At 36.1% G+C, this 72,089-nt stretch overlaps 2 protein-coding genes across 5 annotated transcripts; both read left to right on the plus strand.

Annotated features, from left to right (window-relative positions):
- Nucleotides 1–20,276: 20,276 nt before the first annotated feature.
- LOC132056987 (thylakoid ADP,ATP carrier protein, chloroplastic-like) lies at nt 20,277–27,370 on the plus strand. The gene is made up of 10 exons (XM_059449397.1): nt 20,277–20,717; nt 23,044–23,100; nt 24,079–24,141; nt 24,237–24,293; nt 24,376–24,459; nt 24,712–24,780; nt 24,848–24,960; nt 25,061–25,230; nt 26,239–26,317; nt 26,921–27,370. The coding sequence occupies exons 1-10, from the start codon at nt 20,391–20,393 to the stop codon at nt 27,021–27,023; spliced, it is 1,122 nt and encodes a 373-aa protein (XP_059305380.1). The 5' UTR covers nt 20,277–20,390; the 3' UTR covers nt 27,024–27,370.
- A 9,438-nt stretch (nt 27,371–36,808) lies between these two features.
- On the plus strand, nt 36,809–45,087 carry LOC132056988 (protein root UVB sensitive 5). 4 transcript variants are annotated; one of them, XR_009415051.1, is made up of 17 exons: nt 36,809–37,078; nt 37,978–38,037; nt 38,591–38,742; nt 39,161–39,265; nt 39,696–39,762; nt 39,936–39,982; nt 40,064–40,142; nt 40,222–40,294; nt 40,437–40,526; nt 41,834–41,893; nt 42,052–42,165; nt 42,494–42,554; nt 42,630–42,748; nt 43,558–43,656; nt 43,730–44,000; nt 44,250–44,333; nt 44,534–45,087. XR_009415051.1 is itself a non-coding variant. In XM_059449400.1 (16 exons), the coding sequence occupies exons 1-15, from the start codon at nt 36,912–36,914 to the stop codon at nt 43,961–43,963; spliced, it is 1,524 nt and encodes a 507-aa protein (XP_059305383.1). In that variant the 5' UTR covers nt 36,809–36,911; the 3' UTR covers nt 43,964–44,000; nt 44,534–45,087. The 4 variants fall into 4 exon arrangements, 3 of the variants coding, with proteins under 3 accessions (XP_059305383.1, XP_059305382.1, XP_059305384.1); XM_059449400.1 differs by lacking the exon at nt 44,250–44,333 and having other exon boundaries at nt 43,561–43,656; XM_059449399.1 differs by lacking the exon at nt 44,250–44,333 and having other exon boundaries at nt 36,810–37,078.
- Nucleotides 45,088–72,089: the final 27,002 nt, after the last annotated feature.

Below are 72,089 nucleotides of genomic sequence, written 5' to 3' on the forward strand. Positions count from 1 at the left end.
GATTTTACGAAGTCTTCCTCCTTTATGGGATCCTAAAGTCCTGGCTATTAGACATGTCTGTGAATAAACACCATGCAAATAAAAGACATATGTGTAAACCTACTTACATATGAACCAAAGGAAAATCCTTTGAAATCAAGAGCCATGCCAGTAAATCCAGACAGCGATAAGAAGGAACTAATGGTGTAGGCATACTGGAATGGGCATAAACATAAGATAGAAGAGAATGAGGTAGACAACCTTGCTCATAATGATCAACACAAAGGGTGTTTAGTCTGCGAAAAATCCAAGTCCAAGAATGAGAATTGTTCAACATGGAGAGCAAAAGGAAAGGAGCCCATGACAATAACATCAAGATCAAGTTCCAAAAAAGAACTAGTGGAAGAAAATTACAAAGCTCTCATAGCCATTGAAGATTCAGACTCTGGCATTGAAAAATATATCTGGGTAGGTGCTCTTGATCTTAGATGGCTTGATGATATTCCTAGAGACACGCTCATGACACTGGTAATAAAGTTAAGTGAGAAGTATCGAAACATGAGCAATGAAAGAGCTGAGTTACTTAGGATGATTGCAAGGCTAACAAAAGGGTCCAGAAGTATAAAGAAGAGCAAAAATAAAATGAATTAGGAAAATTTCTCACTGAAGGAATATTTTGCTCAACTTGGCTCGACCATCGCAGCCTTTCAAGCTGAGGCTCTAAAGCTGGCCATAGATGCCGAACTTATTCTAAGAGGGACAAAGTTGGCAAATATAGAAAAGAATATTTTTGGAGACAAATAAAAAGAAAAGACACCCAGCAAATAAAGGCAAAATAAAGGGAACCAAGATAGGTAAGGGTCGATAGACCAACCTATGATCCATCAATGAAGGGAAGAGTGACAGAAGGCAAGCAAAACAACGATAAATGCAAAGGCTTTCTTAAGATCTTACAACTGGAAAAAGTAAGAAATTATGTCTACTCTTATGATAGAAAAGGGAAGGTTGAGAGAGAGAAAATTAAAAAAGAAGATGGATAAAATCAAGGAATCACCCAGGGCTGAATGTGAGGGGGGAAATTGCAGAACTCTGAAGAAAGATGAGATTCACTAGAGGATGATGACAGAGCAGAGATAAGTGATAAGAAGAAGAGAAAAGAGGAGAGCAACGACCTGAAAGAGAAGAACATACTCAAAATGTCAAGTACTCAGGTGACCATGAAACAGGTCGTAGAACTTGTTTCATCAAATAGAATGAGGACAGCCAACTGGAGCAAGTAGTTCAACTTGATCCAACGAAGTGCTAAAGTGATCAAATCCTCACTGGAACATCAACAAAGAAGGACATTTAGGACTACAACAGGTTATGTAGTATACACAAACGATAATAATATATTGAAAAGTTCCTTCATTGATTATATTGAAGTAGTGACTAAAATGGCTGAAGAGGAATGATTATGATCAGTATTGAAAATGATTTAAGCTTCACATTGTTCCTTAAAATTGGCTAGAAAGGTTGTCTTTTACTGTGTGGTTTTAAAGGTAATTAAAATATTTTACTCAATCTTGTACATTTAGTTGTATGTCCTATTCCATAATAGGTTCATGATCTCTTTAAAGTCGAACATAGTGACTATCGCAGAACTGGCATTAATATTAAAGATTGCATATGGGTAGTCATTTACATGTCAGGTCTATATTCTGTCTATTGTAGTCAATTAACTACTCAGATCATGCAACAACTCAAACAACTTGTTGTCATTATCATATCCAACTATAGTTGTCATTAAGTGTGTGTTGAGAAGTGAAATATAAGTCATGATGACCTTCTTGAAAACCTAGCACAGTCAAAATATCAGCCTTTCCCAAAAAGACTCTTCAAGTGACCATTCACATCACTTTAGTTCCATTATCATAGCTATTTAAACTAGCTACAAAATTTCCTCACTCACACCAAGACTTCACCTTCAAATCAAATCGGAAATCTTAAAAATGTCTACATTCTCTCAGTAACCCTTTTCCGATACACTCACAAAACCTCTCAATCATAGAGTATACTCTTCAGTTCTCTTTTAATCATAAAGTATTCTCTCCAGTTCTCTTTTCCTAAACCACCTATTTCGATTATATACATGAATACACCTACAAAGTAGGTGAAAGAAAGAAGAAAATTAGTTGGAGCACATAGTAACGGGGAATGTGTTAAAATCTCTGAGATAGGGGAGAGTGAGCGAAGAATGAGTAAAGCAGCGACTTTTCAAGAAAAAAATTGGTTAAGATTGCAAGATTGGTTCAGATTAACATTGTCAGTTTAATGGGAAAAATGAGTAATGAAAACGTAAGGCTTCATGGAGAAATAAGGAAGGATGAAACAAAGAAGAACCATATGAAGAAAATGGTGGATCTTCTTGGGGTAAGGAATTGAGCATGATCAGAATATTGAGCTGCAAGTGCCAGAAGGTATTCTGAGGGGAATAAATCAGGCCTGATGAGCTCTTGTTCTGCCAATGACACTACCCTTATAACCAAGGCCTCTCCACACCCTCTAGTTAGGACTTTCTAGAATGTGCCCTAGAAAAATGCTTAGCATCTAAGATCCTAGTCAAGTCAAAATGATCTGATGTATGTAATTGAAATCAAGGGAATGGAATTGTACTCATTGATGCAAATAAAAGGATATATTTTGATTAATCATTGCATATCGTACATATCCATGCCTTATCTATGTGACTCGAATGTTTTGACTAAAATGAGTGATTGTTCTTACTTTTTGCATATGTGATAGCCCCAGTGGCCATGAGTTTAATATTGAAAATTACTTAATCACTTTGAGATTAACTTTTTAATAATGCCAAAGGGGAAATTAATTAACTTGCATTAAAGCTTTTTGACTCTTTGCAAATTTTGGAATATAGGACGGACATGAAAGTTAGTGTTTGTCATCATCAAAAAGTGGGAATTTGTTGGCATAAAGCCATATGTGAAGTTTTGATGATTGACAAAGCAAAGACTTGGAACAAGAAAACCAGCTTACAAGGCATGATGAAAACTGAACTAAAGCAGATACAAAATGGAAGTAATTTTCTAATCAAGAAAGTACAGTGAATTAACCAAGTCCAAAGACATGTGGGTCAATACAAAGACAAGTTCCAAGAAGCAGATCAGAGAGAGAATGATGAGTGCACAGGGTAAATGGAACTGGTCGAATTACATGTTCCATCATAGAGACAGATACCGACACATAAGCACAGATTGCAAACGTGACAACATGTTCTCAGGTCATCAGGTGCGGTGGATCAATGACCTAGCAGTAATGAGATCATGAGGAGGAAAGCTGAAATGACTTAGACTCTGAGGACAATGTTCAGAAGAGAGAAATTGTTCAACTAAAGGATTTGTAGACAAAGCATACGACTCATGTTAACAGACAAACCAGGTTTGCAAGTATGATCCAATGCAAAAAAAAAAAAAAGCACATTAGAGTCAAAGAGTGGTCAGAGGTGAGTTGACTATTTGCAGACAGAGCTGTATAGATAGATGAAATAGGTCTGACAACATGTTCCAGCCAATATCTTAGAAGCAGTTCAAAGGACAATGCAGAATGAAAGAGATTGGTGGAACAGTTATATGAACATGTTCCAGCCAATATCTTAGAAGCAGTTCAAAAGCCAATGCAGAATGAAAAAGATTGGTGGAACAGGTATATGAACATGTTCCAGCTCATACGACAACGCAGATATCAGAGATGGACGAATCAGATGGATGAGTTCGTGAACATATTCCAAACAAATCCTACAGCAACAAGGATTTGTACAAGAATTATGGTAAAGACGTGGCGGTCAAGTATACAAGATTCCTTGCCATATTTTTCAAGTTTAGTAAGCCTTCTATAAGGAAAAGAAGCCGACTCAATAAGGCAATAATCCAAGTACAAACAAAACCTTACTGCGTGTTATAGTCCAACAAGGAAAAGTTTTGTCACCGACATGTGGAGCTTCAATTGTTATAAATACCTAGGTCTGACCAAGAAGAAGTTTGCGCACACATAAAGAGAGAATTCAGATTATTGAGTGAGGATAAGACATATCCAAGAATATTCAAGGAATCCAGGGTTGTATCCCTAGTGCAAAAAAAAGGACTGAAGGAGCTAATTTACTGTATAATGTTCTCCAGTTCAAAGGTCTAGATATATTGTATTAGGTTGTGGTTATCAAGTTGTATCTTTATTAGCTTAGTTGGAAGCATTAAAGTAGATACAAACATTGTAACTTCAAGTAGGAGTTTACTACTTGAAAATAGCTTGCTTGTCAAGGGTTTGGGTACCAAGGCTGAGCCGCGGCGGTCAAGTGACCACCGTAGCGGTACCATTTGACCTGCAGCCTCTTTCTTTCTCTCCTGTTTTTGCCAATCTGTATAATTCATCAACAAACCAAAAAGAAACCGATTCCAAGAAAATACCTTCATGAAAGCATCCGCCCAACTAGGGCTATTGTCTTACGCGCACCTTTAAATTTCGGCACTCGCACCAAAAACAACAAAAGAAAGATTATCCAATAATGCCAAAAAAAACCAAAAATAAGAAATTGTCTGAACATTAAGCCCTACAAGGGCAATGATAACCAAAGCTGATATAAGAAAAAAGGGAGGGGGGATCTATAAGCCACTCCTCGGCTAGTCGCCTCATCACCACCATCCTCCGAGTCACTAGAGTCCTCGCTGCCGAGTTCAGACACGTGAAGAAAGGATAACTGGGAGGCATCTCTAGTAGTCACCTTGGGAGGCTTCACCTTGGGGACTAGGGCCTTCAAGAGACTCTTGACGCCTTTCCACATCTTCATGAACAGCTTGTCCCTAGCCCGACTCTTCTTCTTCTCCTTGTCCAAGTCATCCCGGAGATCTACATGGGCCTTAGCCAAGGATCCATAGGCACCCTACAAGGCATCCACGCCCCTCTCCCATCTTGGTCTGGGTCTTCATGTAGCTCTTCATCTGCTCAGTAGTAAAATAGCTAGTACCCGCAGCGCTGCTAGACGACCTGGCCTCCATGGAAGGCCGCGCAAACCCAATCATGGCCGCCTTCATCGTAGCCATATCTGCCTCCATGCGCTCCAGGGTACCCGGGGTGTGTGACTGACTACTCTCGCCCTGTGGGCCATTATTGTCATCCGAGCCAGTCCTCTTTCTTTTACTCCTGCCCTATGCTCCCTTGACCTTCAGTGGGTCAAAAGTGATATCACACTCCACATAGCTGTCCCCAGCCTCCATAGGCACCCCAGGATTACAGCAAAGATAGGTAATCAGGGAGGGAAACATCAAACCCGGGCCAGCCTTGGCCATAAAACCCCGCCACTCCTCGATCACCTGCATCCCTGCATTCACGAGCACGCCATCCAAGATGCCAGCCACCACAAAGGCCCGTGGGTAAGTGACATCAGTAAAATTGCTCGAAGGGCGAGCCCGTCGGGCAACAAGGTTCAACCACCTCCGAGCCTCAGGAGTAAAGTGTCGACTCTTAATAGCCGAATGGGTGACAACCCAGGTAGCCTTCCTCCTCTTTGACTCTTTCACCAGCATCCTCACCAACCACGGCCCGTTTCCATCATGGTCCTTGGTCTGAAGCTCAGCCTGTGAAGGGTTAGGCAGCCCATGAACAGCATTGAGGGCCACAGCACCCACTTTTACATTGACCCCTCTGATAGTAATTTACCGCTCTGGGACAGTCCAATCCACAGTAGAGAGCATAGCATAGAACCCCCTGACCCAGTTACAGTTGACATTCCCAGGCTCCTCTACTAACTGACCCCAACCCATGCGGTGTAGAGTCTGATAGAAATTCGGGGCCAGCTCCTCCACTAGGTCCATAATGAAAGCCCACTCGTGAAGTAGGCCTTTGGTCTGTTGTTCCATATAACGCCTCTTACAAGCATGGGTGGGGAACTTGACGTATGCGGGGGGAAGCTGGTGGTTGTTGTCCTTGTTTTGAATCCGCCATAGTAGAGTGAGAGAGTTAGCCTGAAAAAGGGAAAAAAAGAGTTAGAATAATGTGACACTAAGAGTCAGCAGTGATAAACCATGCATAGAGTAGTAAAAAAGTCCAAACTTTCGGTTCTGCCTCAAGCAGCTTCGCTGCGACGGTGGGATGACCGTTGCGAAGCCGTTATAGCGGTAAGAGGGCTCGCTATAGCAAGCAGGTGACCGCTACAACGGTTACCTCCTAAACAGAAAGGCCGCTCCCAGCGATCAAGCCATCGCCATAGCGATACCGCTGTAGCGATGGAAAGACCGCTGTAGCGGGCCCATCTTCCCTAGTCCAAAAAAATCCCTAACCCAACCTTTAGCAAACCCAAAATTTTCATCATGGTTTCCCCATTTTTGTCAAGGATCAAGTAGTATGATAGCATGCATGATTTTTTACAACTTATTCCACCCTATTCCAACTACCATGGGTACCAAAATTTTGAGCAAGAACATCAAAAAATTACACCACTACAAAACATCTCACCCTAACATAAACTACCCCATTTTGAGCAGATCTTCAGTATAAAGTATTGCTAAAACAATATGAACGACAGAATAACCTCCATGATCAAATAAACTTCCTAACCCAAGAAATAAAAAACCATATACAAGAAACCAAAATTTTCTCTATTCTAGCAAGTCAAGCATGAAAATTTCAAAATAGGAAGCCATAAACAAGTTATAGGATAGTGAAAGAGAGCACATACCTTGAAATAACAAGAGATCTGCAAGCCTGGCAAGAAAAAGTGAACTTTGGGTGCAGAGAAAACTTTCTCTTTTATCAGATTTTGTGTAGTGTTTTAGTAAATGGAAGGGGGTAGGGTGGCTATAAGGAAGTGGGGAGGGAGATGAGGGGATTGAGTAGTGTATAGAGGGAATAATTTTCGTGGGAGAGAGGGGAAGAGGGGAGGGGGTTGTTTCAGTTATGGGGGAGAAGTGGGAAGTGGAAGGGGTGAACTGAGTTCACCCATTTATTTTTTATTCTGGTCGACGACAGCTGCGGGTGGCAAATCCATCGCTGCAGCGGTACCACTATAGCGGTCCTCTGGCCGCTATAGCGGTGGCAGTGAAAAAAAAATTTCGGATGTTGAAAAATCTTCCCATATCGAAAACTCAAAATCGTGCCTCCTATGGAGTAGGGCCCAGGAGTGTGACCCTTACTTTACCCCACTTCGTTCGGGGACGAACGGTGGTTCAATTAGTATCTGGTGTAATGACCCGTCTAGTCGTTATTTAATACTCCGCGAACCCATGCCCAATCTAGGTCTTTGATCGTAAATAATAAGCCCTACAGGGTGTCTTAAGGATTGATAGTGGAAAAAACATCAATTTCGAATAGAGCTAAAAATTATGGGTCAGGGCTAGAAGCAGACCGCTATCCATAGCAGTACCACTATAGCGGACATACAACCGTCGCAGCGGTCGAAGCAGGGCAGTGACTGTGTTTTTGTTCACTTAGTTTATTTTTCACCCTCCCTTTTAACAAAAGGCCTCACAAGGTAACTATTAGGTTTGGCACAAGAAGAAAAAACCCTTGACACTAAGAGAAGAGGGTTTACCCTACCTTCTCCACATCTTTCCCCGCGACTAACATCTCTCATAGATTCAGATAAGGGCTAAGAAGGAGTGCAATGCATGGAAATTCAATGTAGTTGTTCGTCTTCGAGGTAGGTTATGGTTTACTTGAGTTAGACTTTGATTAGCGAATCGTATATACTTGTAGAGTTGACGGGAGACTGCATGATTGGGTCTTCGGACATGGAGTTTGGATGGACATATTTTATAACGTAACTAACGTCGTGTGTAAATAGTAGCTAGGGTTACCTTTGAATAATTATTGAATGGGGAGTGCTATCATCACTAAGAGGTACTTCGTTGTTAGATTTTGCATCCCTAGGAGTATGTGATTTCTGTCTTTATTCCCGAATGTATTGAAATTTTCACGTAATTGTCTTTTTTTTAAATAAGAGATTTGTATTGAGAGGACTGAAGTAAATCGAGATTAGTACTACGCCCATCAAGGGCATGATTTATGACTTGTTGATTTATTGCATCATTACATCGCATTGCATGGGTTATGAGGAAATACATGGAGCAGGAAAGACCGAGTATAGGCAGTTGTGTTATCTGGTCTTATGGCCGTTTGAGTTGAATACGGAAAATCTATATGATATGGATCCGCGTCCGAGGTTCTTTCCGGAGCAGATGATTTATGGCTCGGGTCCGATGAGTATCCAGAACAAGTGGTACATGGACACCATGGGTCCCCTGCAGATCATGACTACTGAGCAATGACATCAGTTAGTATGTATGTACAGCGTGGTTGGGCCCTTGCATCGCATTCTGCATTGCACAACATCTCATATTTCTACGTTATGCATGTGTGTAATGCTCGTCGTTTATATTGCTTATGCATCTTTATGATTTCATTAAGATTGTGTGTGGGGTGGTGGATATTACAAGGGTAAGCGTAGTAGCGGATTTCAGATAGTGAGCCACTCCATAGTGCATCATATCACAGTAAGTAAACGGAGTAGATAAACTTTACGGATAAAAAGGGTAGAAATTAGAGGATAGGATGAACGTTGAGACGAGATTTTATAAGTTAGATGGAAGGAAGGGAATGGTTGTGATTAATTAGAACACATGTAATTCTTGGAAATAAAAGAAGTGAATAGCTGGAGTAGAAAGGTAAGAGGGTGGTAGAGAAGGAACCTATTTTGAGAATCCCCAGAGCCTTTGACTTGTATGTTCATCTTATTAACTTTATATTGTGTCGCGTAAAGTAATCTTAGTCAACCTATGATGCTTACCGGTACGTGTGGTGTGCTGATACTACTCTTGCTACATCCCTTTTGGGGTGTAGATATGTTGCAAGTTGAAGTTGAAGTTTCTTCATGTGGATTCTAGGCATCCTTCTACAGCCTCGCTTATCTCACTCCAGGCTGAGGCTGGGTCATTTATTTTGTCTTCCTTGTATAGTAGGAGCTCTTGTACTTGTCTAAACTAGATCTCGAGGAATTCTTTTCAGTTTTATTGTATTTGCTACAGAGTTTGTATAAAGCTTTTATGTTAATCCTTGTGAATTTTAAGAATTTGTTCATTATAATGGATGAGTATTTGGGTTGGTTGGTAAGGGTTCGCCTTCTAGTTAGTAACATGGTAGGTGCCCGCACGACCCGCCAGTTGGGGTCAGACAGTATCATTCCAAAGCCGCTGCACCTCTATAGAGTTCGAACTAATACTATCCCTTAACTACAATTCTCCCTATCGCTCTATCATTGAGCTAATTCATAATCATTCTCGATGTTTTACCACTTCATTTTTCCCGCATTGGGAGAATGACTAATGCCCCTTACTTAAAGAGTCTGTTCCTACCGAGTCACGTTGCTACTCAGGGGCGGATCTACTAAGGCGGGAGGGAGTGCCACGCCACCCGCACACCTCGATCGAAATCTTGTATATGTATGTGAGTATATACGGAAAATCTACTAAATACGTTAAGTGGCACCCGGACTAACAAATAACTGGTTGGTGCCACTGGTGATGGACCGAATTTCCTTCCCATTGATCGTGAGATCGAGCCTAGCTTACTCCATCTTTTTAGCTATTCCGTTTTCCACATTTAAGACCTTACAGGAGCGTTCTTCATTTTTTATTTCCTTGTTTTCTTTTTCCCTTTATTTGCTGTTAACTTTTTTTTTTTTTCTTATGGAGTTACAATTGACTTTTTAAATAGCTCAGCTCACTCCACTTTTTTAGCTATTATGCTTTCCACATTTAAGAACTTACAGCGTTCTCCTTTTTCCATTTCCTTGCTACTTTCTTTTCCTTGTTTTGTCCCCTTTATTTGTTGTCGATTCTTTTTTTCTTGTGGAGTTATTATTGAGCTTTTAAATTTTATTAATTCTTGCTTCTGCTTTCTAGTTCATAGTATTTATCAGTAAGTTTTTATTTTGAGTATTTAAATATGCATTTACAGTGAATCTAGTTCTAGTTAACTATTCTTGAGTCAGATTATAGTTTCATAATATGCAAACTCGTCGAGCATAATTATAAATGAACAATATATTTTTGATGATATTAGTAGTACAATTGAAGTTTTGTGCTTATTTAAAATTATCATAATTATTAAATTATTTGGTTTAATATATTTATTTGTCTATATAAACCGAAAAGACGAATAACCCAAACCGAGCTTAAAAAATATCAAGTCAAACCCTAAAATAGTGTGGCAATCGATTTAATTATATAAATCAAAAGATGAATAACCCGAGCCGAAGCTCAAAATAAATCGAGTCGAAGCCCAAAATAGTGTGGCAATCAATTTGCTATATAAACCGAAAGATGAATTATCCGGACCGAAACTCAAAATAGATCAAATCAAAGTAAACTAATATGTGGCACCCGGAACCTCAAAATTCTAGATCCACCTCTGTTGCTACTTCTCTTTTTTTTTTACCAACTCCTCTTGCACCAGCCACTTATTACTCACCTTACCATAGCCTTTACTTGTTAGGAACAGCTTGGTCATTCCACGCATAGGGTGACACTTGTTGCAAATAGCGGCTCAAGTACAGTGAACTCAGTTCCAACTCATAATGCGTGTTTTAGTTGACCACCTTTAATAACTTCTCGAGGTCGTTGTTCTGTCGTACGCCCCTTTTCGTTGCCCAATTGCTTACTTTCATATATCAAAATGTCCGTTACTGTCGAGGTCTTTCGAGGTCCTATCTTATATTCGGCCTAACTTTACTGAACGCTGGTATCTCCTAGGTTGGGAATTAAGTTAGTCTGCTGACAACTCCTACTTGGAAGGGTCAGTTCGCCTTTCATAATGAAGGTACAGCCTTGTGACTTATATGCTTCTTGCTATTAACTTATCATGCTACACTTGTCTTCCCTTGGCCTTTCGTTTTACCCGACCATGAATCCTTTCCCACTGTTATACCTATCCCATGACATTCATTCTCTTCTTACATCTATTTCTAATACTTCACTTACCCTACCAGGATTTTCTAACTTTACCATCTCATCTTATATTGGAGGATTCTTAGCAAAACATTCTTTCCAATTCCAGTTCAGTTCTTCCTTAACTAGGCTTGTCCGTTAGTTGTTCGATATCTCTTCTTCTCAGGAATACGTGTCACCTCGAGGAAAATACTTATTCCGTAATTAAAGATTCGGTACCAAGACCTCTACACCTCCTAAATATTCTAAGGATCGTTTATGACAATACCATCCCTTGATTTGTCATACTTATACATTGCTTAAGAAGGATCTACAAACAAGTTCGTAACCTTCTTCAGTAATATCTTCTAGCTCGACAATCGATCGAATGATACAAATTGTTGTAGCCCTTACTAGATTCCTAGATTCTATCTCTACCTAAAGTCATGTTCATTGAAGCCAATAAGTCATGAGTTGGAATAGATGTTGCTGGCTATGCTCATGCTACTGTCGAAAGCAGAACCATAATGCTTGTGTTGCTTCGTCTGAGCTCCAGTAACTCTACAGTCTTCTTTACTCAGGCACCTTGCGCCCTTTCCTCATTTCCTCTTATCCTTTCACATTTCTAATCTTCTTCCTGATAGGGCATGAGCTCCTTTCCGTACGGATGAGATAAATGCCCACGTTGTAATGTCCTAACATCTTGCTCATACGCCTAATACACGCCTGATCCGATGGTTCATTAATTATATTTATTTCCATTTTGAACCTAAACAAAATTGGGCCCTTATGATTCCATCCTTTTGCAACCCCATCAAATTTCTTAGTGGTCGCCCACTTCTAGTTGTAGATACCGTCATATTGGAATAACGAAGATTAGGAATGAACTTCTTATGACTCAGCTTTATCGCAAAATCTAGATCAAGAAAGAAAGGAAACAATCCTAAATGTCATGTAGCCTCCAACATATAAGTGTGGCGCACCACAAACCCATAAACAAGATTCTACTAGACATGGCTCATAGACATCCCTAGCCGAAAGGGTGAGACCGGGACCGACCATCTTGGCCCGGCACCACATGACACTACTACATCTATATCATGGCCATCCTGCAGATCAATGGGAAAGTAAAACATATGTGTGAGAAAAGTAACCTGCACGCAGAAGAGCCCAACCTATCGCAAGTATGCATGATACATATATACATATATAAGCCGATGAGGCCATCATGAGAAGCTGTACATAATATCAGGGCTGACGAGGCCGCATACAATGACTATATGCATGACACATGGCTATGAGCCTCTAAAAACATACATACACATCATATTGATCGGGATAGGGCCCCGCCATACCCGTAATGCAAATATATACATGCTCAAGAATCACCTAGTATACCAGCCTCTACAGCAACTCCGGGAAGAGCGGAGTATGACCATCAACGTTGAATTGGGACAGCTATCACAAAGGTCCTCCTGTCGGGCTATCTGGACCTGCTGGCATGAACGCAGCATCCCAGCTAGGGACGTCAGTACAGAATAATGTACTGAGTACTAATGAGAACTTGTGACATGCATGCATTAGTTTGAAAACATATACATAAGCCGTATAATAATCAAGCCGCTCTTTGGGGCTAACATCATCATAATGTACCCAACTACTATAGCGCGGCTCGGTGTAGTAATATATATATATAATGCATGATAGACTCGTGAAGTGACATTCGGAATCTTTCGGAGTAACGTAAGGTTGGTAACCTTCGAACACGTTATGTAACTTGCAACATCAACATGTGAATCATCTAAAACTAGAGTCAAGTATAGCAATAAAGGAACATACTAAGAACATGAAGCTTATAAACATTAGAATGGAGTATTCTTCTTATGGAATCATTTGTTTACTAATGTTGTTGGATTCGTGCCGAAAGGAAAGAAGGGAAAACCTTACATACCTTGCTTGCCTTTTAGTCGATCTAGTCAACCGTAGCTCATCTCGCTCCTTATCCTATAATAACGATAACGGTTCTCGTTAGGCCAAGGAAGCACTTGGTATATCATGTATATCGGGGTGGTATACTTATCTTATAATGACTCGGACAGCATTTCCCCTATTTATCTCATATTCTCCATATTCAATACAACCAACACAACCACAATCATACCAAATTCCAGTCACAACACAACTTATAAATTTACCAAACAGTCCATACAACAACAACATCAAAATACGATTTGCGATATAATTTCTGTATTTTCTCATTTAGCAACTTAGCTATAAACTAGATTGGCTCATATTCATCCAGAGGAGGAGAATTATTACCTTATTTGCCAAGAACTCCTCTTCTTCCACCTTACTTCATTTCAAAGAAAGCCCGAATTCAGCAACACAACAAAGCGGAACGACGACATCGAAGTAGTGAGCAAAACCCAAATATTGTTCGTGAGAAAAATTACACCTTTCTTCCGCAAAATACCAATTCATGTTGCTGCTACTACAATTGAAAGTCAAGTTGATGCTATATTCATTTGTGTTGCTGCTACGTAAAATAAAAGTCATGTTAATTAATCCTCCAAATATAGAACTTTATGTTTTGTTTATGTATACTTTTGTTGCTGCCCTCCTCTACTTTGCAAATATATATCAATTTAAAGTATTGGAGGCTTCTTTACCATAGTGGACTGTGGGTCCCTCTTTGTACAATTCCCTAAACATTCCACCTAGTTGGTTGGTAAGGTTTAGCCTACTAGGTGAGAAAAGGCTAGAGTGCGCACGAGCCGTGAACGGTCGTGACACCTAGCCAATACATGTACAACACGTAAAAAGTTTTAACCGCAACATTGAATAACCAAATGAAGATATGAGGGGTTGCTAAGATGGTAAGCACCCTCCACCTCCAACTCGAAGGTTGTGGGTTTGAGCCATCAATGGAGCAAAAAGGGGGAGCTCCTGACCTTTGGGTTGGGGGGTGGGGATGTAAAAGAAAAAGAATATCCAATTGGGGACCTCATTTGATCTCTATCTCTTCATCCCTGATTTTTGTCCTTCTAAACGAAAATAATATTGATATCATGGGATTTTAAACCTGTTGATGCTAGCTTGCCAATTTTTCTACTATCGCTAGGAAAGTTATTTTTCTCATTTTTAAGGATCTTATTTTTCTACAAAATCAAACATGAAAAAATTGAAAAAACATTTTATGAAATGTTTTCCTCCATACCGAGCACACTAGGAGTGTTTAAAATCCGGTTTAACCGATTAACCGAGAAAAATGTTATTGATTTATTGGTATCGGATTATTAGGTTAACGGTTTTTCAATGATTTTGTAAATATTTTTATTGGGACTATCAAATTTTGGTTTCCAATTTTGAGATTTTAGTTAAAGGTTAAACCGATAACCTAATAAGATTATATTAAAATTACCTTTATATCTCTAATTATATTAGTGACTTTAGCTTTTAAATAAAAACTCTATTTCCTAAATTCTTACTTTCGTTCCAGGACCTTATTTCGCAAGTGACACTTTAGTTCTCTCAAACTCAACCAGAAAGAAAACTAGTTTGTTTTAGCAATAACGTCTTTGAATTTGCTTCCTTTATATTTGTGTAGACTTTTATGCACGAAGGCAATGTATATGAACAAATGAAAACAAGAGAAAAAAAAAAGAAAAAAAAAAGTATTTTCTTATCGGTTAAACCTGAAACTGAACCGTTAAGGACCTAAACTAATTAAAACCGATAACGAATATCTTATTAGTTTGGTTATCGGTTGAGCGTGTCTATAAATCATAAACCGATAAACCGACCGATAGGCACCCCTAGAACACACCGTTTATTTGTTTTAAACCTCCAAAATTTTTCTTCTTTAGTGAATATCAAATCTTGTATTTTTTTATATTTGCTAATTCTCATTCCAAACTTCCTTCCTCATAAATAATTTACTTTTTATAAATTATTCAATTATGTGACTGAAAAACACTAATACTTATAAAGACTTACTAATAAGACAATGATACATGTGCCAATAGACTAAATTAATTATGCAATTGAAAAAAAAAGTAACATAAGTGATATTTTTTAAAAATTAAATTTAAATTTTTTGTAGCAGGCCTCATGCAACTACTAAGTAAAGATCCATGAGTTTTGTAGTCCTCACATCTTTGAACTTTCATTTTTGTCCATATTTTGGCTTTTATTTGCATAACTACCATGTATGTGTTTTCGTAAATTTTTTAAAGGAGAGAATACATAAATACCCCCCTGGAGATGACACCTTTTTTCAATAAGACACCTAAACTTTGCGGGGATCTTAAAACCCCCTGAACCCATTTTAAATGGAATTAATACCACCTTTTTGCTGACGTGACAGAGAGAGTGATATGCACTCTCTTTAAGAGAGTGGGAGCTCGGCAAATCAAATTAAAAGATCTTTTTGCACGCCTTTTTTATTAAATTGATTTTTAACTTTTTTAAAGCTTTTTTTCCTTTTTTCTTTTCTTTTTTCCTTTGTCTTCCTCTTTCTTAATGTTGTTTATCCATTTTTTTCCATTAGTCTTCATTTCTTCTTTCCTTCGTCTGATTGTTTTGTTTTCCTTTTTTTTTTTTTTTTTTTTCCCGTTTTAACTTTGTCTTCTTCTCTATTATCCTTCATTGAGTCTTTATGCCTTCATTGGTGAAGGTTCTTAAATGTTTTTTCTCTCTTTAATAGTCAACTTTGATGGAGTAAATTAGTAGGGAATGAAATGGGTGTGCTGAAGAAAATGACTATGGTTGAAAGTGTAGAAGAGTTTGAAGAGAGCGGGCCTAAGAAATTTTCCGAGGAGTACAACTCCGGCGATCTCTTTTTCTGGTGATGCAGTGCAGATTTTTTTTTTTTTTTTAAAAAAAGAAGCAAAAGAATGGAAAATAAAAATTGTCCTCCCGTTCTCTGTGTGTGTTGGTATAAAATTTGTATGTGGAGAGGAATTGAAGAAGCCATTTTTATTTGGGAGAGGGTTAGGGAAAAGGGAGAAGGAGGTGGGGAGAGAGGCGGGGGGGGGGGGAGGGTGCGTGGACCTTTTTTTTTTAATAATTAATGAAAAATGATCATTTTCTTCTTTTCTTTTATATTTTTTGGCACTTTGACACGTGGCAGTCAGTAATTGGTAAGTGAACCTACTTTCTTGCTTCAAATTGAGACTGAGTTAAAAAGGGCATATTAATATAAGTTTGGAGTTGTTTAGGGAGGTAATAGGACCCCCAGTTTAGGTGTCTTATTGAAAAAATGTGTCATCTCTAGGGGTATTTATGTATTCTCTCTTTTTTAAAATTTGATGGCAATTATAAAAAGGCAACAAAGGTGGTGTCAAAGGAGCAACAAACAATTGACAAATGTCCTTGAATTCTTTCCAAAAGTTTGCTTAGGGTCCCTACATATTACTTTACTACATGCACATATTTTCTCTTTTTTCCCAATTTTCATAAATTCTACATTTTCACAGACCATTTTTTATTTTATTTTTTAAAGTCAACCATACTCTGAGAAGGATTCAAGCATTTTCATTGTATATTTGCTTGGCCGGATGCAATGACTTTTTTTGTACCTGTCCTTTAAAGAGATAGGATTATATATCTAAAATTATATAAGTGATACATTTATGTACTAATATACTCCTATATATTTGCATCCATGGTGAAATGACTAAATCTATTTCTATGACCCAAACTATTTTAATATCAAGAAATAACGCAAAATGTATTTATTTTAAAATTATATAAGTGATATATTTATGTACTAATATACTCCTATATATTTGCATCCATGGTGAAATGACTAAATCTACTATTTTTATCAAGAAATCAAAATGTATTTATTTTAAAATTATCCAATACTATATATTTTGAAAATATCAAGAAATTTTAATATCAAGAAATAACGCAAAATGTATTTATTTGCATTTCTTTAGGCTATTATTTATTGTTCAACACACATGTTATATGTTTGCTCAATGTTAATCCTTGTCATAATCTAATGAATTTTTTAAATGTTACATAGAAACTTTGCCTTGTCCGGCATAAGTTCTGTAGGAATTAAGTTATCCGGCATAACTTCATTTCTACAGAACTTATGCGGACAAGGAAAAGTTTTATAAACTTATGCCGAACAAATTAGTTACTACACAACTTTTGCCAGATAACTTCATTTATGCTGGCCTTGTGAATTTTTTTGACTCTGTTAGGGATCGAACTAAGAATCTCTAGTTTTGTAAACCAGCGAATAAGGGTACTTTGACCCAAAAGTTTTCATTAAATGAGAAGCAGGGGCAAAAATTAAATACCAGATTTGAGGGGCAAAAATTAAAGACCGGTCCGTATGAAGGGAAATCTGCGCAAAAAATTATGGGTCATTTGCATGATTGCCCTTTAAAGGCACTGGTATTTAATTTTTGCCCCTCAAATTGGTGGTCTTTAATTTTTTCCCTTCGCTTAATACCCCGAGGTCCTGGGTTAGAACCCAGGTTCAGTAAAAAAAAAAAATCGCTAGGTAGAGGTTGTAGCAAAATTAGGCCTATTCGGGCAAAAGTTAGGCCTTAAGGCAGAGGTTTGCAAGTTTCTAGCTAAGTAAATATTTTTTTTTTGGCTTAAGGCAGAGTTTGAAACCTTGGCTTAAGACAGAGTTTGAAACCCAACTTATGCCTTGTGAATCCAAACTCTACCTTGCGATTTTTTTTAAAAAAAAGACTGAGCGGGGATTCGAACCGAGAATCAAGGGCTTTTACAAAAGGACAAAAATTAAAGACCAACAATTTGAGGGGCGAAAATTAAAGATCATTGCCTTCGAAGGGAATTCTGCACAAAAAACATAAAAAATTATTGTTTTTATATTTTAAGTTTGGGTTCGGGCTTAGCACGGACCTCCAGCAACCAATTATATAAGGCAAAAAATTTGAGTATCAAGAGGCAAAGGTATAAATTGTCAACATAATTATCTGCAATTAATCGCAATGAATACTATAAATATTCTACCACGTCGGCTGACTTGGTGGGTATGAAAAGGCAAAGGTATATATGGATTGTCAACATAATTACCCGTAATTAATTTTGCAATGAATTGTCACTATAAATCTTCTACGGCGTGGGTTTTTTTTTTTTTTTTTCCCATCAAAAGGTTTTACTTACGTGGGTTGCCTTAGCGGGTCTCTTGGAATTTATTGTAACGGGGTATTAATATTAGGTTTTTGTTAATTCAATTATTTAGAAAAAGAAATTGAGAAATAGGAAAAATTGCCAAAAAAATAAGAAAAACAGATAAATAGAAATAGAATCATTGTCCATAAAAAGATGTCACATCACTTTTGTATTGCCTAACTTTATATTATATATAGATAAATGAATAGACACGTTTTAAATGATTGATTTTGAAAGATGAGCTTGAAAAATATGTACGTAATTGCTGGAGATTAGATCAAGTCGGCACTATGTAACAAGAATGGACAACTTGCTGTGGATTCTCCTCAATTGCACATTTGCATGAATAATATACTCCATCCGGCTTAAAAAGATTATCCTAGTTTGACTTAACACGAAGTTTAAGAAATAAAGAAAGATTTTTAAAATGTATTGTCCAAAATAAATCTTAAATATTTGTATGGCTGTAAATCATTTCAAAAAGTTAAATTATTTCTAAATATATATAAAGGTGTCAATCTTTTTAAAATAAATTAATAAGGAAAGTAGAATAATCTTTTTGGAACATATGGAGTACTTACTTTACTTTATTTAAGTAAATTGGTTTCATGATCGGAAAGATTCTTATTCAGGATCTACTTGATTTTCTTTAAATTTTTAATTCTTGTACCAGTAGTTTTGCCTCAATCTTTACCAATTTAAAAAATAAATATAACACACCTCATATTTGCCTATTAGAGATGGCAAAAGATTCCAATTCCCCATACACGCCCCACAAATCCCCACAATCATGAAGAAATAGAGATTTTAAATAATTAAAATCAATAATTGTTATGAGAATTAATAGTTTTTGAGTTTTGACTTGCTTGTATCAGAGTTCATAATTATTTTTGGTTCTTTTTTCTTTCTTAAAATAGTTTTTAGGAGGTGCAAGAGGTGTGAAATAAGAGAAATAGGAAAGGAAATGGAAGTAAAAAAGACTAGTGAGAATCGGATCTTACACTGGCAGAAAGTAACTGATAAACTAGTACTACCTAATTCTTGTAATGTTCATAATTTAGCTATGTTAAATTGCATTATCTTTTTTAATATCTTTTTTTCAGGTAGTGAAATACACTAGGTGGTTTTTTTTCATTTGTCCAAGTCTAATAGATAGCGTTTAAAGGGTTTAATCCTACAACTGCTCAATTACTAAAACACCCTTTGATATTGAGTTTAAGAAATAAATAATTTTTTTTGAATTTTGTAGTCTTAAATTAAAAATGTGTGTAGCCCTTTAAATCTTCCGTTCTTAAACTTGCCATATAAAATGTTGAAATTGAAAAACTTATTAAATATAGAAAGAGACATTCTTTTTTAGACAAACAAAAAGAAAAAGTAAGACATTTAAATTGAGACAAAGGAAGCATGCGATTTTGTTCTTGTTTGTCCAGTTTTGGTTAATAGAGTTGAGTAACGTCAATATTAATAGCACGTTGAGAAAAGAAAAAAAAGTTATTGGGTTTGTAGTATACAAATATTCTACAAAAGAATATTGGTTTTAAAAAAAGGAACCAACAATATAATACAGTCAGACCTCTCTACAACAGCACCCGCATATAACAACACCTTTCTATAACAGTTAAGTTTTTTCGGAATTGATTTTTTATGTTATATTTTACTTCTCTATAACAACATTTAATCTATAACAGCAACAACCAACTTTATAACAGTACGATATTTGTAAAATTACCCTCATATAACAACTATCTTCTTTTTAAAAAATATAATAATTAATTATCTTTATTATAAATAGAATATCTATGATTACCAATAATAAGTGTAGAGATTTTGACCAAATATTTGATCATTTAATACACTATTTATGACAAAAAATATCGTATGAATATATATATTTTCATCATTAAACTATTTTCCTTCATTATACAAAGTGTAATTAAGCTTAGAATTTGACAATTAAAAATAAAAATTATATTTTATGCATCTTTGTTGGCTATAACAATGAAGTATTATTTAAATGTCAATGTTATTATAGGTGTATAATAGTCATTCTCTATAACAACTGAACTTTTTTTAATCCAACGATGCTGTTATGGAGAAGTTGGACTGTAATGCAAATACAAAAGTATATAAAAACAGAATAAACCCTCTCTAACTTTTTTTTTTTTTTTTTTAAAAAAAAATCCCAAAGTTTGGTTTCATTTTACACTCTAAAACCCCCTCTTATCTTCTTGACAACAGAGGGAAAAATCAAAAGCTTCCATTCCTCTACACCCAACCATGAAGAAGAACCGACCCGTTTTAGTATCCATATCCATTCCGGGTCTTGAATTATCTAACACCATCACTCCACCACAACAATGGGTCAGTTCTAAACAAACTGGGTGTAATTTCTCCAATTTTGGTTGTATTTCATTATCAGAGAATTTGGATGAAAAAGCTGGATTTAAAGGGTTAAATCCAACAACAGCACAATTACTAAAACACCCTTTAGCAATGGTAGCTTTGGTACCAAGAGAAGCTGCATTGTTTGCTGCAGGTGCTATTGCTGGTGCTGCTGCTAAGTCTGTTACTGCACCACTTGACCGTATTAAGCTACTCATGCAGGTTTTTTCTTGAAACCCCTTTTATAATAACTCCCTCCGTCCCAATTTATGTCGTATAGTTTGACTAGGCACAGAGTTTAAGAAAGGAGTGAGGATTTTTGAAACTTGTGGTTTAAAATAAAGTCAAAGATATTGGTGTGGTTATAAATGATGTCGCTTAAAAGGTAAAGTTTAAAGCTAAAATGTTGCCAAATAAGGAAATGTGTGTTCTTTTTGGGACCGACTAAAAAGAAAATTGTTTCATATAAATTGGACAGAGGGAGTAATACATTTCTATATTTATCAACAATTTAACTATAAGATTCCTGTTTTACCCTTGATGAAATGATTTCTCGCCACAAAAATTGTTTTGGCTTGTTTTAGAGAACAAGATTCAAAAGTTTTTCTTTCTTTCTTAAACTTTGTGCTCAATCGAACAGCCTCGTATAAATTGGGACAGAGGGAGTAATTGTTTTGGGTGTTTTCAATATTGGTGCTGTTTTTTTGGATAATTTAGTTTTTTAGGTGAACTTAGGCTTAATTTCTTGACAAGGTTTTTCAGGATTATAATTTTAGGCTTCTGTTTGTACAGTTGAAGAAAACTTTTCAGTTTTCCCACACCGACGAAATGAGTTTTTAACCAAAATTGTCCCTTATCTATGGGAGTTGGTTTATTTGGTCCTTCAAATATAACTTTGAGTATCTTTAGTCTCTTAAGTTCGCGAAAGTAGAACACCTTAGGTCCAACTAAGAGGATTAAAAAACAGACAGTGAATACCCAAAAACACAGCAAAACTGACTCGGTCAGTTTGATCCCAACCAACTGCATTCAGTCATTTTTTTCCCGCCAAAAACTGGGAAAATAAAAAACCGACTGAGCTCGGTTGGTTATACTACAAAAAATTTCGCGGAATATTTAAAGGACCGAGTCAGTCGGTTTTTTGTTTTCCCAATTTTTGGCGCAAAAAGAAATTATTAAAAAAAAATTGGGATCAAACCTGTCGAGTCGGTCAGTTTTTTCGCTCAGTCCGAAAGTTGCTTGTTTTGAAGTACTACTATTTTGGTAGTCACCATTAGTTTTAAGTCCATTATGTTAGTTCGACTAAAGATGCTCCACTTTAGCAAACTTAAGAGACTAAAGATGCTTAAGGTTATATTTTGAAGGACCAAAATAAACTTACTCCATAGATAAGGGACAATTTTCAGTAAGAACTCTGATGAGATCATTTTCTACACTTCTTATAAATAAATAAAATGGGTCCCAATAAAGTGAAGAATATTCCTCTAGGGGTGTTGACTCAAAAATAAAGATAGTGCAGCATGGGAAGTGTGGCAGGAACGAGTTCGAATCTTGGCGTGAACCAAGTCTAGTATAGGATAAAGTGGCAACGCTACAGATTTCGCAGTTGCTAGAAAAAATAGAGATGAGTAGATGTTGGTGATTCATATGGATATAATGATACTTTATAAGTAGTACTGTATGTTCAAATCAAATTACAGTAACTAAGAGTGGAGTGCAAAATGACTTTGGAGCATATTTGGTTAGTGGACTGGATAAAATAACATGAGATATAGCCAGATAAGTCATCCTCCAATAATGATTAATGACTTAGTTTTGGCAGGTGTGCTGGTACTTCAATTCGCATGAGTTCTGTTGGTATTACTGACTTTTGCAAGTATATGCATTACTTATTCAGAGTTTTGAAGGATGGTTAATTTGCTAAATTACTCGTTTTCAAGGGTTTATAACCTTTAAATGTATATGATTTCTGAAATGGTAACCAAAAAATGCCACATCCCTTGTGGGAGTACTTTTTATCAGCTTAGGTGCAGCTGCAATGTGTTTATGCTATTGACCTGTTAACATGTTAAAGGAACAATGTACAAATTACTGCTGATTTTTCTGTACTATGAGGAGGAGGATAAGAATGACTTGCCTGATATCGGTGCAAGAATTATTTTTTGGGGTTACTTCCCCTCATCCCGCCACTACTCTGGTGTGAGCTTCATTTGAGAATAACAAAAGTTTCTGTGTTGGAACTTGAGATGCAATCATCCTTTCTCACTATGCAGCTGTGTAGCCGACACGGAAATCCTAAGCTCATTCTTATTATATCCATATACATATTGCCTCGATTGTGTACCTTGTACTATCTATTATCTTCAGCTGATGACACCTTTTCTTGTAAAAATTCTGCATACACCCATCGTTTCAGGATAATAGTATGGTGACACCATGGTATTATGAGTTTCAAATGCATGTTGTAGACTTCTTGTAGTCAACAACAATCACTTTTACGTTTTCTACCTTGCACTTATTTCTTCCTGATTTTTGCATTGGTTGCTAGACACATGGACTAAGAGCTGGGCAAGAAGCTGCAAAGAAAGGAATCGGATTCATTGAGGTATTGTATTGCTGTCTTGCCTGTTGTTGCTTTCTGAAATATACAACATAGACAAGCTATGTTATTGAGTTTCCAGAAGTCTGGTGTTTCTTGTTCTCTGTTCGTTTATATTGTGCAGAGTTTTAGTATTATGATGATTGATCCAAAAGAGTAAGGGAGTAATCTGCAGTATCATAGTTAAAACCCATTTTATTCGAGAAGACGAAGGCTTTCCCTTTCATTCTATATTTGAGGGTAGAAATACAGTCTACTTGTCACTTCTACCGCCTACTAAAAGTTGCAGAATTTGGTGTGGGTCTCAGTTTCCAAAGTTGTCTTTAGAAAGAATTTTTTTCTGATGGACATTATGATGAATATATACATCTTTCTAGTCTAGTAGCATACAATTTTCTGCCTTTTGTTGATTACTTTTATTTACTTAGTTATAAACCTTTGAGTCTCTCTGTAATGTTATATGTTGTGAACAGATTGAGTCCCTCATCAATTAAAAAGACTACAAGTACTGGATTTATAGGCTAAATGGGCTCTCCCACCTAATAGGCAAGTCTTTTGGGTCCGGCTCTCCTGTTTACCCTATAACAATTGGTATTAGAGCAGCCCTCCCCACCAAAAAAAATAAAAAAAAATAATAATGAGATACATGTCATGAAAAATTTGGTCAGAGGGGCGCCAGGAGTGGTGGCCCAGTTCTAACCAAGTGGCACCAGCCGTGATCAACGAGGTCTTTGGTACTCAAGTGAGGGCGATTGTTGTGAACCAATTGAGTTATTAAGGGTCCTAGTAATGGGTTTATCTGCTGGCTCTCCCGCCTAATATAGAGTAGTCTTTTGGGTTGGGTTATCCTATTTATTATATAGCCATTATGGTATTTCTTCTTCTATTTCTGTGTTATGCAAGCCTCCCATAGGGTGATAGTTACCACATCATTGAGTCGTATGATTCTCAAGTTTTTGATATATTCCTGAAATTGGATTGCAGGCGTTTGCATTGATTGGGAAGGAGGAAGGTATCAAAGGATACTGGAAAGGAAACCTTCCGCAGGTGTTTGCACCATTTTCCCACTGAGTCACATTTCTAGTCAATTCTTGGTGATTTCTTTTTAGGCATCAAGTTGATATTTACTGTTAATGGTTTAGGTGATACGGATCATACCTTATAGTGCGGTGCAGTTATTTGCTTATGAAACCTACAAGGTAATGAAACATCGTTGGAGAAAACTTGAACACTAGTTTGTTTGGCCAGAATTAAAGTTGATTTCACACTTTCTATTTTCAGAAACTTCTTCAAGGAAAGGATGGGGAGCTTTCTGTGATTGGAAGACTAGCAGCAGGTGCTTGTGCTGGCATGACTTCTACTTTTGTAAGTTTACATTATGTGAACACCGGATAGTTTTTTCTAAACTGTTGTCCATTTGGCATATAATTTTTGCAATTATGTTTGCACAAGTGACCTGGCAGAAATGGACTCGGGCATATAAGTGAAATAGTCCATTAGTGCTTATTGTCATCTCAGTAATGTTACTGAGCTGAACAATGTTGTTTGTTTTTGGGTTAAATTTTACTCTGTTTTTCATCTGTCTCCGAGACCCTTAACTTGTTGATTTGTTATCAGGTAACGTACCCACTAGATGTTCTCAGGTTGAGATTAGCAGTAGACCCTGGGTATAAAACGATGAGTGAGGTGAGAATTGGATAACTCAGAATTTATGACACCAGTACATATCTGAAGCATATATCAATTATTTCAGGTTGCTTTAAACATGCTGAGAGAGGAAGGCGTTGCATCCTTTTATAATGGTCTCGGGCCCTCTCTCATTGGCATAGCTCCATATATCGCTGTGAACTTTTGTGTTTTTGACTTGTGAGCCTATGTTCTTTTGAAGATCTCTTTTCTATATCATCTGAAGATAGACAAGGTCCAGGTGTTGCTGTAACTTAAATGACACTTGTCTGAATGTCAGGGTGAAGAAAGCTTTGCCAGAGAAATATCAGCAACGAACTGAAGCAACGCTAGCTACAGGTTTGATTTCAGCAACTATTGCCACTCTAATGTGCTATCCATTGGACACAGTGAGAAGGCAAATGCAAATGAGGGGTACACCTTATAATACAATTTTGGATGCCTTCCCAGGTAACGAATTCTAAAAGATCTTCATTATCTGTATCTTTCTGTAACTAGTTGTGGATTTTTCCAGATTTTGTTTGTCTTCCTTTCACTGATGACTACAAAAGCAGCGGGGAATAATCAACTTAATCTGCAAATTTCAAATATTCTTCTGAAGAACTTTGTGGTACATGCTTTTGCGATGCCCTTGCTTTAAAGGGATGCATTTATAATGCTTCTTAGCCCCGATCTGTTGGCTTGCTTTCTCATACATCGTCGCAAAATATGACTTGTTCCTTAAACAGAAATGTCCACCTATTTCAGAATCTCGAATTAATGTAACTTCTGTTTTATATTACTTTTGATTTAATTAACATCGACCTTCACACCTATCACATCATCCTATAACGCCGACAAATATCTACTGAAGTTAGATACTTAGATATAATAAATCAGTTTTCTCTTAAACTCTAGTCAACATAGGTCGTAATAAATGGTATGAGCAAGAAAAAGAAAATAGCTGCACGTACGGTTGTAGAGCAGTTTTAACAAAACAGTTTTCCATTTTATGATGTTATGTGTGCTTCAAATCCTTTAAGGTTAAAGTATCAAGACGTATAAAATGTCAAAAGTTAGATCACATATGATTTCAAGATGTCAATTCCTCAAACTTGTTAACTTTGAAGTTCGCTTCTTTGGGAAGAAAAAAAAGAAACATTTAACAAGCTTGAGAGGGATTGCTCCCAGGGCTTTGTTATATTGGTAAGAGTGCAGCATGTGATTTGTGGGTTAGGGGCGCACGTCACGGGTTCGAATGTTGCCGCAAACAAAAGCCTGGTATTTAACTGGAAACTGGTGGAGGGCCGGACCCATTCCCACTGAGTTTGGAACCATGCGCCACTGGCCTTCGGGGATTTCTTGGTTATCGAAAAAGAAAAGAAAAACCTCAAGAGGGGATTTGAGTTATCCTAAACTGAGAAGAATGTTCAATCTAATACTCTTTCTAATTGTTTAAGGCACCCTTTTCTTTTTCAGGTATAGTGGCACGTGATGGTATAGTTGGATTGTACAGGGGTTTTGTTCCCAATGCACTGAAAACTCTCCCAAATAGCAGGTGCATTTTCCTCATTTCTATTGTCATTTTTTGGTCTCTTTTCACTCCTCCTTTTTCTGCAAAATTTTTTTTAGGCGTTAGTTATGCCTCAGAGTTTCCATGGTGGTTCTTGGCATTATAAATTAGTTGATTTGAGTGATATAGTCAGGCTTGCACGTTTTTAAGTCTTGGCCAAGTTTTTATGCTATGTTTGCTTAACAAACTGCTTGAAAAAATACTAAGCAGACCTGTTATAATTGCCATCTGCAACATATTCATATTGTTGATTCATCAGTGTGTGTCATTTTTGCTCCATGAGATGACTGCACTGAACATTATCCTACCAATTCTGTCTCGAGCTAGGTTCACGTACTTTTTAGACCAATTATATATCCAGAGACTTCACTTGGACTATCATATCTGTGTTGCTGACCCCCCTCCCCCACCAAAAGAAAGGAAAAAAGGAAAAAGAAACTATGCTTGATGACTTTCTTCTTCTTATCGCTCTCCAAGGGAACCCTATGAAAGAGATTACTACTATTATAACCATGCAATGATCATTGATGATATTTAACATCCTAGCTTAACATGCCGTTTTCCGTCTGTCTTCATTTTCTGGTGCAGCATTAGGCTTACCACTTTTGACACTGTTAAGCGTTTGATAGCAACAAGTGAGAAAGAGTTCCAGAAAATTATGGAGGAAAACCGCAGGCAAAAGGCAGAATAATCCTAGCTACTGCACCAAATAGATCTGATGATTGCATGATTCATTGAAGATAATTAATCTCCTCATTATTCATATCATTTTGAAGCATTGGTTCCACGAGCAAGAAAAGAGCTGCCAGTAATCTAGTTTATTACCTAGAGCTCCTCCAATTTTGTAAAACAGGGATTAGTTGCCAGAGTAGTTAGGTTGGCTTCCTTGTGGCAGTGTCTGTTTTTTTTAGCTCAGTTGAATGTAGAATTACTTCATTCATTTGTGTCCTTATTATTGTACTATTTGAAGCGACTTGCAGCCTCCTTCATCCTTGTTTTATTTCCACTTTGTAATGGCAATAAACTATTAGTTATAATAAGTTGATCACTGATCTATCAACAAATGGAAAACAATTTGAACTTGCGTCCTTTTCACACCCTTAAGGATCAATAAAGTACGAGTTTATGTGTGGAGAATGAATTATATATATTCATATAAGATAAATTTATAAAGTATGACGATATTTTTCATTTTACCAAACATACCAATAGATTTTTTGCAAAATATATACGAAATTGTCGCTCAAGTCATTTTTTTTAAAAAAATATATATTTTTCTCAAAACTATTAAAAAAAAAATAGTTTTTTCGCTCAAAATTTTGTGTATAAAATTTATATGAAACATGTATAAAATGTGTATATCTAGCTCAAAGCCTAAAAAGTTCGCTCAAAATTTTGTGTATGAAATGTGCATATTTCATTCAAGGCTTAAAAAGTTTGTTTAAAATTTTGTGTATGAAAACGATATGAAATATGTATAGCTTGCTCAAGGCTTATAATTCCGCTCACATATTTAGTGTATAAAGTTCATGTTAGGTTTCTGAAAATTAATATAACGACAACAACATTGTATACAACTTTCATATAATATTCAAGGCTTAAAAATTCGCTCACGGTTTTGTGTATGAAAACTGTATTAAAAATTTTACTTACATATACACATGTCATACAATTTTGTTACACAAAAATTGAGTGAATTTTTTAAGCTCTGAGCGAAAACATTTTTTTAAAAAAAAAATTATTAAGAAAAATAAAAAATTGAAAAAAATAAATAAATTAAAGTATGAAAGATGAAGATCCGTTGTATTTTGTAAATAAAGAAAAGTATCAGTTATATTTTGTAAATAAGGAAACATATCTTTATATTTTGTAATATAAAGTCTTAAGTAGTATTATTAAGTCGTTTCATAGTAATGTCATTTGACCCGTGCTAAGCCCAGGCCCAAACTATTTTAGAATTTATATTTACAATTTTTTTTGTGTGCTTTTTTGCCTCTCTTGCTTTTTGTTTTGTTTGTGTAACACTATATTAGTTGTTAAGGTAGTTCAACAAATTCATATATAAAAAAATTTGTAAGTTAGAAAACAACAGTTTTCTTAGAGAATTCATTATTATTTTCAAATAAATGCATGCACCAAAGTTCTTGTCCTTTTCATTATACTAATTTGGGGTTAAAGTCTTTAATGGTTCAAATTGAGTTTTGCCTTATGTTGGATTAACTTAGTTATTTTTTTCTTAATTAAACTTTTATTGACTAACCCAATTTTGAAAAAAATATATTACGGTATACAAGTAATATAAAAAATATTTGGTGCTACAAATTGTCCTATGATGACGTCAACGAAATTATCTTATCAATAAAGATAACATTTAAAATTAAATAAATAAAAGTTTAGATGTTCCTTCAAATTAAATCGTACAAAAGGAATTCAAAAGTTAATGAAATTATTTGTTTTTTAATTTTAAAAAAAAAATTATATTGTAATTTCTTAAACGTGTATGTATTTTTTAGTATTTCATATTTAACTAGCCATTTGTCCTAAATTATATATCACCTCTCTTGTAAAATATTTCGATATCCAAAATATCACTCTTGTTTGCAATTATTTAGTAATTTTTTTATTTGGAGAAGTAAACCATATTTTCTTTAATTACTCATTTCAAATATTTTAGCTATATATAAAAAATAATTTTTAATTTAATATAAGCATGTATTAAGGTAGAAAGAGAATGTCACGATAATTTTTGACTTGTCTATAATAAATTTTGTAGGAAAACAATAGGTTGAAACAAGTTTAATAATCATTTCCACAATAAGAAAGTCAACAAACTTTTGGATAAAATTAAATTTGGTTGAATAAATAGATTTTTAATAGTGTCACTATCACCTTTTCTCCATCACCACTCCTTGTATCACTAAAAAAGCCCATATAGCTATTTAATTACCAAAATACGTGAGAACTTGCAAGGTAAATAAAACTTAAATTAGGGATAAAATGAAAAAAAATCACGCGAGGACTACAAAAGTTGGGAATTCTCCCTTATATATAGTAATAATATAGTGTAAAGAATGTTTACACAATATATGCACAACAAATAATTGATGAAGCCAGCGAGAGTGTTGATCAAAAGCTTATACTATTGAGAAGCATTTTAGAGTAAGGATTTTAGGACAAGTAAGATCGAATATATGTGTTGCAAGTTTAGTCAACACAAGAGGAGCAAAATCTATGTGAGATTAGATAGAATTGTGGTGTCTAATGTAAACAATTTAGATATCAAGGCTTGTTATAAGAGAATGGATATATGTGTTGCAAGTTTAGTCAACACAAGAGCAGCAAAATCTATGTGAGATTAGACGGAATTATGGTGTCTAAATGTAAACAATTTAGATATCAACTCGTTAAAAGTGAATGGAATGACAGGTGAAGATGTTACACATATAATCAAAATGGATGGTTGAAAAGGTGAAGTGCTATATAGGTGTTATGACTTATGTGATAGAAAAGTTCCTATCAAAGTGAAAGGTAAGTTATATAGAATAGTTATAAGACCAACAACTTTATATTGGAGTGAATGGTGGATCTCCAAAGTCCGACACATGTGCAAGATGAGTGTCTCAAAGATACGGATGCTAAGATGGATGTGTGCTCATACAATACTAGACGACATTATGAATGACCACATTTCGAAAAGGTTCAAGTAGTACACATATATAAAGGATAAAATAATAAAAGGTTGTTTGAGATATTTTGGACATGTCCTACATCGACAACCAAATGCATCGTTTTGTAGATGTGAATTCATTATGAGTGATTGTGTGTAAAGGGACAAGATAGACCTAAAACCACTTAAAAGGAAGTTGTATTGAAGAATAACTTATAATTTTCTGTGATAAATGTAAACTTCGTGAAAGACAAGGTAAAAAAAAAAAAATCCATATAAGCAAATATCCATTAGTTGGAAATCTAGTCATGTAGTAACACTTTTACTTTACGGCATATGATTTTCTAAGACTTATTTACAACATATAATATAAGTAAATTTTTATAGCAATCCTAATATGATAACTTGACAAATAAGATAATAACCTACTGCAACTTTTTGGACTGAATCTTTAGTTCTTTACATTGACAGTGCTATAATTTAAACAAGTAATTTTTTGTTATATCCGGTGACAAACTTTCTTTAGACACTATTCATAGATAAACTTCAGAAATCTCAAACGTGGAATGAAACTTTAGGCCTTTGTTCCCCAAACAAAATCGCAGCAGATTAACTTGATACTTTTGTCTATATGCAAATTTTGCTTAAATTTTAGTAGTTAATTTTACATTGTGAAGTTTGACAAACAATCCATGTTCATGTAGTTCTCAGTACCCGTTGACCCATTGGACCTGTGATAGGATTGTTTATTTACAACGGAATGGTATACGAAGTTTTGAGACATCACACTCTTGGTTTAAATCCTTTTTGTTTACACATGTTAAAATATTCTGTCATACATTTAAAATTAGATATGTGACTTCAAACATTAGACAAAAAAAGAAAGAGAGACTCCACAGATTTGCTAAATGGCGTATGCATTTATAAAATGTGACCATCTTTGTGTAGTTAGAATTTGCAAATCATAGCAAAAGAAGCAGACAAGAACTTGAACAAAAGAGAGTATACGTATTTTCTTAAGCTTCGCAATTAAAAAAAATAAAATATTATCCTTAATTGAAAGTAAACAAAAAAATTATCTAAAACACGAATTCTATCCATGTCTTCATAGCCCCAAACTTCTTTCAACAACTTAATTTTCGCAAAATTAGCTCGCATGTATTTGAAGAAACCGCTAACATTCCAAACCTGGTGTCTCGTGAGAACTCGACCTCTAAACCTTCACAAAAGACGTGTAGTTCTCCACAGTTTAAGCCATGTTGTGCATCATGGTGGCTTATTTGCACTTTTCCATATAAACTTAGTGAAAATTTTGTGAGATGACCAGAAGCAAGATCATTAAGTGTAGTATCAACCATCCAATCACCATAAATCTCAGGCAAAGCACCAAAAGTTGCATCAATAAAGTTTTGAGCTTTTCCATCTTGATAAAACTTAGCAGAAACATTAGCTTGCCAGAGAATTGTGTCATTGTAGAAATCTTAGCATCAAAGTCATCATAGAAGAAAGTATGATAATTGGTAGGGTTTTTGATCAAGAAAGTAAGGTTCCAACTGTCTGGATTCTGCACGACTGAAGCTGGCATGATTTCGGTTGACACAGCAAAGGGTGAAGGAGAAATTGACAGAAGATAAAAATTGGGATCGTGGAATTCTTTAGTAACCCTTGGAAAGAACAAAGAAGCTAGCACGATACCTAATGCCATAATTAATCCAATTAATATCCCCAATGCCAAATAGCACTTAGAATTATTTGCTAAATCAGAAGTTTCAGTGTTGGTGAATGATTTTTCCATTCTTAACTCACAAGAAAATGTCAGAATATGGAGTTGCAGATGACAAATTTGTGCTGAAAATTGATGTTGTTAATTGATTGATACGCAGGGGTTTATATAGATGGCACAACGGCCATTTCCAACTTGAAAAGGGATTTACAAGTGTACTTCTAATTGAAGCTTCTTAATGGAAACTCACCCAAATTGGAGTGGATAAGGAGTCCGAGTAATAACCAAATTGTAATTAACAATTATACGTTTTCATATTTCTTGCATCTTTGTGTGTGCACGTGTGTTTGTTTGTTGAACAATTATTAGATTAATAATAATTGGACTGTTTCAATTAAACCTATTAAAAAAAAAGTCATCAATAACGAAGACATAACTTACTCAAAAGTTTGGGATTAGATCCTACTTTATTTTTTCAGTTTAGAATCATAAACCTAATGGAGATGCTAATTACTAAGATTGTGATGCAATAATCCATATTGTAAGATTTAGCTTCACTTCGCTGAGTTATTTTCAATAGAACACTTTTTGAGAAAATATTTTTCGAAAGATAAATAATTTTTCCGAAAAACGTTTTATTTCTTACCAAACACACGTTTGGACAATTTTTTTCCAAATTTTTTCTGATTAGGGGGTCGTCTGGTAGGGTCAAGGGTGTATTAGGTAGAATAATGCTGGTATAAAATTTAGTATAATGTTTGATTGCAAATTTAAGTCTAGTACGACGAATACTAGCGATACTACTTATATACCCTATTCAGTACCATCATATACATAATAAAACATGACTTTAATGGGTTGGTTGTAGTTGGTTAGAGTTATACATGTATAAGTAATGAAGGGATTAGTTATGAGCAGGGGAGACTCAACATTACTGGTGGCCTAAAACCAAACTGAAATGAGATGCCTCAATTTTTTTTCAAGAAAAAAGGAGGTTTTCATACATATATATATATATATATATATATATATATATATATATATATATATATATTTTGAGATGCAAAATTATGAATAATTAGATTTTGTGAATTATGAATAATTTTCTCCATTATAATTTTTTTTTTCAATTGATGATGAGTTAATGGTCAAAAGCACCGCTAAATTATCACTTTTTTCACGAGTTTCTTACCTTAACTATCCATTGTTCCCTTTATCTACCTAAACTTATACTCTTTTTGTATCAAAACACGCCTCGATCTTTGAGTTAAAATCAATCGACAACAAGCGCATGAAGACCAACTCAACATCTGGGAGTGTTTTAATGCAATAGTTTAGGTAGGTAAATGTAATAATGGATAGTTAAGATATGAAATTGGCGGAAATGTGATTTACCATTAATTCATTGATAATATACCTTATCCATTCAATCTCTCTTAACACATTCATATGAATTTTGTTTTACCTTTCCGCTTAAAAGTTCTCAATAAATTCTGAAAGAAAAAAATTATAAACCTATATTATTAAAAAGAAATGGGGCTCCCAAATTTGGGGGCCTAAAGCGTGCGCTTTACTTGCTTTAGACCGGCACTGATTATGAGGAAATCTATGTATTATTTTTATGCATGGATTAGTTATGTAGGCTTTAGTTAATTTATATATTAGTTATTCCATCTTCTATCCTGAATAAAATAATGAGAAAAGACATCATTTCCCGAATAAAATAATATATAGATTTACCCCTAAACAATAACGATAATTATTTACATGTATTAGTTATCTTAAAAGGTACGTGTGAAAAGTGTCAATCTCTTAAAAGCGCGTGGGAGGAAAAAATAAACACTAAAAGTGATCCCAACTGTACGGATGTCATCTTCTAATTGGATGATATATTGAATAACTTAAATTAACTTTTCCTTTTTCTTTCTTATTCTTTCCTTCTCTTACCAAACGTGATACTCGTTTGTTTCTTTGTATATAGATTTAAATGGGTTTGATTTTAATATATAAATAACTTGTCTCAAACTAGTTACCAAATGACCCCTAGTTTCTCTCTCAATTTGTTATTAGCCATTCTATTCTTATATTTATATATCCTATTCAATACAATTAGAAATTATTGTAACATGTTACTTTTAATAACAATAACAATGACAATTATTCCATAAGAAATAATTATGGGTTGCATTCTCTACTAATTCCTTATGTTAATTGTTGTTAATCTCAGACATTAAGCTTTTCATTTCTGCATAAGAAGATTAACCAAACGACCCCTAAAAGTTTGTGCAAAACAAACATTTTAAATTTTTGCGAGTGTATCACTAAGCATGTATGAAGTACAATACGGGTCCGGACTCTCCCCCTACAGTATCCGTCCGTTTACATTTCAGTCACAAACGAAATCTTTGGTACTCTCTGTGGCTTCAATGGAGAAATAAAGGCCTAGTTAGATAGAGACAACAATATTTCTTTTACCATTTTCCCTTGAAAAAACTCAAAACAATGCCTTTTCCTTGCAATTCAACTACCCCATCTTAATTTTTTTATATTTAGTTATCCCTCCATTCTTGTTTAACTGACACACATTATGAGGGTGTTTGGATAAAAACCGGAGAAGTACTTTAGTTATGTTTAGTTAGCACTTTCGTTTCTTATATTTAATACGGTTATTAGTATTAGTAAAACTTAAGTGAAAAAAAATAGAAAGTGTTAATAAGCCAAAAGAAAAATGAAAATGCATAAGATATGAAAGTTGGTCTCACGTAAAGTTAATTATTTTATTAGATTAGCGTTTAATGAATCTACTCCTCCCATACTTTTAAAGAACAAAGTAAAAGTCGAGCAATTTTTCAATAAGTGCTTTTATTTTAAAGTGAGATGTTAATGGCCAAACTTTGTGAGAGAAAATAATTTCTTGTTTGCTTTTGGGGGATTTTGACTTCGAGAGGATTTCGGAGTATTTTTAATGAAGAAAAAATGGGAGTGGGGGCAAAGGAGGGGCGGCGGCGGTGTTAAAAACGGGGCGGTGTGTTTTTAGAAGAAAGAGAAAAATAATAAAAGAAAATAAAAAATGAAGAAATTTTTACGTTAATGACACGGCAATGATATAAAAGCTTAGCCAAACACTAATTCTTAAGGGTAAATAATTATCAGTTAAGTTTTTTAAATTAATTGTAAGTTTAGTTGCTAAAGTGAGTTTTTTTCTTTACAAGTTCCAGGGGAAATGATGCAAAATAATACATGGAATTCATAACTTATACAATTAGTTATGGGTTTTTTTGAAAAGTACTTTTAAAAAAGTAACTTTTTAAAATGGTACTTACTATTGCAGGATTTAATATATAAATAACTTGTCTCCTAACTAGTTACCAAATGACCCCTAGCAATACCGATTCTATTCTTATATTTATATAGCTTATAAGACTTTTTAGTTTGATCAATGTTACTTTTTACTATAAAAAATATCCTAACATAATATTATAATCTCAACATAATTAAACAAACGACCCCTAAAAGTTTGTGCAAAACAAACATTTTAAATTTTTGCGAGTGTATCAATAAAACCCGGAATCCTCTCCGTCCGTCATTTCAGTCACAAACGAAATCTTTGGTACTCTCTGTGGCTTTAAAACCTAGTTAGATAGGGAGACAACAATATTTCTTTTCTTCTACTTGAAAAAATCAAAAACATGCCACCAAAAAGAATGCCTTTTCCTTGAATTCTCTTCTCCATTAAAGGCTCCGATTGACACATTTGAGGGTGTTTTATAATAGTTGTAATGTTTTAAGTGTTAATAAGCCAACAAACAAAACTTCATTAATTGCATATTTTTTCTTCTATTCAAATATTTTAAAAAAGTGAGATGTTTGGCCAAACTTTTGAGAAATGTTATGCTTGCTGAACTTTAGCTAAAAATAATTTTATTAACTTTTTGAGAAAATTATAGCTTATGATTGTAATTTAGCTTATCACTTTTTAAATTAATTGGCCAAACATATTCCGCTTTTACATTCATGAGAAATAATTTCTAAATCAATTTTGTATACAAAAAATGAGGCATAAATCATTGATCAAAACTTGTATTTGAATTAATATGGAATTTAAAAACATAAAATAACGTTCTTACTAGTGTAAACTTTAAACCTAAAGAATTCTTACCAAGGGTATTTAAGTCTTTTCCATTAGGAAAAAAAAATGAATGTTTTAATTTTAGCAAAACTTCATTAATTGCATATGTTTTTCTTCTATTCAAATATTTTGTGCACTATTTGAGTATGTTATCGGAACTTTAGCATAATTATTAACTTTTTAATTATAGCTTATGATTGTAATTTAGCTTATCATAAAATAATTTACATTCATGAGAAATAATTTCTAATCAATTTTGTATACAAAAAATGAGGCATAAATCATTGTGTATTTGAATTAATATGGAATTTAAAAACATAAAATAACGTTCTTACTAGTGTAAACAATTTTGCATTTTCAGGAAAAAAAAATGCTTATTAGCATTCAAACCCTTTAATTTCTTGTTAAATTTAATCAGAATTATGAAAATAAAAATATTAATGTGAACCCTTTTAATTTTCTTTTGGAAATAAAAATTTTGTAGCAGCTTGTAGCTTATGTTAGTATTATCTTTTTTTTAATCTATTTCAAGAGTTTGGTGCAATTTTTTGAGATGTAATTTATGTTATTTTAGCCTATTCTTTTTGTATTTGGCATAGCTTTTTATGTTGCCGTTGATGGTAGGGATTTAGTAGCTCAGTTGGTTGGCGAACTTTCACCTTGTTGGTGATGATTCGAATCCCCACATTATAATAATCCCCTTTCCCTGCCCCTATGTAATAAAAATATTAAAAAAAAAAAAAAAATGTTGCCGTTGATGTGATTTTGACGGAGTTCTTGGTTAAAGTTTTAATTCGGTTAAATTTTGGTAGTAACCATAGTTTGGGTAAAATATCTAATGGAGATCAAAAGTCCTCACATTGACAAACATAACGAACCATAATTACTCAAGTAAGTACTTAAGGGATTACTTCGAACACTACCACCAAAGATAAGGGACTATTTTTGTCATTTTCTGACAAAGCAAAACGAAATCTTTGCTTCAATGGAGTAAAAAAGGCAGAGGTAGACAGAGACAGAAACATTTTTTTGCCAATTTTTCCTCTTAAAGACTCAAACAATGTCTTTTTCTCTGCAATTCAACTACCCCATCTTAAGCTTTTCATGTTCCCAACATTATGATGGGACTAGAACTCATCCCTTTAGATTATTGTGTACTCCACTATCTGATTCTTCTATCAGCAGAGATGAAGAAGAAGCTATTAAAGACTCATATGGGTATGTATGGTCTATTCTTTTTTTCTTTTTCAAGTTATATTTTTGGTAACGAAGCTCGAATATTGAGATTTTTCAGTCTTACTTTAACCTGGTTGAGCATGAGGCTTTCATAATATAAGTCTCAGGTTCGAAATCCCGACAGCAGGGGATTTGTCTTCTGGGTCGAGCTCATCGCATGGGCTTGCCTAGTGCGGGTTATCTCTCCTGTGTGATTTACGAGCTATTGCACAAGAGCTGGATTTACCTGTGAGCAGGGTAGCGGCTGCGGGTTACATGTCATAAAAAAAAAATTGGACTTACTTTTAGAATACTGAGTCTCGCAATAAAGATTCTAGACTGTTTTTCTTGTTGTTACTGGCTAACATTTTCCTTTGCTATGGGATTACGGGTCGTTTGGTAGGGTGTATTATGTAGAATAATGCTGGTCTAAAAATTTAATACAGTGCTTGGTCGCAAATTTAAGTCTAGTACAACCAATACGAGTATTACTTATACGCCTTATTCATTACTATTCTTATACATAGTAAAACCATGGCATTAATGATATCAGTACTATTCTTATACTTATAAACCATATTCAGTACTATTTTAGAAATTATGCAATCCATGTTATTTTTAATACAACAAACCAAACAGTCAATAAGAAATTATGTCAACATAACTTATCCCAACATTACTAATTCTAGCATAACTTGTCTTCGAACCAAACGACCCCTAAGGTTTAATTATTGTTGTTACAGTTACCTTAGGTCTATTATGTAGGGAGCAAAATGGGCACAAGTAGAGCTGAATATTATAGAAAATTCTTATAACTTACTCCAACTAGTTTGGGATTGGAGCGTTGTTGAATAATATATTGATAATGGTGCGTATTTGTAGACTAATCATCTCCGTCCTCTTAATCACAGGGAAAATGATAAAGGGCATATAGTTTTAGTGGAGAAGTACAGGAATGGAACTTTGAAAAGGTATATTCTTTAACACTTTTTGTGGACATTTTGCTTCATTTTCCTTTTCCTGGGCTTTATCTCTTTGTTGCTCAATGTTTACTGATTGAATGCTACCTATAAATAAGTGTGCTGATCGAATGTGGAGATTACTTCCTGATGTTTTTCCAGTCTTGATTTGACTGAAAATGGGTGTAGCTGTGGTTGCTTAAATAATTCTTTGCTATGTTTGTTGTCTGAGTATGTAATCTATAATGAATAGTCAGGCAGATCCAAGATTTAAACTTGATGAGTTAGACCTTAAGGTTTTTAGCACTAAACTCATTGTACCATTAATATTATGGTTTCTGAATCTAGTATTCATTAAAACCTTAGTACAACAACAACATACTCAGTGTGGTCCCACAAGTGGGGTCTGGGGAGGGCCGGATGTAGTTTAAAAAAATACAGGATTCAGTAGAACCTGTAGTTGGAACACTACATCGCCCTCTGGCCTCTGCGAATAGCACTTTATCTTTGCAAAGTGACATGTATAATAACTGTTTGACCATGTTAGTATTGATTCCATGGATAGGTATGTTATAGATAGTGACTCTGAAATGAAAATGTTTCTTGAGGAGCATGTGCCCACGACTACTGGATCCCAAGATCTTGATATCTCTGGCATGGAGTTATCGTGGCTGCCTAAGGTTATCAAGGATTTTGTGTTACCATCAGGTTTCCCAGGTAACAAACGTCATATTATTTGTTCCCATTTTCTTCTCTTTCTAATTTCCTTTTTCACTATATTTCTACTCCCTCTGTTTCAATTTGTTTGTCTTACTTCCCTTTTTAGTCTGAAGAAGGTCAGTTTCCATATTTAGTAACTCTTTACATCCAACATCCTACATGTCATATTTAATACCACAATATTCAAAGGGAATTTGCTACATTACACACATCTTTAGTTTAAGACCACAAGATTCAAAAGTCATTTTTATTTTCTTAAACTCCGTGCCGAGTCAAACCAAGACAAGCAAATTGAAACAGACGGAGTAGTTTTAATTTTCCTACATGCCAAGTGCCCATTTGACCATTAATATTTTTTGGTTATTAAGGGCTATAAGTAATTTTTTTAAATATTTTATATGAACTATCATTGCAGATACAGTTTCAGATGATTACTTGGACTACATGTTGCTTCAGTTCCCAACCAATGTAACTGGGTGGATCTGTCACACGCTGGTGACTTCAAGTCTCTTAAAGGCATGTCAATCTTATTCAGGCCATTAGTTCCACTTGGGTATGTTAAGATGTGCTTGTAATAGCTGCAACTGTTTGCCAGGATTCTGACCTTCTAAATGACAATGATTGACAAACTAATGAAACTGTCTAATAAAATTTTAGTTAATTAGCTTACAGATTGGTCTCTCGCTTTTTTTGTCTTTGACACTTATCTTTGAGTTCTCCTCTTCTCCAGAAAGTTCAAAATGTTATTAAACTGTCAAGTTTTGTTGCCTTTCTTTTCTTTCATTCTCTCCCTTTTTCTTAAATTTTTGTGATGTGGTCCCATGTATATATGTAAATCATGTTATTACACTTATTCTAGTTGCACTGGGCTTATCAGTTGCTAACATATTTTATGATAGTTGGATTCATGTCCACGTGCTTGTACTGATTAATATCTAACATCCAGGCAGTTGGAGTGGGCTCTTTCTCTGGAACTTCCGCAGCTGCTACTGCTGCTGCTTCTGCTGCTGCCATCAGGTACTGTTCATTATTCTCAGATTTTTAATGTGGGCTTGACTTTAAAGGATTCAATATTTGCCTCATATTTTATTGTAATTCATGCTGATAGCTAGTAGAATACTTGGATAGCGCTATGCTTTGAAGTTCATAGTGTGCACTATAGTTTAGTGGTTGTCCTATTGATTTTGCAGATGGGTTTCAAAGGATGGAATTGGTGCCCTTGGACGCTTTTTTATAGGTCTGGTAGTTTAAAATAAGTATAAGAACAGAGTTAGGGACCTATCTGATTAAAATTGTTAGTAAAGCTGATGTCTTCCAGGTGGGCGGTTTGGAAATCTTTTTGATGATGATCCAAAACAATGGCGCATGTATGCAGATTTCATTGGCAGTGCAGGAAGGTATTGCGAATATTCGTCTTTCTTGGGTATATCAATGTTTGTTGGTTAAGTGAACTGATGGAAATCATTTCTTCTGCAGTATATTTGATCTCTGTACCCCTCTCTATCCATCTTATTTCCTACCTTTAGCATCTCTTGGAAATCTTGCCAAGGTATTTAGCTAACTAGAAATATCGCTAGTCTACATGCATTCCTAGGAAATGATTCTCTATGAATCTGATACATAACTTTCTTTTCTAGAGTTGTGTACTAAGTCAATTTTTGAGGTTTCTTAAGTGTTGGTATTTTAAGTAGGCTGTAGCGAGGGGGCTAAAGGACCCTTCATTCCGGGTTATACAAAACCACTTTGCTCTGGCTGGAAATTTGGGAGACGTAGCAGCAAAGGTATTACTTGAATATTTCTGCCATAGATCAGATCTAGGGTGTGTTTGGTTTGGAGGAAATCACTTTTCATTGAATGTCTTTCAATTTCCCCATGTCCGGTTGGTCAGAATTTTTGAAAAACATTTTCTCTAGGAAAACAAGTTCCACAAGTGGCATTCCACATTGATTGTGTCCTCCCCACCCTCTAACACACTTCATCTTCACCCCACCCTCGTAGCCCCAATCCCCACCACCCACACCCCCTACCCCCAACCCACCTCCCATAGTATTTGTCTAGATTATATACAAATGCTTTTTGGATAATATATTTTGCTTACGTACCGAACACAAGAAAATAAGTAAGAAAATCACTTATTTTCCAGGAAAACATTTTCTTCCATACCGAACACACCCCTAGTGAACTGGATTTGCCGAATTTAATGTTCGTATTATGTTTGACATCGATAGCTTAGTTGTTTGCATGCTGCTATGGTTTTCCTTACTAATATCCATAGTAGCTGAGCTTTTGTGGTGAATCAAGAAATTTATCAATAAATATACATGTAACAACTGTGGATTTCCAGCTCCATAGATGTGTTTAATCGTAAATTCCATCTTTTTACTCCCTGAGTGCTTTCTTCAGCAGGAAAGGCCAATGTGTACTTTTTTTGAGTGCTCCAATTTACTAGTTTGTGCATGTATTTTGGTATTTATAAGATTATTAATGGTTTCAAGCTCGGATAAAGAAGAAGGGTCATGATAGTTTGATGGCCAATGTAAAAATAACACAACTAGGAGTTCTGGTTAGAGACCCGTATGTTCCTAAATGGATAACTATGAACTTTAGAGAACCTGTTATTGATAATTTTTCTAGTATTGGAATGAAATAGACCTAAATAAAGCAAATGAATACATAGAATTCATGCTATCAACCCTAACTATTTGGGGGCATAGTTGATTGATATATTAGTCACAAATGGTGCTTATGAGTTATGACTGCTCCAGTTTACAGGTTTAATAACGTGTGATTGGTGGGTTCCTGCAAATTTAAGTTTGTTTATATTATGTTGACTGTTTCATCAGTAGGTATGTGTGATTATCAGTATAGAATAATATAGCTTCCATGTTTTTTCTGAAACCAAACAAGAAAAAAGTATAATTATATCCAAAAACACATAGTAGAATAATTGATGTATTACCCAAAACCAAGCACCACTGATATGTTGAAGCACCACATATGATATTATAATCATTTCACAATTATATTATTTAATCATCTTATAGATAGATTTCTTCTTGTAATTTGGATAACCTAATATTGATGACAGGAGGAAGTCTGGGAAGTAGCTGCTGAGCTGCTAGGTCTTTCTCTCGGCATACTAGCCTTGGTATGACATATGCTGTTTTACATGGTCACAAGCTATGTCCCTTCATATGATAATTTTCTAAGGGTCCTCGCCCACTATAATCCTCATCTTTTCCATAAAACAGATTTTAGATCTTACTTTTTCTTTTGAAAATTGTAATAACTGAAAATGTAATGCAGGATACACCTGGTATCTCAAAGTCTTATCCTACATTGGCACTAACATGGTTAAGTGTGCGGATCCTACATCTTTGGTTTCGCTATCAGTCTCTTGCAGTTCTGCAATTCAACACGGTGAGACTTTATTCTTAGTATATATTGAATAACTATTTTAGTTGCCAGAAAATAAGTAGTCAACATCAGATTTTGGCACTACGATCAAGTGGTCTCTTATTTGTTAACACTTTGCCTTCTCGTCTTCATCTTTTTCTGTGGGTCTGGGTGCCCAATGTTTGATATATTGGCTCTATCCAATTTCTAAAAGCTTTTTTTTAGACAATAAGATTTCGAAAAGCTTTTCTTTCTCCATAATTAGGTAACAGCAAATCAAGTACAGTCAATGATAATTAAGTAAGGATTTGGGACAAAGCAAAAGACTTCTGATTACTATGCTTTTGTGCAGATAAATCTCAAACGGGCTCGAATATTAGTGAACTCCCATGTTTTACACTGTACAGTTCCAGGTAAAGTAACTTTTGGTTTCCGTGCAATCTTCAACTCTATGCTGTAACTCAGACCTGTTACTCCATGTGGACCAGGAATCAGTGAATGCAATAGGACGGAGAATATTTTATTGTGGCAAAGATTCTTAAAGCCACGTATTATTTTTGAGGTATCTTTGCAGGAGATGATCAATGGAGGCAAATACGGATCCATGGTATAGCCTTCTTTGGCCCATAGATAACTTTAGAATAAGTTGAGTTGATTTATGCTTATGTAGTAACTTATATCCCGGGTTGGACAATAGCACAATAATGTAAGAATAGCAGTCAATGCCAGTTTCATGAAGTGAAATAGGTGGCTAGAACTTTGCTTTATGTTGAAAATATGCAGTATATTTTACCTGTTTGGTTCAAATATTTGTCCTGTTCGGCTCCCTCTTAAGTTTTCAGATGATTCCACTTGCAATGTTTAAGAGTGGTTAGTGTAACTTGATATTCTAGTGTAACTTAATCTGAATATCTACTCCAAATGCATCCACATTGTTCTTTTCATTCCTACAGTTTACCATTTTCAGACCTTTTGGCTGGTTGATGAGGTAACACATATTGGTTCCATTTTGATATGTTATAATTGCTTAACCGTTCCTCCTTTTTTTTTTTTTTTTCCGATAAGCAACACTAATGCCTTTCCTGAGAGCAACTTTCCCAGCCTACTATCATACTTGCCCAAATGCGTAGTTTATCCTACTGCAGAAATCGGAATTGAGGGTTCTGCTGATATTATATGTTTAAATATCTTCTCTTTTTGCATAATTCCGACTTTGAAATTGTCAGTACAGACCTTAGGGATCTAATGAGGAACTGCTCATAGAATCTGCAAATGGATTAGGAGAATTTTTTGGATCTGTCCGACGAACTAAAGAAATCATAATTATGATTTGTTACTCAAAGATGTCATCATGTCAGATAGCTGACTATACTTTTGAAAGTTGGACTTTGATTCAATCTGGTATTATCTTTGCAGCAGATCAAGCAACTCCTTAATCTGTACAAGGAGGAAAAATATTTTCTTGTAATAAATCAACAGAAGCCAACAGATTTTCAGGTCTTTGTATCTTTCAAGGTATGCACTATTTATACTCTGCTAAAGAAACATAGCGCTCACTTGCAATGCTTACTCTTCTCACTTCCTGCAGGAAGGAGCCACAAGCATATCGGTGTTACGAAGTGTATGGCAAACCTATTGGCTATATCAAAACTGGGGCTGGTCAGATAATATCTTTGATCGGCTTGAACAGAGCTTAGTCGAATTGAAGGATAGATTTCCTGATCTATTACAACAACTAACTGATGCTGGATGGGATACAACTAATTTAAGTTTAAAGGTCCCAAGAGAAATGTCGATCAAGGAGCTTCCTGCCTTGAATTAGTTTCACATATGGCCACTGAATTTTATCCACTACAACAGTAAGTGAAAAAACTAATTTTTGTCTTATAAAGTAATTGGACTTTACCCACTATGATGATAAAGTCACTAAACTATAACCATTATAAACAGTAAAGTTACAAAACTATTAGTTGTTACATAATTGAACTTCATCCAGAGGCGGAGCCAGGAAATTTAGTTTATGGGTTCTGAATCACAATCGTTTTTGCTTACTGGGTTATGGATAGATTATCTGTACATATTAAATGAAAATTTTAATATAAATACAGGGTTTGAGCTAAAGCTACCAGGTTCTGCCGAACCCTATCTCTAAGGCTGGCTCGGCCCCCTCGCCTGACTTATCCACAATAACTGTAAAACTTTTACCCATTATAATGACAAAACCTACCCATCAGGGTGATTTCAGTTATATATGGATAAATTTGTGTCTTTATGGTCAGTGAGTAATAGGGTAAAGTTCAGTTACTCTAATAGGACAAAAACTAGATTAGTGAATCTACTGTTATTGTGAGTAAATTGAAGTAACCATACGTGAAATTAACTCTTCCTGCAGCATAACACCAGGAAACACCTCTTGGCAGTTGATCATGCAACAAAATCCTTGCACTAAACTTTTTTGCATGTGAGATGGGTCTGTTGCCTCAAGTTTACCTTCACTGAGTTTGCATGGATGATCAGTATATAAGTAAGATCTGTGGTTTCATTTCCGATTTTATATTGTGACTTCTGAGTCACTATCCTTTTGCTGTTGGATGACAAGTTTTCAATGGCCCCGTCTCCTTGGAAGAGATCGCTGCATAATCGGAGCAAATTGAATTGTTATAGTCATAAATATTCTTGATAATTTTACCTACAGTTTGTAGAGAGTGCTGCTGACAAACTTCCATAGTTCTTTCTTGAGAAAAAAATTCATGAAAACAGAGGACCTGTATAGTAATGCCATTTGGATAATTCTTTATGAAACAGAAGACATGTTCAGGAATACCATTTTAGGTCTTTCTTTTTGTGCTAGTAAATTTTAGTCGATTTATGTGAAATAACAACTAAGTTGTATTCCTTGTTACTTGTATCAATATATTTGGAGACAACACGAGAAATTCACATTCCCTTTGTTCTTTTCTTGGGATATTGTTTTTTTGGGTCATTGGCACTTATGCCACTATTTTATGCTGGTCTTTAATTTTTATCCTCATAACAAACAATTTTCCCGCGGCGCATAAGTTTATTTTCACATCATAATATCTCACAAGTTTACGCTCAGATGATTAAAGTTAACTTTATGCCTAATATAAGTTTGATTGCTAAAGGACAAAAATTAAAGACAAGCCCATTTGAAGGACAATTCGTGCAATTTCTTCTTACATCTCCAAAGTTTATCTAATCTAGAATTATTGTTCACAGCAGCTTTCAAAAACATTTCTGATCAATTTGAGACATTAAGCCCAATTCCACGTGCAAGTTTAATTTTAATTGGGCTTAGATATTGTTGGGGCTGAATTTGATAAGATCTAGTACTCGAGTAGTCCTAGAAGGAAAAGGATTGTGCTGGTAAGTTTATTGGACGCGTTTTTGATCGTGTAATTAAGGAAAAGATCATTGTTTATGGAATTAGTCGAAGTGAGCACAAGCTAGCTCGGACACAATGATTATCAAAAAAAAAAAAAAAAAAAAAAAAAAGGGTCATTATTTATTGGTTGGAATAAATGCAAATAATAAGTGATAGTTACACGAGATCCCCAACTGTTTGTGTTGAAAAATGATTCGAATTATGGTAAGACAGATAAGTAACTATTTTTGGAAATATTTTATGGCTTCCAAGGAGCTCCTATTTTAGTGGAGTCCGAATTAATTTGTTTCCTTCCCTGCCTTAACTATTGGTGTTACTAACGCATTGTTATATGGTATAGTTTATGTGGTCTGGCAGGTTGAATCACTTACACACATTGAGAGATCTTGCAACAGTTGATAGCAATCAAGCAATTCATTACCTGAGAGTTCAAAAATTGTTCTAACAAACTAGGCTGGAGAAGTTATGCAGGGACCAACTTCAATCAAGCAACAGGTAACAACTTTTGGTAAGAACAATTGCATGCATAGGCTGGAGAGTTGCTTATATGGTTATTGTTTTGGAGTTTTATAGGAAAATCAATGGCAAATACAATGACCAAAATTTAATTGCATGCATAAGATGTAATATGTATTTTTGTTTTAATTGCAAACTAACTTGATTAACCTACATGGGTAAGTAAAGTAAACGTCACTTCGACCCTTTTTTTTTATAGCAAATTTAATTTTTTTCTGTTTTGCACGGATTGCCCTTCATGTGGGGTGGTCTTTAATTTTTACCTTTCAAATTGGTGGTTTTTAATTTGTGCCCTTCACCTAATACCCCGAGAATCTGGGTTCAAACCTCAGCTCAGTAAAAAAAAGCAAGAATTTTCGCAAGATAGATGTTTGGATTAGCAAGACAGAGTTTTGAGGCCTTAAGGCAGAATTTTGCAAAATTCTGCCTATGCAAAACTTTGTCTTAAGGCAGAATTTTGCCTTCGAAACTCTGCCTTAAGGAAGAATTTTACCTTCAGGCCAAAATTCTGCCTTAAGGCAGAGTTTTGCCTTCAAAACTCTGTCTTGCCCTTGCCATTATCAAAGTTAACAAATATTCCCTTCATTTGACGAAAATTCCCAAATTGATTCAAATAACCCGATTTCATAAAAAACAACCCACTCTCATATTTACCCGCTCCGACCCGTTTTCTGAAATAACCCAAGTCTTCCTTCTGTCTCATATTTTCTCCCCCGGTAATTAAGCTCTCAAGCCCACCGCTCAAGCGAAGTCCATTGCTAACCAACAATCAAGGTGGAACTATGATCCACCTTGAACAACTTCTCTTTCCTTTTAAGGCCATGTCATGCCAATCTTCATAGTGACGACGGTTTTACAAATAAGCAATCCCTCCAGATGGCAAACATATGCAAAGTTGTTATAGCAATTACCTTTAATAGAATCATTTACAGGATGCTAGTTTCTTACAGGTGATTGGATTTGTTCCAACCATAGCATTTACTTCCTAAATAGGCTAGTAAGCACATTTCAGAGATAAGGTTTTAAGTCCTCCTTTTGTTATAATTATTTCTTGGTTATTAATAAAATAAATTGGGTTCTATGTCAAATTCTCCAATTCCACATCAGGTGAAAGTCAGAGTGAATGATTTTATTGAAAAAAAAAATTAATAATCTTGTTCTAGGATGTATTATGGACAATGCAACCTAGTTGATTCTTCTAAGGAGAAATTAGAATATGTGGATATATGATATCTTTTGCTAATATATTGAATATGTCGTCTTCCTATTCAGTGTCATTGGAGTAATCTGTAAATAAAAAAAGGACTGGATGACAGGTAATTTATTTTAACAGATGCTTAAAAATAGAAAGTTTTTGGTAAATTAGAAAATAAGATTCCAATTTGGCAACTGAAAGAATATCTAACAATAGTTTACATGAAATTGTAGATGATGAAATTTTATTAAAAGTAAATTCATAAGAAATTTCGAATTATATTAAATCCAAGGTATAATAGTCCGAACAAATATTATGGGCTAATATAATTGGATTAATTGCTTAAGTCCAATTGTTATGGATTTAATTGAAAGACTAATTCAATTGGACTAGTCGATCTTGTTGGACTTCACATGATGAGCCCACTCTATTAGCCCAAGGTCCATGCCACGTGTCAAATGACGTGGCGCGCCAAGTCAAGTCAAGGACCAATAAAATCATGCCACGTGTATAAGTGACGCAGCATGCCAAGTCAATAGAAGAACTAATCAAATGTCGCCAAGTGTTCAAATGACATGGTTCAACCAATCATATACAAACCCTAGCTCTCCCCTGCAACTATAAATAGGGGTCTTCACAAAGCCAAAAGAAAAGAAGAAAAAAGAGACATAGAGAAGCTCTCAGCCGCAAGTCTTCCGCATACTAAGAAGTCTTCGCTCCAAGTGGTGAGCCGCAAGTTTCCATACCTCTACGTTTGTGATTAAAGCTCGGCTCCGCATTCGTAGTGAAGTCTCAACAACAAGTAATTCGTCCATTCAAGAACAAGCAAAGCCCTTGATTGACGGCCGTATCGTGAGGAGAAGAATCAGAGGATTACATCTTTTATTTAAGATTTCATAAAGATTGTAACCCCCGCACAAATTCTTGAAATCAAATATTATTCTTTGTCGCTATTTTTCTTGTCTTGATTATTATTTTCGTGAACGAAAGATTAGTCGTTACAAATTTGGCACGCCCAACTGGGACAATCTTTTACCTCTTATCTCTCTCTCCAACAATTGAAGTTCAAAAACACTAAGATGGCTTCCAAGAAGGTCAACTCGAAATCCGCATCCGCAAAAATTATCGGATCCAAATTCTCCGTCTCGTGGAAAACATCCTAGATGTTACTAAGGGGAGCATCAGACCCGTCAACCAAGCCAAATCGCTAGAGAACGAGCTTCGCAAGCTAATCGAATCGTCGTCTTTGGTTCTTCTTCAAAAGGCATGAGATCTCCCGCAAACACCATAGAAAAAGGCGAGGATGTCGCCAAAATGGCAGAGGGTTCTTGCCCAACTTAGTTTATCTAAGTCCAAGAAATCCTTCACGCAAGTCGATGATGATGTCTTAAGCAACATCGGATCTAGTCCGCATAACATGTTCGCATCATATGTCAAAATAAAAATCCATGTTCTTCTCCATCACCTACGATGGTGGTGCATGCAATGATGACTAATGCTTTAACCATAGAAGAACAACTTGAAAATTTGACGAAAGCAGTTGAAAGCCTATCGAAGTATGTTAAAGATCAAGATGCTAAAATCACCAAGTTAACAAATAAATTGGAGAGCATGGCCGAAGTGGAATCTACCCAAGCACCTGTGAAGCTTCATGAAACACAAGAGGAAGAAGAGTCCTCTCGCAAAACAAGCAACAACGATCGAAGGTCCAAATCCCCGCCGAAGGTCCGATTCCGCCGGATTGAAGGACTTCATCATGGAGGCTATCAAGGATAAATTTGAGCCCGCACCCAAATCTTCTCTTATATATGCAAAGCCTTATACGCGAAGGATTGATAAGTTGAAGATGCTGCGGCTATCAACCTCCTAAGTTGCGCAAACAATTCGACGGCAAGGGGAATCCGAAACAACACATAGCACACTTTGTTGAAACTTGCAATAATGCTGGAACATATGGTGATTACCTTGTCAAGCAATTTGTTCGATCCCTCAAAGGGAATGCCTTCGATTGGTACATAGACCTCGAACTCCGGTTCCATTAATAGGTGGGAGCAACTAGAGCAAGAATTTCTTAACCGCTTCTACAAAGACAAGGCGTTGTGAGCATGATAGAGCTTACAAATTCCCGCCAGATGAAGGGTGAGAAAGTTGTTGACTTCATCAATCGCTGGAGGAGCTTGAGCCTTAACTGCAAAGATCGCCTTAGTGAAACTTCTGGGATCGAAACGTGTATCCAAGGTATGCATTGGGGTCTTCGTTACATCTTGCAAGGAATAAGGCCCAAAACATTTGAAGAGTTGGCAACTCGTGCGCATGATATAGAATTAAGCATTGATACAAGTAGAGATCAATTGTTGCATGTCCGTGAGCCTCACGAAGACGAAGATATGAAGACTTCTATAGTGGGGGCAAGTTTGAATCCGAAGATGAAATAGAAGTCCATGTATGTTACGATATCGCTCCTCGACGCAAGAGCCTAAGCGCAGCAAGTTGAAACGCTCCTTAACGCAAGAGCCTAAGCGCAAGTTGAAACGCTCCTTAACGTTAAAGAGCTCAAACTCGCAAGTTGAAACGCTCGACGTGCAAAGAGAGCTAAACTCTGCAGTTGAAACGCTCCTTAACGCAAGAGCCTAAACTGCAAGTTAAAACGCTCCTTAACGCAAGAGCCTAAACTGCAAGTTGAAACTCTCCGTAACGCAAGAGCCTAAACTGCAAGTTGAAACAATCCTCGATGCAAGAGCCTAAACTGCAAGTTAAAACGCTCCTTAACGCAAGAGCCTAAAACTCGGCAAGTCGAAACGCTCCTAACGCAAAGAGCCTAAAGCGCAAGTTGAAACGCTCCGTAACGCAAGAGCCTAAACTGCAAGTTGAAACACTCCTCGATGCAAGAGCCTAAATCTGCAAGTTGAAACGCTCCTTGATGCAAGAGCCTAAATCTGCAAGTTGAAATGCTCTATGACACAAGAGCCTAAACTGCATGTCACAAAGCTCATCAAATTCGATCAAAATCTACAAGTTGAAATGCCACTTGACACACGAGCTTAAACTGCATGTCACAAAGCTCATCATATTCAAGCAAAATCTGCAAGTCATGAAGATTTTTTTAAATTCAAGCTAAATCCACAAGTTGTGACGCTCCTCAAATTCAAGAAAAGTCTTCAAGTTTCAAATTTGAGCTCTTCAAATTCGAGTAAATCTTCAAGTCACGAAGTCCCTCAAATTGGAGCTAAATGTTCAAGTCACTGAGCTTTTCAAATACGAGCCGAATCTTCAAATTGCAAAGCTCTTCAAATTCAAGCAAAATCTTCAAGTTGCCGAGCTCTTCAAGTACGACCCAAATCTTCAAGTTGCAAACCTCTTCAAATGCGAGCTGAATCTTCAAGTTGCAAAGCTATGCAAATTTGAGCTAAATTCTCAAGTTACAAAGCTCGTCAAAATTGAGCAGAGTCTTAAAGTTACAAAAGCTCCGTCTTTAAGTTGAATACTCCTGGCCTACTTGAGTTTAAACTGTATATGGCGCAACAAAAAAAAATTGTCCTCTAGGTTGAAGACCTCAAATGAGGTGGCCTAGGAAAAAGTTAGGACGGCAAAAACAATCACTCTTTTCGGAACTACGAAATGACTTGATCCTCTTCACCGAGGTACGTAGGCGCTTAGAGTTTCATTCTAAGTTCAGTCGCACAAAAAAAAAATTCTCTTTTTTTTTGTTTTTTCGGAACTACGAAATGACTTGATCCTCTTCACCGAGGTACGTAGGCGCTTAGAGTTTCATTCTAAGTTCAGTCGCATGAGTAAAAAAAAAAAAAAAAAAAACAAAAAAAAACATATATGTATACATATATAGCACGGCGATATGGGATCGACGCTTGACCTCTTTCAGCGAGGAGACAAACATAACTGGAATGAAGAAGACAATTCGCAGCAATTGAAGCCGAAGATGATTGCAGTTTGTTTTAAACGTCTCTCTATCGAGTCGGCGTTATTTCTTCAAAGAATGATGCCACTAAAAAATCTGATGGATGCTTCAAGTAGTCGCTCGCCAAAGCTAGAATGTCGCTCCTATGACGAGTTGAGATTTTTTTTACCACAAGCGCGCAAAGCTGAAGAGTCGAACAAGGCAGCATCTGAGCTAAATTTGGAGAATTATCTGTACAAATCTAGAAGGAATTTGGCCGTGATTTTTATATATATTGTAGATCAATGAGTCCTCTTTCCATAGAAATTGGACTCTTGTGATTCCAACGCTCATACTCCGAGTTATGAATTTTCTCCCACCGAAGCGCAAAGCTGAAAAGTAGAACAAGGCAGCATCTGAGCTAAATTTGGAGAATTATCTGTACAAATCTAGAAGGAATTCGGCCGTGATTTTTATATATATTGTAGATCAATGAGTCCTCTTTCCATAGAAATTGTAATCTTGTGATTCCAACACTCGTACTCCGAGTTATGAATTTTCTCCCACCGAAGCACGTAGCTGGAAAGAAAGCGATACGACGTACGCTCGGACCAAATGCAAGAAGTTTCTATAGCTAATCCGGAAGGATTTCGCACGAAACATCCCTCCAATATCTAAATTTTTAGAGACAAGCATCTTATGATTTCATCGCTCCTACACCAAGAAATATTTGCGGAGATGCGCCATATGCTAGCTCGCCAAAGATGGAATACGGTTGATGTGAGATATGTCTCTAATGATGGAATACGGTCGATGTTCCGCCAATGATGGAATACGGTCGATGTGTCTCCAATTATGGAATACGGTTGCTCACTCTCCAAAGATGAAATACGGTCACTCCACGCCTCTTTCTCGCCGAGCCACAGAGAGAGGACACGCGAAGTAGTTCCTCGCTAATCGAACGACCATCTGTTGCACCTTCTTGGTATGATATCGAGACATTTTGCACTTTCGCATAAATCTGCAAAAGAAAAAAAGGATGATGGAGCCCATGATGCCAATTGCACGAAGCTTCTTGACTCCAAACGAATCGACGCCACGGTGAACTGCACTAAGCTTCTTGGTTCTATACGAATCGGTGCCATTGGCACGACGCTTCAATTTGGCATGATGGATATGGATTGAAGTACGACAATCTAGTTTGCATGGTGAGCCCCAATATCATGAAGCTTTATCTTGGGGCCAATAGTCCGATCTTGAATATCAATCTCTCCGTAACTTATGCTTCGTCGTCTTCGGCACGTGCATTGGACCTGTTGTCAAGAACTCAAGTAGCAAACGTCACCAAATACGGAGGCGGAACACTCCAATTGCAAAAACATCCTTTGGGATGAGAAGATTCGGTAGACGCGACGTCTCGATGAATTGCGGACTTCAACGGAGGGACGTCCATATTAAGTGGCCTTGCCCGAAAGTTGCTCATGACGTCTTTGGTCTCCTTTTTAGACCATTCAGCAAGATGAAGCGTAGAAAGCTCTCCGTCAAGTGAGAAGGCACCGATCACGGAGGTTGAACCTCCAAGGCAAGGACTTTGGCGTTCGAATTTCGTTCGTCGCTCACTATCTCTAGATGAGGATGCGGCGTATCGCGGTCACGAAAGTGCATCATCTTTGTTCAAAGTTAAAGCCGTACAGATGCGCCCAAAGACCTGCAAAAGAAATAAAAAAAAGGGACAAGTAAGTTTCGTAGAGCATTGTCCAAAGCCAAGAAAGCAAAATCAGATTCTGTGGCTGATTAAAAAAAATATACCTGAGCCAATATAGAAGCAATTTGATTGTGGTTTTCGTATATGACGTAGCTCTATGAGTCTTCTTCCGATGCCACAAACCGTTCGTGATTGCGATGTTCCTAAGTCAAGATATAAGATTTTTCGTCAGGACGCACAAAACTAATGAACCAGCGAACCAGAACTGAAGGTCTGATTCTCGATCAATATCTGAGTAAATATATAAGCAATTTGGTGTTGGTTTCCGGTATGACGTAGCTCTACGAGTCTAGTTTCCGAAACATCAAGCGGATCATGATTTCGACTTTCCTACATCGAGATATGGATTTTCTACCACAGACATGTAGAGCTGCGAAGAAAGTGACGAAAATTCATATTGAAAGAAAATTACCTGATAGAGATGGGTTCAAACCAGATCGAGGGTGCTACAAATTGATGCTCAATAACCATGGGAAGACGAGGTATTTATAGGTGTCCAACAAAAGAAATCCTTGTTCTAGTTGGAGCCAAATTATGGGAAGTTTAGGCTTATACATGGAAAGTTTAAACTTATGGAAAGTTCATATTTTCTCCTAATAAATCACAAGGAAATACCATGCAAATATGGAAAGTGTAGGAGAGTTATATATGTTGGTAATATGATTTATTGAGACTCAAAGCGTCTTGATTGATTGATGACGCCAAGCGAAAGAGAAGCGCATCTCTATTCTTAAAGGTCCGAAAGGCGGTTATATAGCTAAAGTCGGTATGGACGGTAATTAGCATTGTCCAAAATCAACTGGGTGTCCTAATTCCTTTAGAGAAAAAAAAACCAATCGGTTTGAAGTCTCCTAATCATATACAAACTAGGAGAACACAATTCGGGAAAATATATTACTAACAGGGTTAGTATATTGGCATACAAGGAAAAGTCAAATCCCATTTGAAAAGTATGGTTTAATATGGCATGGACTAAAATTTTCACAAGAGACATCACGTGAACATTTAATTCAAAGTCCATCATATTCTTACTTGGTGTGGCATAACATTGCAATTCTACAACATCAAGTTAATACTTCAAGCCTAGTCTACAAAAGTTTGGACACTCCGACAAGCCTTGAAGCAGGGGGCATTTGTAGATGATGAAATTTTATTAAAAGTAAATTCATAAGAAATTTCGAATTATATTAAATCCAAGGTATAATAGTCCGAACAAATATTATGGGCTAATATAATTGGATTAATTGCTTAAGTCCAATTGTTATGGATTTAATTGAAAGACTAATTCAATTGGACTAGTCGATCTTGTTGGACTTCACGATGAGCCCACTCTATTAGCCCAAGGTCCATGCCACGTGTCAAATGACGTGGCGCGCCAAGTCAAGTCAAGGACCATAAAATCATGCCACGTGCATAAGTGACGAAGATGTCAAGTCAATAGAAGAACCAATCAAATGTCGCCAAGTGTTCAAATGACATGGTTCAACCAATCATATACAAACCCTAGCTCTCCCCTGCAACTATAAATAGGGGTCTTCACAAAGCCAAAAAAAAAGAAAAAAAAAAGAGACATAGAGAAGCTCTCAGCCGCAAGTCTTCCGCATACTAAGAAGTCTTCGCTCCAAGTGGTAAGCCGCAAGTTTCCATACCTCTACGTTTGTGATTAAAGCTCGGCTCCGCATTCGTAGTGAAGTCTCAACAACAAGTAATCCGTCCATTCAAGAACAAGCAAAGCCCTTGATTGACAGCCGTATCGTGAGGAGAAGAATCAGAGGATTACATCTTTTATTTAAGATTTCATAAAGATTGTAACCCCCGCACAAATTCTTGAAATCAAATATTATTCTTTGTTGCTATTTTTCTTGTCTTGATTATTATTTTCAGGAACGAAAGATTAGTCGTTACAGAAATAATAAGCATGAGTAATGAATTCCTAAATCTTGCATCACAAAATCTTGCATATCAAAATCTTGCATCACAAAATCAATTAATAATGTACTGGTAAACTAAAGATAAAAGTAAATGAATTCCACTTGTATTATGTCATTGGGATAAAATTTGCAATAATACATGAATATACATGCAATGCACGTGTCCGGTGTGACTAGTATCAGAAAACCTCTTCGGTAAGCTTGATTTCAAAAAATAAATGACCCAAAATTGTAACGGAGGAAATTTTTAGTCATTAAAATAAAGTAGAGGGATATTTTTTACCCTTTTCCCGAATATATATCATATTTGCCACGATTCAAAATTTCTAAGTCGTGATGACACCTATACCCAAACTCGAAAAGACAAACTATTTAACAATTTATTCCAATTTCATTAACTTAAGCCGAGAAGTAAAAATTAAATCAGTAATAATCCATAAACAATGTCTCAAATACCATCATTACGGAAATACACCACAAAATCTGGTGATATGTACACAAGAGCCTCTAAGAGTGAAACAGTACAAATCTGAAATGTAATAGTACACCGTCTGAAACAAAATAACACATAAATGAAGTAAAATAGAGAGAGAGAATCTGGTAATGTGGATCAACCAGGTAGCTCACTTTGAAATATCTAAGTCATGACTACTCAAACACGACCACGGGCTCCACTGATACACAGATCTAAATATGCACAAAAGAGTGCAGCAAGTGTAACATTTTTTTTTCTCAAAGTCCACTATGATGGTGTGGGGTTAGGCCTAGGCCCCTACATGTGTATTTCATACAGAGTATGAACATGGAGGAAGATATAAACCTTAGCCTCCAATGCAACAAGTGGCATGGTGTTAACCATGTAGCAAAAAATAAGATCAAGCCTACAGAGATTTCCTACCTGTGTATTTCATAGAGAGTAAGAACATTGAGGAGAACATAAACCTTAGCCTCCAATACAACAGGTGACATGACGTTAACCATGTGGCTAAAATAAGATCAAGCCTAGAGAGATTGTAAGATCCTTCTTCCTTTACAACATGTTTACTGGGCATAGTCCAAATGAAACAGAAAATAAACTGATTAGTTTCTACCATGAACAAAAGAAAAGTTTTTTTTTTGTGCTTTAACCCTAAATCTAAAAGCTCCCTTGATTTCATTCTTTATACGATTTTTACCCTGTGTGAAGAAAGTGTTTTGTTTTGCACTTTCTCCCATGTTAGCTAAGTAATCTGCCATAAAGTTTACTTCTCTAAAACAGTGTTGTAATATGAGTACGGAAACAATGTGTACTCAGTAAGTATCATTCACTGACCTTGAAAAAGTAGTGGCGGTGGTGGTCTTTGAAATACTTACGGCTACACTTAATCATATAAAATTATCCTCAACAGTTAAATAATTAGTAAAGATATAGAATAACACATCAAACTGTAATATATCGGTTAATCAATAGATAATAGAGCTTATGAACAGAATCACCTCAAACAAGTACTAAAAAAAAAAAAATCACAGATCCAATGCGTTCATATAGAATGCCAAATCATGGCTATAACCAAATCACCCAATGCTCCCAACACCAATATACACCTGTATCGAATGGGGATTTCTCGCCCAGCAATCCATGGGAGACAACTGCGTTGTCCATACTACGCACAGATGGTCTCCACATGCAGTACGAACTATCTCAATGTACTATCAATTTCAGCACAGACGATCATAACGTTCACGACTCATAATCAATAAATCATATCTAGCACAAATAGTTTCCATGTGCATATCTCAATTAAGTTTCTGTTAGGTTGCACGACCTACTTCCTACCTATGCGTACCTTATTTTCGCTTATAGGATGGAATACACTACTCTACCTGTTCTATGTAATTATCTTAGGGAATTTAATTAACAGGTAAGTAAAGGACACACGATATTTACGTGGAAACCACCTGGCTCAAAAGGTGATAAAAAACACGACCTACAGACTTGTAGAATTTCCCAAACAACTTCACTACCAAAATGAGCCAACTGCGAGTTACAAATTATAACCTCTGTAATCTAACTCTTTCCTCAACCTTTCTACCCAGCCTCTGACTAGCAAGCTATCTCTAAGTAGTAAACTTCCTACTTGGAGTTACAATATTTGTATCTACTTGGATGTTTCTTAATGAGTGGATAAAAATACCACTTGATAAACTAACCTAATACACAAATCTAGACTTCAGAACTTGGAAACATTATTCAAGAAATAGCTCCACCGATCCTTCTTTGTGTAATAGGGACGCAATCCTGGATTCTTGAATATGTTAGATATCTTCTGACAGCACAATATTCGAAATTTTCTCATTGTGGGTGCGCAAAACTTCTTCTTGGAAATACCTAGATATTTAAAACATTGAAGCTCCACAAGTCGGCAAACACAAAACCCTTTCCTAATCGGTCAATGACACGCACGTAAAGCTTGTGTAGTATTTGGATTCTTGCCTTGTTTAGTCTGCTTCTAATATGTGTAGAAAGATTACTACTCCCTACAAATATGGCAAGGAATCTTTCATACTTGACTGCTAAGTTCTTTCCATAATTTTGCAAATCCTAGTTGTTGTAGGACTTGCCCTAGATTTGCAAATCCTACAAATATAGCAAGGAATCTTTCATGCTTGACCGCTAAGTTCTTTCCATAATTCTGCAAATCCTAGTTGTTGTAGGACTTGCCCTCGAACTTGTTTGCGAACCTGTTTCATCCATCTGGTTCATCTACCGCTGAATCTCTGCACTGTCTGAGATGGAACGTGTTCTTATACCTATTTCATAATTCCTTTCACGTTCATACTTCGCACTTCTTCTTGAGTTTTCTTTTGGTATGGACGATGGAACATGTTGACAGACTTGTTTCATTGATCATGTGTGACTTTGTGTCTGTCTTCTTCACATGCATTTATTCATTCTTTGGAATAAATCATGCCTTCAATCTTGACTCACTCTTTGACTTCTGATTTTGTTCTTGCTCTGTGATGGAACATGTTTGCAAATTTGGTTCTTCTGTTAACCTGATTGACATGCTTTGTCTGCAAATTCTTTAGCCGAACAATTTCTTCCTTTTGGACATTGTCTTCTGAGTCTGAGTCACTTCACCTCTCCTCTTCTTCATTATCTCATCACTATCTAGGTCATTCATAATTGCATCTCCTTTGCTCTGCATCTGTCTATGTGATAAATCATATATGTAGATGGTTCACTCTTTCTCTGATCTGCTTCATTGCACTTGCCTTTCTATTAACACACATGCTTGCAATCTGGGTTCATGTGTATGCTCTTTGCTGTAGCTTTTTGTGGAATGGAACATGTCTGTGGCCCAGTTCTAATATCCTGTGGTTGCTTGCTTTTTCAGGCCTTTTTCATTGTCAATTATAACCTGTTCCTAGACCTAGTTTCTTTGCCTTGCATGTTCATTTTGTCAATCATCAAAACTTCACACATGGCTTTATGCTAACAAATTCCCCTTTTTTGATGATGACAAACACCAACTCTGTCACCTGTTCTAACCATCTAACTTCCCAGTAAATTAGCCATTTTCACTTATAACAAACCAGGTTATCAGTTGAGTCCAAAAAGCATATATGCACACAGTTAATTCACTCTTCCCCCTTTTGGCATCATTAAAAAGTTAATTCAGTTTGTTTAAGTCTCAAATCGATTTTGTAATACATTTCTCATACACATAAGACCAGAATCAGTTACTTTAGTAAGTTCATAGTAAGGATATTTGATGCAGGCTGTGCATCCTCCAAACACAATATATGAGGGACCTGGTTAAGTACCAGTTCCCTATGTAACGCAGTAAGTACAGAAGGCAAGATATTACCATAAAAAACTCATTGCTCAAGGGATTAAAAATCACGACCTACCCCAGTAGGATTTCAACTCCATTACATTGAGCAACTTTAGGTTACATCTCTATCATAAGCTAGGAATTGACTTTCGTAATCCCTCACCCTTACAATAACGCTTTTGCAACCTAGGAACTAACCCCTATAGTCCCTCCACACTTGGAATAATCCGATTGCAAGTAACTTCACTTAGCTAACTCTAGCTAAGGACACTAATACACTTAGACTAATCCTCGCCTAATGTACCACTTCAACAGCTTGAGGAAACACACTTCCAACAAGCAACCTGTGAGACTTTTGATCTACCTACAGATAGCTTCCTTTAAAGAGAAGAGTAGGTTTACAATTTAAGCACAAACAAACAAAGACTCACAACAGTATAAAGAACTTAGACTAAAACTTATGTCTGGATCAGTTCTTCAACCTGTAGGCGACTTTGTTCTTGAGAGATCTTGAGAACTTGTGTCAGTAGATTTGCACGAGTTAGATTAGGTTTTAAAGTCTACTCAATATGTTGTCATCATGTTGTATATAAAGTGGGTGCATGTGGGATGGACAGAGACCACTTATTCACTTTGACCTAAAGCATGGGCCAACTCACAGTGGTACTTGTGTGCAACAAGTGGCTCGGCTTTACAACTATTCTTTACTTACGGTGCAAGGTACACAGAGAGCAGATTATATACCAGGTCTCTATCTGGTTCCGAAATAGTTTGACAATCATCAAAATACTATTGCACTCGTAACTATCAATTTCCCCTTTTTTGATAATCACAAAATCATAGACTGATGTTCCCCCTGATAACCAGCTTCCCACTTGTTCCCCCTGCGAAGCAGACCATCATTGTCAAGGCACCTGCAACATGTTAGCAACATTCGCAACGCATTCCTCTACGAACGGGAGATTCTTTTAATTTTAGTATATCATATCTTCCCCTTTTTGGCATTATCAAAAAGATTTCAGTGCCGCCGTTACATAAAAGAAGCCCAGGCACAACAACACATAATGAGCAAGAGATAAAACAAACAGAGGATTAGTTATTGCCTTTAAACAGAGAAAAAGCTAGAGCGAGCCATTATTAATGACAGCGTAAAGCAACATACATAAAAGTTTTCCAGATACAACATATGATAATTAAAATACTAAAAAAGGCAGTGTCAATGAAGAAGATCATAAAGGTATCTTTAAAGATATTGAGACAGCGGGAGGAGGATGTAAGCATGGAGATATGAAGATCATGGAATTAATATGGCTAAGAGGAAAAGGCAAATGCCTTGATAAAATTGTCCAATTGTAAGTTGGCTGCCCGCTGATCGCTGACTAGCTAATCTTTGATCTCATCAATCTGCTATTTCAACTGTTCATTTTCAGCCTTCAGCCTTATGTTTGCAACTTCTTGTTTAGAGCAGGGATCAGGTTCCTCAAGCAACTGAGTCTTTAAGAGAACATTTTCAGCTCTTAGCCTATCAATTTCAGCAGTTGCTTTTTCTTGAGCATCAATTAGACTTGAGATAGTCGAAGTTGGTCCATACCCACCCTTCTTGGGTATACACTTACACTCCTCCAATGTGGTTATTATGACCATCTGCTTCTGGGTTCCCTTTGTGTCCTTGCCAGTTATCACTCTAAAGTGTTTAAAGATCTTTGTTAAGAAGAAACCATAAGGAAGGCCATGTCTACCCTTGTTGCTATGTACAACCTTAATCATGTGCTCGATCATTAGAGACGGCAAGCTAACTGATTGATAATTTTCTAGGCTTCAAGGAGATACAGGTCGGTGATAAAAACTTTTCTTCTCCCCTCAGTTCTTGGCAGCAACACTTTGTTAACAAGCTTGAACAGAAGTTGATATTCAGGCTTGAGTTGGTTTTTGAAGAGCCATTCTCCAGTTGTTGTGCCTTCGAGCATGACAATCAAGTCCTTGAAGGCTTGAGTGGCTTTTCCCTCCACAGACTTTATTCCGTTTGTAGGTACATCGAGGATATTGCTGAGCCTTACTTCATCCAATTCAATATCAGATCCATTCACATATGATATTAAGGTAGTGTAGTCATCAGAATAGCAGAGGTTTGCATAAAATTCCTTTACTTCTCTGCCAAACACTTTTAGTCCTGGAGCAACAAAAAGATGACTCCACTGTTTGAACTCGACGATCTCTACTAATTCATTCATTCCATTGTACTCAGTGATCTTTTCATCAAACACTCTCCCAAGTAGCACTTTTTGCTTTCTCAGACTCTTGCCTGTGCAGTTCTAATTCTTTGAGCCTTCGTCTTTTTGCAAAGTAATCATTTAATCCCTTTGAACTGAATTTTGTTTTTCTAGAAGATGAGGATCTCCCCTTTTCTTTGGAATGTGCATCCTTCTCCTCAGATGTTTTCTCCTTTCATTTCTTCTTTCCTTGGAATTTCTTTCTCTTGAGTAGGATTTTTCTCTTTCTCTCTCTCAACTTTGTAAACCATGATATTCTCTGGTAGATTAATTTCCTCGTCGTGAGCCTTTTTCTCAGCAGCATTGTTCTCTTCTTCCCTCCAGTCTCCTTTGACTTCTCTTGAGTAGAGGGACCAGATTCCTCTGTAAACTTTCCTCTTAACAATTATTTTTTTTGACTTCCACTGTTGCCTTTTTCCAGCAGTTGAATAACATTATCACAACACATCCCACTCTCTACTCCCTTCTCTGCCATTCCCATGTCTTTAAGTTTTCCTCAAAGATTTCATTTCCATCAGTAGAGATATGTTCCTTTGCACTGACTTGATCCTCCGTGTCCTCAAAATTTTCTTCATTTTCTTCAAGTCTTGAATGTATTGAAGAGCTTCCATGACAGTCTCAGTAGGTTTGGAAGGAAAATTTTTAGAAGAGGATACAATTTTTTTAGGAATCTAACTCTTGCGAGTCTTGTAGGAGTCCGAAATTTTAGGTTTCGAGGAGTGATAGAAGGATCTTGATTTGATGAAATAGGGATTTGGGGGGAGAGGATTGAGGTTCTGGGTCTCATGAGATTGAACTTTTAGAGGGTGAGAGAGCAATCTTTATTTCAGGCATGGTAGAAAATTTATTTTGAGACATGATAAAACCGAGAAAGAAGGAGGTGGAAGCCCAAAGTTCTTCACTAAGAGTTCTAGAGAGAGAATAGTCGGAGAGTTCAAGAGAGAGTGGGGAAAGGAGTTTTTGAGTTAAGGGACGTCAACGACGAACTAATTTTGATTGGCTGGGAGAACTTTTCTTTATCAACTGGGTTGGTTCAAATTGATGAGCTGTTTTGGATCAGCAGGGTTGATATAAGGAAAATTTTTAATGACATGGCACCCTTTAGGGACATATCAGTACTGAAGAACTACTAACCTGAGCCTAGGGAACCAGGTTCTTTGACAAACGAGAATCAGCATGAACTCTGGGAAAATCAAACTCTTTAATACTTCAACAATCCTAATATTTCCCTGTGTGTATACCTTTACTCTTTTCATTGCCAATCATGTAGAGGAACCTTTGGGGGGAGCACAACAAGTTTCTTATATATGGGAGAGTATAGAGCTAGTTTTGCCACAATCCAAAAGATACACTCTAATTTTGGTATGTCTTTACTGAGAACAAGAGCTTGATTTATTTTTATTCAGTGCAGTCTAATATTTAAGCCACACTGAGTATCCCTTTTGACTGCCTCCTCTCACTCAAGCCTTTCGACAGAATTATTTATCAGACTTTGGAACCCAAACTAATTTGTGTCCCTTATCATGATAAAATGGATGAATTAGATCCTTCTTTGTCCATGCAGGCAACACCTTCTTCTTTACCCAGAGACCAGGTATCTCCATTTTGAGATTCCATTTGATGGATTTCTTTCCTTTTTTAAGACACTTATGTCTAATTCTTAAGGCATCCTTGCGGCAATTTCTCCAAGCATCATTGTGTGTATTCAAACGATTTCAACTCTTAGCATCAATTTTTTAAACAGGTTGTTAGGAGTTTTATCGTCATGAACGTTAATTTTCTTCTTACCTTCACACTCAATCATGAGTGTAGGAGTAGTCTCATTCATTGACTAGGACTAATTAAGGGATTTTTCCTGAGAAATACTAATCCCTATTAGATCCTGCTGTAGTTTTCTGTACTTTTCTATCTTAGAGGTGAACTTCACTTTGAATTTCTAAAGCTCATTTTCCAATTCAAGTTGAGCCTCACAGGCTTCTTCGTTTTCTTTTGGAGTATTCATCCATTGCTTCTTTTGATTCTTTGATAGAGAGTTTTCTCTTATTACTTTAGCAATTTGATTTTTAACATCTACAATGGATGCTCCCATATCGTCTCTTTCAAGTTCCAACCCATTGATTTCCTCATAGAGAAAGCTCTTTTCTTTAACAAGACTATGAAAGGCATCGATTAGAGCATTTGCCAAGGACATCAACTTTATTTGAGAGTAATTTTTTAAGTTCTTATGAACTTCAAAGAAGTTTACCTCAACATCTTCATCTTCACTGTCCGAGTCAGATCTAGCTATGAGTGCACACATTGATTCATTTTCAAAAGCCTTATTGTCGTCTATCATGAATGCTTTGCTTTGGACGTTCCCATCTTTAGATCTGCCGAAGACATCCTTCCAGGCACTTTGCTTGTGAGAAGGACAAGTTCTAATAGCGTGGCCAGGTTTCCCACACTTGAAACAACAGCGCTGTTCTCTTGATTTTTCTGAGTTTTCTTTTTGAGATAGAATATTTTGTTCGAGCTTTCTTTTTGCATCCTTGATTTAAATAGTCCAGGTCAGAGTCCTCCTCACTTGAGTTACTTTCAGCAGCTACCTTGTGGTTCATACTCTCTTCTTCTTTCAATTTTCTCCTTTCTAGATCTTACACGGTTTCGTCATTTTTTATCTTGAGAAGTTCGAACTTTCTACTGAACTTGTCAAATCCATTGTGTGTACTTTTGAGAGCCTCCCAGATATCGTTTGCTATCTTACAAAAGGAAACTAAGTTGTATTGACCTGATCTAATGCTTCGAAGAAGAATCTTTTTAGCTTTTTTTATCCTTGTGCAAGGTATAGCTATCTTGTGCAGGAGTAAAAAGGCCATCAGAGATAATGTCCCATAACTTTGGGTCCTCAGCAGTGATGAATTCTTCCATTTTAGCCTTCTATCAGTCATAGTGTTCTGCACTTAATCTTGGTGGTTTTGAGATACACTCACCTTTTGATTGGTTTGATGAGCTAGCCATGAAAAGGATCCTTTTTAGGTATTAGCCTTTTAGAAAGAACCTGCTCTGATACCAATTGATGCAGGCTGTGCGTCCTCCAAACACAATATATGAGGGACCTGGTTAAGTACCATTTTCTTTATATAACACAGTAAGTACAGAAGGCAAGATATTACCGTGGAAAACTCCTTGCTCAAGGGATTAAAAATCACGACCTACCCCAGTAGGATTTCAATTCCACTATAGGGAGCAACTTTAGGTTACATCTCTATCGCAAGCTAGGAATTAACTTTCATAATCCCTCACCCTTATAATAATGCTTTTGCTAGGAACTAACCCTCGTAGTCCCTCCACACTTGCAATACTCCAATTTCAAGCAATTTTACTTAACCAACTCTAGCTAAGGACATAATACACTTAGACTAATCCTAGCCTAATGTACCGCTCAACAGCTTGAGGAAACATACTTCCAACAAGCACCCTTTGAGACTTTTAATCTACCTACAAACAACTTCCTTTAAAGAGAAGAGTAGGTTTACAATTTAAGCACAAACGAACAAAGACTCACCATTGTATAAAGAACTTAGACTAAAACTTATGTCTGGATAAGGTTCTTCAACCTGTAGGTGACTTTGTTCTTGAGAGATCTTGAGAACTTGTGTCGGTAGCTTTGCACGAGTTAGATTATGTTTTCAAGTCTACTCAATATGTTGTCATCATGTTGTATATAAAGTGGGTGCATGTGGGATGGATAGAGACCACTTATTCAATTTGACCTAAGGCACCGACCAACTCACAATGGTACTTGTGTGCAACAAGTGGCTAGGCTTTACAGTTGTTCTCAACTGACGGTGCAAAGTACACAGAGAGCAGATTACAAATCAGGTTTCTATCTGGTTCTGAAATAGTTTGACAATCATCAAAACACGAATGCACTTAGAAATATCAATATTCATTTCACATAACTGAGGCACAATACTTTTCAAAAGATAAGCAATTTGTTTTCATTACACTTTATAGAGTACTGATCCAATCCCTTAGTTACAACTATACAAACAGATTACTTTCGTAACTTAGATTTTAGACAACTAGGATGCACTATTTATAGGAACAACTTGAGTAACCTAGTCACTTTGCTAGGGACTGTGACCAGAGTAGATTTTATATGTTAACTCCAGTGACTACAGCCACCTAAGGTGATCTGATAGCAGTGTCTTTTGAAGAAGAGTGGAGGCATAATATTTTTTGGCTAGCTTTTTCAAGAACTACCATCTTTGTCCACCTTTTCCCCCGAGGAAGACCCACCATCTTTGTCCACCTTTTTCCTCCCTAGAAGACCTTCCATCTTTATCCACCGATTTTGCCTATAAGGACCAAAATCTCGACTGCTTTTCTTTCCTAGATAGTGGAGGGTTCTTCTCTGTTTTCTCCTTTCTTACTTCGTTACGAACCCTAATGTTTCCTTAATTTAGTTTTTCCATTAATATGCTGATATTAGGTTGGATTCAATTCATAATGACCAACAACCCATTTTCTTGAGAGGTTGTTGTGACATTGATGTTGTTCATATTTACCCCCTGTTTTGGGAACTTCAAATTTCCCCCTTTCTATAAGCCCCAACCAATTTGCTTTCCCCTTTTTCCTTTTAGATGAGTAGACTCGTTTGGAAGGAATGGTTGATTGATAACTGAGAGATGCAAAATGAAATTTAGGCTGGTTAAGTCATGATAGAGAGTAGGAGCACTATGGATATCAAAGAGGGGCAAGGGAGAGAACATCTCTCTTTTTGATTAGCTATTGTGATGGAGGGGAGAGAGAGAAAGAGAGAGAGAGTGAGGTAGGTGAGGTTTTAAGGATTTGAGGATGGTTTAAGTAGAGGAGAAGAGACAGGACTGGCGGTATGAACAGGGGAGTTGAAGAGTCAATTTTTGGGAAAACAGTTGATTTGATTTGCTGCCATTCTTTAAGAGGGATCATCGTGACTTTTTTACTCTCTTCTCAAGGCTCTTTTAATGACGCCTAGTTCCTAGTAAGGTTATGTAGAACATGCTTTCCAAGTTGCTTCATAATCTGAATATACAATTTTATTATAGGGAGAGAATACATACCTGAAGTAGTATTGTCTACCCTTATGCAGTCCTGAATTTCCTTAACCCAGTTATTATGACAGAATAATCTGTCTAACTATTTTGAGATCATGAAACTATTAATGGTATAGTACATACAATCAAATGCACCCGTCTGAGTAATATATTTAACATTTTAATTTGAGATACTCGCCTTTATCTGAACCACCTTTCTAGCCAAATAATTTGAGGGAGATCAGCATCATCATTCCTCTGGCTTAATCTTCAAAATAATTTCTCAACTTCTGTCTCAATGTATAGGCACTTAACTTTGTGAGCTAGTATTAGTTCAATTCCGAGATCATTTTATAGTTTCTAGCTTCCTTGGACTTGTTCTGCCTACGTGCTACTCTGGAGTGTCTTTATTCACATGTTCGAATAGGTTTCTCAATCTGTTTCTTCTGCAACACTCCTGAACCTTTTTCATGGCAATCATCTCTTTCCGTTGTTGAGCCATGTTTTCCCCTTGTCTTTGTGCCGTCCATGCATCTTTGATTCTCAAAATCCTTATAGTTATTCTTACTTTATATTCTCCTAGCAAGGTGGACCAATGTGCCCATGACACCATTTCCTTTGCATGATTCTTTGAAGATTCCCCTATTTGGGTGCTACTGTGTTTTGTTTTGATTGTCATAAGCTTAATTTGTGTTCCCCTTTTTCGAGTATCGCAAGTGGAAGAAGCTTTTAGTTGAATCATCTCAGAATCTTGAACAAGTGTTGAATTTTAGTTGTCGGTGCTTGCTCCCTTTCACTGCAACTACTAGATGATCAGAATGATAAAAACCATGTTACTCTACCTGCTCTATGTAATCGTCTTGGGGAATTTAATCAACAGGTAAGTAAAGGGCACACAATATTTACGTGAAAATCACCCGACTCAAAAGGTGATAAAACCACAACCTACAGACCTGTAGAATTTGCCCAGCAACTTCACTACAACAACGAGCAAACTACGAGTTACAAATTACAACCTCTGTAATCTAACCCTTTCCTCAACCTTGCTACCCAGCTTCTGAATAGTAAGCTATCTCCAAGTAGTAAGTTTACTACTTGGAGTTACAATATTTGTATCTACACTACAACAAAATATGCTTTTAGCGGCAATTAATTTGTGGCAATAACTTAATTGCCGCTAATTATATTCTAGAATCAATTACCGGCAATACCAAACTTTAGCCCTAACAATAAATGCCGCTAAAGGCTTTAGCGACCTTGGATCTAATGGCATTAACCAATTGCTGGTAAATGTTTTTGTGGCAATAACTATTGCCGCTAAAAGGAAAATATATTGCCACTAAAAGCCTCTTTTGGTGTAGTGCTAATTGGATGCTTCTTAATAAGTGGATAAAGATACAACTCGATAAACCAACCTAATACACAAATCTAGACTTCAGAACTTGTAAACATTATTCAGTAAAACAGTTCCATCAATCCTTCTCTGTGTAATGGGGACGCAACCCTAGATTCTTGAATATGCTAGATATATCTTTTGACAGCACAATATTCTTAACTCTCCCTTTGTGGGTGCGCAAAACTTTTCTTTGGAAAGACCTGGATATTTATAACATTGAAGCTTCGCAAGTTGAAAAACATAAAACCCTTTCCGAGTCGGTCAATGACATGTATGTAGGGTTTGTGTAGTATTTCGATTCTTGCCTTGTTGATTCCGCTTCTAATAGATGTAGAAGGCTACTAATCCCTACAAATATGACAAGACATCTTTCATACTTGACAACCAAGTTTTTTCCATAATTCTGCAAATCCTAGTTGTTGTAAGACTTGCCCTGGAACATGTTCACGAACCTGTTTCATCCTGGTTCGTCTGCCTCTGAATCTCTGCACTGTCTGAGATGGAACATGTTTTTATACCTGTTTCATCATCCCTTTCACATTCATAATTCTGACTTCTTCTGTAGTCTGGAATTGGTATGGATGATGGAAGATGTTGAAAGACTTATTTCATTGATCATGTGTAGCTCTGTGTCTATCTTCTTCACATGCATTTATTCATTGCTGGAATAAATCATGCCTTCAATCTTGACTCACTCTTTGACTTCTGATTCTGTTCTTGCTCTGTGACGGAACATGTTTGCAGACCTGGTTCTTCTGTTAACTTGATTCATATTCTTTTTATGCAAACTCTTTAGTTAAACAATTTCTTCCTTTTGAACATTGTCTTCTGAATCTGAGTCACTTCACCTCTCCTCTTCTTCATTATCTCAGCACTGTCTAGGTCATTCATTATTGCATCTCCTTTGCTTTGCATCTGTCTATGTGATAATCATGTATGTAGATGGTTCACTCTCCCTCTGATTGCTTCATTGCACTTGCCTTTGTATTAACACACATGCTTGCAATCTGTGTTCATGTGTATTGTCTTTGCTGTAGCTCTTTATGCAATGGAACATGTCTATGGACCTGTTCTACTATCCTATGGCTGCTTGCCTTTTCAAGCCTTTCTCATTGTCAATTATATCTTGTTCATAGACCTGGTTTCTTTGCCTTGCATGTTCATTTTGTCAATCATCAAAACTTCACACATGGCTTTATGCCAATTGTTTCTCAATCACAAGTTAAAGCATGATATGATAATATCAACAAAGTATGAGTTTTCAGCAAATCATGTCACCCTATATCATTTAGTCAGAAATAAAGCTCATTCGACATCAATAGTCATGAATTTCTAAATGGATTCCAACTCAATGTGTAGATAAATCAATTAATTCAATCAATTAAGCAAATAAATCATATAAACCTATCATGTCACCTGGTGTCCACATAAGCGATCGTCACCTCACATATGCGTAATCTCCTTACCCTTAATTCATTACATTTGTTGTTAATTAAAGAAAATTATCCTCTATTAAAGGCCAAGTATTGACTTACCTCGATCCAAAGTGTCACAAAGCCAACGAATGACTTTTATTTTCCGTAATACCTCCAATAGCTCCCAATCTATTCAAAAATAAGTTCTATGCGATTAAACGAACCTAACAATATCCATATTGGCATAAAAAGAACACTTTCAAAAAGTCAACAAAAGTTAATTCCGAGCCCTTGAAAAGGGTCTTATCTTTTCTCAAGGCTTAGAGAATGGTGGAAAAGTGGTGTTTGACATATCTATCATATATTCGAGTTACTAGTGTAGAGAATCATACACTTGAGTCATTACCAGTAGTGAGAGAGTTTTCGGAGATATTTCCTACAAATCGCCCTAGTATTTCATCGACCGTGATATCAATTCAAGTTTGATCTACCGCCTGAAATCCAACCAATTTCTAATTCACCATATCGGATGGCATCGACAAAATTAAAGGAATTGAAGAAGTAACTACAAGATTTATTGGACAAGGGTTCACTGGACCTAGTGTCTCCACTTGAGGTGCTCCCGTGTTATTTGTGAAGAAGAAGAAGGATGGTTCTACATGGATGTATATCGATTACTGACCGTTGAACAAGGTAGCCATCAAGAACAAGCACACAATATCATGTATAGATTATTTATTAGACCAGCTTCATGGTGTTGTGATCTTCTCTAAGATCGACTTTAGATCCAGCTATCATCAGTTGAATATTAGAGTGAAGGATATCCCTAAGACAACTGTTAGGGCCCAATACAGTCATTATGAGTTCTTAATCGGGTCCTTTAGGCTGACTAGTTCGTAATTATATCTTTTTATTATTGACTTTTAGTAATGGAGCTTATAACAACGGGTGATAACTAAATGTTTCTTTTCATCATTGACTTTGAGGAACAACTTTATACTTCTAGGGACCAATTTTCTAATAACTAATAATCATTTTTCTTATAGTGAATTGTGTACTCAAGGAAGGTAAAAAAAAAATCAACCGAAAGGAGCAGTAAACTACATCAACAAGAATGATAGTAATATTATCTCCCTTAGCAACCTTAATATTAAAAAAATTGTTTAAATTCAAAATTTTGCTTGTATATTGAAGGTGTGAACCAAATTATCAAATAAAAGGGGGTAAAAGCAATATTTGAAAAGTTTTTTCTACTAAATTGAGATTTAATGGATTACAAGAATCCATGCAAAAAATAAAAGTAGATTACAAAAATACGATCCATGTTAAATTAATTATAGAAAATAAAATACATCAGATCCAGCCTACTAATAGCTAGTCACAATTTTTTGTCAATTTTTTTGCTATAAAACCCTCTATCCTTGAACATCCATCATCCTGCAAATTGTTGAGTTTTTCACTTCTTAGAGGAGTAGAGGAAGATGGTAGATGAGGCTAGTTTGCAGGTAACCAAATCATTTTTGGAGTCTTTTTTAATCTTAGGTAGCAAAATTGTTCTTATTCAGCTTTTTTATACGTTTTCGTAGGAGTCCCCTGGAAATTTGGGTGACAAGTCGTCGAAACAGTTTATGAGAGCATATTTCTAAATGATTTTCAATGAAAATTCATCAAAAAAACGAGCACATTGCTAAAGGATTTTCAAACCAAAAACACTTTTGAACAATGGTCGAAACTTTAGATAATTCTATTCCGCCGACTTCCATACTCACCACTGGCATGATTTCTTCCTTGGCCACACCAATGGTCTAAACTTTAGCCATATCTCCTGATCTATCTCTTTCAACCTTAGGTTTTGTTTTTCTAAAATAGGTCTATTTCTTCTTGTTTTTTCCCTGTTCCGTCAACAAATTTTTCGGCCACTGGAGCAGTGATTTTGATCTCCTTTGACTTGGATTCCTTATCAATCAAACCCACCTCACGCCAACCTTTTACACTGTGATTTTCACCCTTATGCATCTTTTTACCAACTGAGGCTTGACTATGGGTAGACCCATTCACAATGTGATTTTGACGAACTGGGTTTTATTTGGTGTTTCTCTTTTTCTTCTTTTTCTTGTTGTTTCTCTTTAAGCCATCGTTCTTGGATTTGGGCTATGGAGATGTAATTCAAGGGGAGCAAAGGGCACTTTTCATAATGAGCCCCAACCATTGAAGATCAAACCAGAAAAGTGATGGATGACATCGAATTCAATCACAATGACAAAGTCAAATGCTTGAAGTTCAGGGGTTGCGATTGCATTTGATTTCATCCATCACTTTTCTTGGTTTGATCTTCAATAGCTGAGGATGATTATGAAAAGTACCCTTTGATCCCCTCAAATTACGTCTCCATAGCCCAACTCTAAGAACAACGGCTTAAAGAGAAACAAAGAAACAACAAGAAAAGGAAAAACAAGAAAAAGAATAAGAGAAACACCAAATAAAAACCAGTTCGTCAAAATCACATTGCGAGCCGGTCTACCTATAGTCAAAGCCCAGTTGGTTAAAAGTTGCAAAAGCGTGAAAATCACAGGGCAAGAGGTTGGCGTGAGTTGGGTTTGATTAATAAGGAATCCAAGTTAAAGGAGATCAAATTCACTACTCCAGTGATCGAAGAAGGTGTTGATGGAAAAAAAAAAAAAAGACCTATGTTAGAAAAAGGAAACCTAAGGTTGAAAGAGATGGATCAGGAGATATGGCTAAAGTTTCGACCATTGGTGTGGCCGAGAAAGAAATCATGGCAGTGGTGATTTTGAAGGACAGTGGAAGTGAATCATCTAAGGTTTAGACCATTGTTCAAAAGTTATTCTTTGTTTGATCTACAATGGATGTAACAACACCTCTGTTTTGTTCTCTTCTCCACTATTGAATCCGTCCCTCGATCCAAAAAATCCATCACCATAGATGCGAAAAGATAGCGATCCGAAAAATTGATTGAGACACAGCTTCATTGAGATTGGGTTTGTGGAACAAAACAAGAAAAGAGCATCGAAGAAGATTGCATATTTTTGAACTGGGGATATTTGTTAAAACCCTGAATCTCGCTCGTATAGAAACTGTATATTTTCGGCCATAACTTTTTTTACTGCGCTTGTATACGCTTTGTAACAAAACTCTTGCTATGTTTGGTAAACTACAAAATAATGCTATGTTGGGTAAATATGAATCTAACTTCATATGTATAGGAATTTTTCCCAATAAAAAAAAAAAAATACAAACACATGAACTGATTTGTTGAAAGAATC

This window comes from Lycium ferocissimum, chromosome 5 (assembly GCF_029784015.1).
Source record: "Lycium ferocissimum isolate CSIRO_LF1 chromosome 5, AGI_CSIRO_Lferr_CH_V1, whole genome shotgun sequence".
Lineage (NCBI taxonomy): Eukaryota > Viridiplantae > Streptophyta > Magnoliopsida > Solanales > Solanaceae > Lycium > Lycium ferocissimum.

What these genes read in the sequence shown, in the direction of transcription:
- LOC132056988 (XM_059449399.1), top strand. Translation starts at nt 36,912, where the DNA reads ATGTCTTTTTCTCTGCAATTCAACTACCCCATCTTAAGCTTTTCATGT. An exon ending in TTCATTGGCAGTGCAGGAAG is followed by an intron (nt 40,143 to 40,221) that starts GTATTGCGAATA and finishes TTTCTTCTGCAG; the next exon opens with TATATTTGATCTCTGTACCC. An exon ending in TGGGAGACGTAGCAGCAAAG is followed by an intron (nt 40,527 to 41,833) that starts GTATTACTTGAA and finishes TATTGATGACAG; the next exon opens with GAGGAAGTCTGGGAAGTAGC.
- LOC132056987 (XM_059449397.1), top strand. Translation starts at nt 20,391, where the DNA reads ATGAAGAAGAACCGACCCGTTTTAGTATCCATATCCATTCCGGGTCTT. An exon ending in CTGGCATGACTTCTACTTTT is followed by an intron (nt 24,460 to 24,711) that starts GTAAGTTTACAT and finishes ATTTGTTATCAG; the next exon opens with GTAACGTACCCACTAGATGT. An exon ending in GGTATAAAACGATGAGTGAG is followed by an intron (nt 24,781 to 24,847) that starts GTGAGAATTGGA and finishes CAATTATTTCAG; the next exon opens with GTTGCTTTAAACATGCTGAG.